The sequence below is a fragment of the Ostrinia nubilalis genome (genome assembly GCF_963855985.1).
Source record: "Ostrinia nubilalis chromosome W unlocalized genomic scaffold, ilOstNubi1.1 SUPER_W_unloc_3, whole genome shotgun sequence".
NCBI classification, from domain to species: domain Eukaryota; kingdom Metazoa; phylum Arthropoda; class Insecta; order Lepidoptera; family Crambidae; genus Ostrinia; species Ostrinia nubilalis.
In genome coordinates this window covers 63,021-135,109 of record NW_026973570.1, presented here as the reverse complement: position 1 = coordinate 135,109, position 72,089 = coordinate 63,021, and the positions used below count along the sequence as shown (strand labels likewise).

General features: G+C 36.1%; 1 protein-coding gene and 1 long non-coding RNA gene across 2 annotated transcripts; both read right to left on the bottom strand.

The window, feature by feature from the left end:
- Positions 1-22,307: 22,307 nt before the first annotated feature.
- On the bottom strand, positions 22,308-23,921 carry LOC135087394 (uncharacterized). Its single transcript, XM_063982160.1, has 2 exons — positions 23,713-23,921; positions 22,308-23,269 (listed from the first exon to the last, which is right to left on the bottom strand). The coding sequence occupies exons 1-2, from the start codon at positions 23,876-23,878 to the stop codon at positions 22,308-22,310; spliced, it is 1,128 nt and encodes a 375-aa protein (XP_063838230.1). The 5' UTR covers positions 23,879-23,921.
- A 19,951-nt stretch (positions 23,922-43,872) lies between these two features.
- LOC135087393 (uncharacterized) lies at positions 43,873-59,027 on the bottom strand. The gene is made up of 3 exons (XR_010260790.1): positions 58,966-59,027; positions 58,607-58,662; positions 43,873-43,927 (listed from the first exon to the last, which is right to left on the bottom strand). It is a non-coding gene; the product is annotated as an uncharacterized LOC135087393 (long non-coding RNA).
- Positions 59,028-72,089: the final 13,062 nt, after the last annotated feature.

The window sequence follows — 72,089 nt, the reverse complement described above, 5'->3', positions numbered from 1 at the left end:
GGCTATACGATCAAGTCTAGAACGATTTTTAATCATCTTCTTGATTATCCAGACCCGCTCTTTGCTTATGCAGAATTTTGTGACTTATTAAATGCTTTGAGAAAAGATTTTATACCGGTACACACTTATGATAGTAATAATAGACGCAAAGTTTATAAGCCTATGCCATGGTGGAATGAAACTTGTTCCAACGCAGTTAAGGAAACTAAATTAGCTCTTCATATGTATAGACGTCATCCAACAATAGAAAATTACATTATTTATAAAAAACTTGAAGCATCTAAAAGATTGATTATTAAAGAACAAAAGATAATCAGTTGGAAAAAATTGTGTTCTAGCTTTGATCGTTGTACACCAATCAGCAAAATATGGAAGTTCATTAAAGTTTTTAATAGAAAAGCTTCAAAGCCTGATAGCAAAGATGAAGAATTTTTACAAGATTTTTTTTGATAAAATAGCTCCTAATCATGATTCTGTAGATACTGACAACCTCAAAAATTTATTTGTTTTTAATGATTTTAATATACATTTGAATTCACTTTTTTCTGAAACAGAATTTAATTTTTCTTTAAATTCTAAAAAAGACACTTCTCCAGGACTTGACGATATTCCGTATATTTTGATTAAACGCTTAGACCCTTCAGCTAAATTAATTTTGCTTAATATTTTCAACAATTTGTGGTCCGCTGTCTTAATACCAAAGTCATGGAAAACTATCGCTGTAGTTCCTATTCTCAAACCGGATAAGGATCCTAAATATGCTGATTCTTACAGACCTATTTCTTTATATTCTTGTGTAGGGAAAAGTTTTGAAAATATGTTAAAGACTAGATTAGAACTTTTTGTGGAATCTAGATTAATTATCCCTCACGATCAATTTGGGTTTCGTAAAGGCCGTTCTACATTAGATAGTCTTGTAAAGTTCACAGGTGATATTCAAGAATCTTTTTGTGATCACAGCTATTTATTATGTACCTTCTTAGATGTGAGTGGAGCGTTTGATAACGTCAATCTTTTAACCCTTGTTAAGATTCTACATAGCTTCAATATCCCAGGTAAAGTGTGCAAATGGATTTTTGATTTTTTTTATTAGCGTACCGTTTATTTAAAGTTCAACAATGTCCTTCATGGTCCAAAATTAGTTTATAAAGGGGTTCCTCAGGGGGCCACCTTATCACACTTGATTTACTTGCTGTACACATCTCAAATACATAGGTTTATTTCAGTTCCTAGATTATCGGTTTTGCAATATGCAGATGATATTGTGTTGTACACTACTAATAGAAATTTATCACTTGCCGAATTTACTATTAATGAAGCTTTACGTCAATTATATTTGTATTATAATGTTAAGTTGAAACTAGATGTAAATCCCACTAAAAGCTCGGCCATGATTTTCACTAAGAAAAATGATTCTCAGTCTCGTGACCATGTAAATATTGTATATAATTCTGTAAATATTCAATTAGTGGAAGAAAAGAGATTTTTAGGTATTATTTTTGACTCTCAATTAATTTTTCATTCTCATGTGCTTAAAATTGTAGATAAAATGCAAAAAACTGTAAATATCATGAGACACTTAGCAAGTGTTACGTGGGGAATGGACCCAAAAATTTTAAATATGGTCTTTAAGGCAATAGTTAGATCTCATTATGACTATGGACTTATTGTTTATGGGAGATATCTAAGTAATTTTTTCTATCGTAAGCTAGAAGTCATTCAAAACAAGGGATTAAGAATTATAACTGGAGCTTTTTGTTCAACTCCAATAAATTCCTTAGAAATAGATTCCGGGATTCCACCAATCTTAGTTAGACTTAGATATTTAACAGAAAAGTTTTATGTTAAGATTTTAAGTAATAAAATGTACTTTAATTTGTATTACAACAATTGTCTTTTGCAATGTGAGCATTTAAATGAACTAAAAGAAATTTGTAAATGCATAGACCATAGGGTAAATTGGGATCTAAGTACATTAGAAATTCAGACTAAGATACCAATGGTTTGCTTGAAGAAAGTTAATAACAACTATGAGTTTGTCCAATTTGTAAATAGCGAAAAGGTTCGGCATCGGAAGATATACACAGACGGTTCTAAAACTGAGGAAAACACTAAAGCAGCGTATTATGATTCAAGAGTTAAGTTTGGGAGATGTTTTACACTTGATAAGAACGCATCAATTTTCACAGCGAAAGCCTATGCAATATATACTGCATTGCAATATATTGGAGGAATAAGAGATGAGAATACTTTCTTGATTGTTACCGACTCCTTGAGTGTCCTCACTTGTCTTCAAAACACTCATATTCATTACAAGACCAACATCTACATAACGAAAATAAGAGAAATATTATTGAATAATGATTGCAAGCAAATAGAGTTTATGTGGGTCCCCTCGCATTCTGGGATTACTGGCAATGAAATAGTGGACAGATTGATGAAGATAGAAAGTCCATATAGTGGCGATTCACGGTATCCAGCGCCCCCTGTACCCATCTCAGACTATGACTCCATCTTGAAAACCCGTATGTTCGATAATTGGCACGAAGAGTGGAATATCACTAAATTAACCAAAGGAAAATGGTATGGACAAATACAACAGAAACTTCCAAGAAAACCATGGTGCTGCAAGTCGCAAAGTTCTACCTCAAGAAGTTTCATCACTACAATGAATCGCTTACGACTTGGACACGCAAAATTTCCAACCCACCTTAAGCGGATTAAAATGGTCACTACAGATAAATGTGAATTTTGCCAGGCAGATGCGGCAGACTTAGACCATCTTATTCTTCAGTGCCCAGCCTTTAATTTGGAAAGGCTTCTGCTAGTGGATGGCTTACTGAAGATCTATCAAGAAGATGAAAATATTCCCCGCCTCTTGCCATCCATACTAGCGAATGAAAAGACGTACCCACATATTTACCAGTACATTGTAAATACACATATAAATTTATGAAGACATTTCAACTAAGATACAGAAGAACAGAAATCCATTGAAAACACTCAGAAAGTACCTGCTCATGAATGAAAATACAAAGAAAGAAATATCTCACTAAAGATTTGGCCGTAAGGATACTATCCGAAGCCGTTAAATCTGTTTAAAAAAAAAAAAAAAAAAGAAAGGATGATGGGCACAAATGTATGGAAAGTGGTACCCGCTCCAATATCCATAACCAATATATATTTTAAAAGGCCTTTAGATTTAGGAAAATGTCTGCTATGGGGCCAGTTCTAATTCACGTTTTGAAAGCAGTAATTCAACTAAGTATTATAATGAAAGTATAAGACAATCATCCATGTATACGAGTATATATTATGACTACAATCTAAAATCAAAATCAAAATCAAAAATATTTATTCAGTTTAGACCACAAGTGGCACTTATGAACGTCAATAGAAAATAATAAAAAAAGAAAAAGGTAGCCCTTATGGGTCACTTTACATGTCTCCTTATCTTTTGGGCCCTACCAGCGCTTCGAGACAAACATATGGCAAGTGCTGAGAAGAAACGCCGGAACAAACTCAGTCACCACTTATTGCCAGGAATTATCTAACGGTAAGAATAGTCAAATTTAAGTACATCAAATATGTGCAGACTGAACTGACCACGCATCCTTGTCATCAATATAGTCTCGAACCTTGTAGTACCCTTTGGACATAAGGGTATTTTTTATATGTATCTTAAATTTGTTTATTGGCAATTCGACAAGGTTGTGTGGTATTTTGTTAAATATGGTAATACATTTCCCCAAGAATGAATTACCTATCTTATGCAACCTAAATGATGGAACAGCAAGTTTATTCTTATGTCTCGTGTTAAATGAGTGGACGTCACTTTTCTTTCTTAGTAAATAAATGTATATGTTTACGGACATACATAATGTTATCAAATATGTATTGCGAAGCCACAGTCAATATATTGATTTCTTTAAAAACTTCTCTAAGCGAGTCACGTGGTTTAAGACCGTATATTGCCCGAACAGCTCTTTTCTGTAAAATGAAAATTGATTCTATGTCTGCTGCTGAGCCCCACAGTAAAAGACCATAAGACATAATAGTATGAAAATAACTAAAATATACAAGCCTTGCTGTTTCAACATCAGTCAAGTTTCTGATCTTTCTCACCGCAAAGGCAGCTGAACTAAGTCTTCCCGCCAAGGCAGCAATATGGGGGCCCCATTGTAATTTACAGTCTAGGGTAATACCTAGAAAGACAGTAGAGTTTATCAGTTCAATGCGTTCATTATTTACTGTAATATTAGTATTAACTTGTTTGACATTAGGCATAGTGAATTTTAAACATTTGGTTTTTTTTGCGTTTACTAGCAAATTATTAGTTGTAAACCAGTCTAATACTTTGGAAAGAGCATTATTCACGTCGTCAAATATTTCCTGACGCCTGTCAGTTTTAAAAATTAAAGAAGTGTCATCAGCAAATAATACTATCTCACAAAGGTCCTTTGAATAAAAAGGTAGATCATTTATATAAATCAGAAAGAGCAATGGTCCCAGTATTGAGCCTTGGGGCACTCCCATTTTTAGGGGGGCGCCCGAAGAGTTAGTTCCGTGAATATTTACTTTTTGTAATCTGTCTGAGAGGTAAGAGTGTAATAGGCTTAAGGCCTTGCCTGATACGCCATAATGTTCTAGCTTAAATAACAGAGTTTGATGATCAACACAGTCAAACGCCTTCGATAAGTCACAAAATACACCAATAGCATCTTTTTTCTCCTGCCAAGCATCGAAAATGTGTTTGATAAGAGCAACCCCTGCATCGGTCGTACTTTTCCCTTTTGTGAACCCATATTGTTTTTCATGAAACAGTTTATTTAAGTTAAAATGAGACAGTAGTTGATTGAAAATAATTTTTTCAAATATTTTACTGAGCGCAGGTAGTATCGATATAGGTCTAAAGTTGGATGGGTCACTTTTGTCTCCTGCTTTAAATAATGGTATGATTTTACTATGTTTCATCAGGGTAGGGAACTGACCTTCGTTAATACATTCATTAAAGATATGAGCTAAATGGGGAGCTATAAGAGGAATGATGGGTTTTATTATGTCTGTTGATATGCCCCATATATCCTCTGTCTTTTTTATATTTAGTTCTTTGAAAGTTTTTATAATAACTATGGGGTCTATTTGTCTAAATTTAAATGGGCTATTGCAAACATCAACACAACCCTCGAGAAGAGACATTGCCTGATATGAACATGAATTAAGATTGCTTGTTGTTATGATTGGTACATTTGAGAAGTAACCTTCGAATGCGTTTGCTACCTTATCATTGCATTTAATATACTTATTATCAATTTTTAACGCGAATGTGTCATCCCGAGATATAATTCTACAAGTTTCTTTATTAATACAATTCCAAGTAGCTTTAATTTTGTTGCCAGAGTTTTTAATTTTGTCACGTATGTAAATAGATTTTGCCATAGTACAAACTTGTTTAAAAACTTTTGAGTATTTTTTTACATATTCTATAAAGTCCGGGTCGCTACTATAGGCTTTTCTACCATATAATTCAAACATTTTTTTCCTACTAATATAAATACCTACTGTAGCCCAGTCACTGAATTTAGTTTTATTGTTTTTAATAATAATTGTTTTCTTTGGAAAAATTTTATTGAACTCATTTTTAATTAATTCAAATAATTGCTCATATAAAATATTTATACTACAGTTAAAGTAATGCAAAAGTGGGACCTTATTAGATATTTGAGATTTAAATTTGTCTTTCTGGGATGCAGTGACTGGTCTATATTCTATTTCCTTGCTCGATGGCACAAAATGGTGTTGAAATGACGCTATTTGACCGCAATGATCAGAATTAACAAAATTTATTATTGATTTCTCTAGCACTAAGCAGTTACAGAATATATTGTCTAAGCAAGTAGCTGATGTTGGAGTCACCCTAGTTGGTTCAGAGAAAAGATTTAACAAGTTAAAAGATTTGAATAAATTTAAAAACCGTATTGAAAGAGAGGAATCTTCTATTATATTGATATTAAAGTCTCCACATACAACTACTTTCTTTGAACTATTACACACTCTTCTAAGTACCTCTTCCATTGTGGTTTCAAATAATTCATAGTTACTAGATGGGGGTCTATATACACATACAATAACATAGTCGTCCAGTTCTGCACATGACAGCTCAATAGTTCGCTCAACAGAGAGAGATACAATATCTTTACGCTCTTTACATTTTAATTTATCATTGATTAATATTAGTGACCCTCCACGAATAGCTAACTCTCTAGTGAATGAACTAATAAGCTTATAATTATTAATGTTTAGCATTAGTTCATATTGCCTGAGCCAATGTTCCGTTAAACATAAGACATGAATATTCAATTCTTGGATAAATAACTCAATTTCCAAGTCTTTGCCGGAGAAGCCTTGTACATTTTGATGCACCAAATTAAAACCGTTAAATTTCTTTGTACCCGAATTTTGTATGCCAGAGTTATCCTCTATTGTCTTACGATGTAATTTAAATTATGATTTGGAACAGATTCCAAGGGTCGAACATCCATGGTCTGCTCAATAAAAGCAGTTTGGCTAGCCAAATTAATGGCTAAATATTTAATAAAATATGATAGCGAATTCGCTATTCGTCTTTTACAATATTTATTTAGATAATTATATTTATCTATTGTCAATAAACATTTATTTTTTAAATAATTGTTAATGTCAATTACATGGAATTTGCATTGATTATATGTCAGTGTATTCAATGTCAAATTCAATTTATATCTTAAATTATTTTCCTCCTGTGGCAAGCTTCTACTGTAGGGGAATGTGAACAAAATTATTTTATCTACATTAAGTAAACATAAGCTATCAAAAATATTTAGTAGGTCTTTTTTGCCTACATTGCCCCTATTTCCTATTAAAATTACTAATGTGGTATTTATTGAGAACGAATAATTTGTTATTTTTCTCATAATTTGTAAATAGGAAGCACCCGGTAAACAATGGTTGATCACACTTTGTCCCAAATAACTATTAATCAGTTGGCCCATATTTTTGCCTAACTCATCACTGAACATTACTATGTTGGTTTTTTCAATATTTTTAGTTGGGGAGCCGCTGGTAAATCTATTAATATAAATGGCTGGTAAATCTATTAATATAACTAAAAGAAGCATTGAAAAGGAAAGGATTCAAGAATATTATATACCTACGATGAAGTACCCAAGCTATTAGCCCTTTATTCACTTTCATCATCATCATGATCATTTTAGCCATAGGACGTCCAGTTGAACATAGGCCTCCCCCAATGATTTCCACAATGGCCGGTTGGTGGCGGCCTGCATCCAGCGCCTTCCCGCTACCTTTATGAGGTCGTCGGTCCATCTTGTGGGTGGACTTATTGGGTCTTGTGGGTTTATTCGCTTTAGCAACTTATAATAAAACCCTTAAGAAGTATGTAATAAAACTTTAACCCCTTTATTAATAAAAGTTACACCCTAGTTGAACTCTGGCTTAAATTGTCATTTGGTATGTAAAATGACATTTTAATCCAAGGTTCTTTCTAGGTGTAACTTTTTATTAATAAGGGGGTAGTACTCCTTTATATAAAAATATTTATTTCACAATTATCCCCATCAATAATTATAGAGTTAAGGAAGGATGCTGGAGCAGTAAACCCTTCCTGCCTCGCATAACCTAAGACCATACGATGGACACGTATGATACTTCTTCTTCCTCGGTCCCTCACTGATGAGGATCGCGACCACAGATAGTGTTCCTCCACAGACTGCGGTCATAAGCTGTGTGGACCGCACGATGCAAACTCCCGCCCACCGTCTTCCTCACCGCGTCCGACCATCTCGTCGGTGCCCTGCCCCGAGCGCGTCTGCCTTCCATACTGTCATGATTTTTAGAAAATATTGTTATTATTTTAGTGAATTGTAAAATATGTTACGATTTTAGTATATTTTAAAAATAAGAAGTGGCAACACTGTTAATTAAAAAGTGGCAACACTGTTAACAATTGCAAATCTTGTTTGGCAAGGAAGTGGTAATGTGGAGGGGATAGAGAGGCTTGTTGTAGGCCTAGAGCTCACTCAGATTCATTACTCTGTTAGCTTCGATAGAACTCAGACCACTTGACGAATCTATGTCCGATAGCTGTTATAATAATTATTGTGAGTTAAATATTGAGTAATTGAAGTGTAAGTGTGTAAGTGGAAATATACTCGAGTTTGGCTGGAATAAAGTGGTTTCTTTTTATCTCAGAAGCGGGATAAGAACAGAACAAAAGGTATGTAACGCTCACTAATTTATTATTTTTTTCTACGTTAGAAAATTATGAAACTATCTGACTTATTTTTTTAAATTATCTATAATATATAATTGTTATTATAACTTTTGTCCAATTTTCAAAGTAAATTAACATTAATTCTTAAGTTGTGCAAAAATGGTTTGATTTACACGTTTACAAAAAGATGCTGACAAATTTTGTTCTCTCCGTAAAATATACATTAACTTTCCACGGTGCTTGAATTACCAATGATTTACAATTGACAAAGTAAAATAAGTGTTTTTTTTATGTGAATGGTCTACGTATACTTAGGTTTAGTATACTGATATCAATTGAAATGATTGCTAGATTGAGTGGACTATGTATGTTCACTGGACGAGTTAGGGGGCAGTGTATGTTTGGTCACTGGATTTTGAGTAGGTATGTTTCCGGATTTTTGAGTGGGTATGTTTCCCGCTGGATTTATGAGTGGGTATGTTTCCCGCTGGATTTATGAGTGGGTATGTTTCCCGCTGGATTTATGAGTGGGTATGTTTCCCGCTGGATTTTTGAGTGGGTATGTTTCCCGCTGGATTTTTGAGTGGGTATGTTTCCCGCTGGATTTTTGAGTGGGTATGTTTCCCGCTGGATTTTTGAGTGGGTATGTTTCCCGCTGGATTTTTGAGTGACCTGCATACATTTGTCGGATATTTTGAGTAAGCTAGGTTTGCTTACTGGATAAAGCTATAATGTTTGTTAATTAAATAGGCTATTTTACTAGATCAAATGAAATACCAATATTTCAAGATTTTATTTAATATAAAAGCTACATACAATATGATAAAATAATATTTTAAAAATATTTTTAAACTTTAATACTTCATTATGATATTAGATTGATCATGTCATTTTACATGCAGTCTGGAACGGTTTATGTCGATGAATTGTTATTTACAGAAACAAATGAAATCTGATGACGAACACGGTACACCACGGAGGACGCCGCCTGGTTTGCTTCCGAAGCGGCATGGACGAGTAAAGAAGTCTAAGCGGAGAAGGAGTCCTTCTTCTTCTTCTTCCACGTCGAGCAGCGAACCTGTACCTAGGAAGTTGCGTAAGAGTCACATTTCCACTAAAAATGTTTTAAAACTATTGGCTGGCTATAAGGGAGATAGGACTTCGCAATCATTCAACAGTAACGTGAACAATGTTTTACCAGATTTTGATCCCGCAAACAGGAATCAAACCATTGAATGTTGGCTAAGGAAGGTTAACGAATGCGCCACAATTTATGGGTGGAATGAAAAACAAATTGTTCATTTCTCCTTACAAAAATTGGCTGGTTTAGCAAAAAAATGGTTTGAGTCCTTACCTACAGTAGTCTTCACTTGGGATGAGTGGCAGGCAAAACTCCGAAAGGCGTTCCCTAGTGAGGAAAATTATGGACGCCTTTTGGAAGAGATGCTTAGCCGTAATTCTAGAAATGATGAAAGTCTGCGCGAGTATTTTTTTTGATAAGTTGTGCTTGTTAAATAGATGCGAAATTAATGGCAAAAAGGCTGTGGACTGCATCATTTATGGTATAATGGATAGATCAATTCGTAATGGTGCTCAAGCTTTAAATAGTTCCGAACCTGAAGACTTACTTAATTTTCTTTGTTCACAAAAGCCACAACCATTTGTAGACGACAACATGAAAAATCAACCTGTTCAGATAAGGGGCAACCCCAGTACTAGTTCAAACTCCAACGGTCAAAGCTCTACATCTTACTCTATTATTTGCTACAACTGTCGATCTAGCGGTCATCCTTATTATAAATGTACAAAACTAATACAGAAATGCAAACGGTGTAACAGAATTGGTCATGATAATGAGAATTGTAGACTTACACCTCTTATTACCCCTTTAAATTCAAATTCTGCACCAGTCTCTTCGGAAGTTCGTGGGTCCTTATAAAGTAACAGAGATATTTGGGAATGATTGGTACAGAATAGCAGACGTTTATGGATTTTCCAAAAGAGGTAAACCATAATAATACCGTTATAGCCGCCGATAGTTAGACCCTAGAAGTACATAATACAGATAGATAGTAATTATAGCAAGCGCAGTGGTGATTCTGAATAACCATTAAATTATTTTTTTTAAAGTAGAAAAATATATTTTTAAATTATAAAGCAGTATAAAATTCATATCATAAATGTGCATGCCAAGTGTATTTATTTAAATTACTCATAACTACAATTATACATTTACAAAAAAAAATGTTGATATTATATTTTCATCCTATTGATTTATGAAATGTATTGATATAATAAATATTATGTTGAAACTCTATTGATTGAATTAATGTATATTATATAATAATATATTTACGCTCTATTGATTTAGGAAATGTATAATTAATGATTAAACGAACTTACCTTAGTGACGTTCTATCATAATTATACGAGGGCTTCATCCGAAGAAATTAGAAGAATAATTGTAGTTTCGTGCAACTACTCGCTAATCATACACAATAGTTTAAAGTAATAAAAAAATAACACAGGTAAAATAAAATCCTAAACTGGTATCCCCAAGCAGTCGTCATAACGGTCGCTCGTTCAAACTTCATTTAGTTGAAAGTGGTAGGATACACAAGACAACATCTACAGATGTTGTCGTAGTTACTATAACACCATGGACAAAATAATATTTCGTATTCTTGGGTAAGTATGTGGTGGGAGGGTTCTAATTTCTTCGGATGAAGCCCTCGTATAATTATGATAGAACGTCACTAAGGTAAGTTCGTTTAATCATTAATTATACATCGAGCTTCATTCCTCGAAATTAGAAGAATAATTGTAGACCTTGAGAGTCTGAGAAATATTATTTTTGAATGAAATAATCATATAATAATCAATGAAATTATTTATTGTGTCTTCACAAAAATACAAAATAAATAATAATACATAATTCGAACAAGATAATATTTTCTATCGTAATTCATAATTATGGTAGGTTATTTAAAAATAATCACAACCTTTGACTTAATCATTAATATCTTCTAAGACAGATATGGCAAAATCATGCTCCTGACGATTATCTAATTGTCTGTTATAAAATTTTCCAAAGACTTTAGACGTCCCGCTCCAGCCAGCAGTGCTCCTAATTGTGTCAATGCTGACGCCTAGCCTACTGGCAGCGGACGTGCTGGCGTGCCGCGTGGAGTGGGCCGAAAACATTGAAGTGTCAATTCCGCTTTCATTTAACCCTTAATTACTCGCATAAAGAATCTTACATAACTGCTCGCATGGGGTCACAGATGACCCCAAATTGTGTGAGTAGTTTTTAATACATACTGAAATTTATAAGTAAATGAAACTATATTATTATAAAAATGCTTTATTTATTCTTTAATATCTATAGGTAATAACATGAATTTCTTACTAATTATACAAAAACAAGCTAATTTAAAATAATTGTCAATAATTAACAATTTGTACTTAGGTATACTGAGATCATAGGTAATACTAGTATTTTTAGGAACTCTCCGAATCATTCTTGTTACACTGTTGACAGTATATTTCAGAGTGATCATTGCACACAAATCTTGTACATTTCTTGCATTTTCGATTCACTTGATTGTGCGGAGGATTGCTCGATCTCATTAGCGCTATCATGATCACTTTTTGTTATTTCATCTAACTCTGGTTTAGAACTCGACCCTCCAACTTCTTCTTCATCAGAAACATCTTCTAACCATTGCACAATTTGCTATTTCCTATCTCTACTAACTCTGAAAAAAAAAAGACAAAGTAGTAGTAAAACTGAATTTATCAATATTTTTATTGTTTAGAGCTGTAAAAACACATTTATAACAAACATTTATTCACTGAATATACACGAGCACAAATATTATTCATAATACACAAAATAAATACATAAAACAAAAAACTTACCTCTTCCAAAAAAGTTGCGTAATTACTCGCATGGGGTGGGTCACCACTCAAGAGCGCAGCGACGCATTCTTCCACTCCCTTGAATTAGTCGCTATCAAAATACAAACTAAGACGTGTTTTATGAAGCTACCGGGGGCGCGGAGGAAATCGGGCCGTGCCAAGTGCTTCATTTTTGAATCCGAAAATGCTTTGACCCCATGCGAGTAATTAAGGGTTAAAGTATTTTTAATCCATTTACTTAAGGTTTGGCTACATACTGGTTTGTATGGTTTCCGGTAGCTAATAAATTGTGAAGTGGCATAAATAAAAAGTAATGTCTTGATGAATAGTTATTTTATTTTTCAAACGAACAGAGTTTCTGCTTAGCAAGTGATCAGTACAAAAATAATAATCAAAATGAGCTCGCACGACATTATAAAGGCTTGCCCCCCACCAAAAGTTCGCTCGGCTGACAGGCATGGCACGTGGTTGGGTGGGGAGAGGCTTGGCATTGGCGGGAACGCTTCCCATTGGCTGGCGCTGGCAGGCTCGCTGTGATTGGCCGTTACAGTCGGCCATCCTGCAACAATTGCTCCCGCAATGGGAGTTACAAAAAGTTATTAACTTTCCAATAAGTCTATCAGATCTTCAGTTTCGAGCTGTTCGTCCGAACTACTGGCACTATCAGATACAGGGACCACACTTGTATAGGGCCTCAAAGAATCAACTGCTACTTGGCCAATAAAGCTTTTATAACCCCTTAGCCCTTTGATGCTTCGAATCCTGTATCTATCATTGCCTAGAACCTTAGTTATTACATATGGGCCAGAGTAAACATCATCTAACTTAGTATTGGCCTTAGCTGCGCTACTAGTGGGTGCCTGCTTCCATAGAACAAAATCCCCCTTTTTGTAGATGCGACTTTGTTTTCGCTTTTTATCAAAGTTACGCTTCATCCTACTGCTAGCCTTCTCTATTCTGTCATTAGCTTTATTTCGCCTAACTTGTACTGACTCTGACACTTGGTTAGAAGTACCTACATCAATTAAGGGCCTGGCACAGCGAGCAAACATTAAGTCATAAGGCTTGAATCCAGTACTTTCATTCAAAGTATTATTGATACCCCAAATAGCATCTGGCAGACTATTAGACCAATTATTTGAAGATTCACTGGGGTCGGCCACTCGCAAAGCATTAAGTATGGTTCGGTTAGTACGCTCTACCTGGCCATTAGCTCGTGGACATGCTATTGATGTTAAGGTGTGTTTAAATTGTTTTTCTATTGCGAGGTCTTTGAAATACCGGCTAGTAAACGCCTTCCCATGGTCTGTCACGACTCGATCCGGATAACCAAATAAGCTAAATATTCTTTTAAGTATTCTAATTGTCTCAATAGAATTTACAGTACGTGTAGGTTCAGCAATGACAAACTTTGAGAAGGCATCAGTAAGAACCAGCATATAACTATGACCTTTCTGTGTTTTACAAAATGGCCCTAAGTGGTCGACATGAACTACACGCATTGGTTCAGAAGGTTTGGGTATGGGATGTAAAAACCCTTCCTTTTTACCATGCTCTCCCTTTCCATATGCGCAATATAAGCATGCATTAACATATTTACGTATGAAGCGGCTCATTTTGGGAAACCAATAATCTTTTTTTATTAATTCTGTACACCGTTTTAATCCTACATGGCCTACATTGTCATGGTGCATTTGCACAATCTTCCACCTAGCCAATGTTGGCACTACGAGACGATCACCATAATAAGCCTTCCGATACAACCTGTCATTTTTAATAACATAATTATTAGTAATATTAGAATCTGTCGAGCCATCCTTGAGCTGGTCAATAATATGCTTCAACTTTTCGTCCTGATATTGAACCGTATAAAACCAGTCAGTTACCTCTAGTCTATTAACGTTCACTGCATCAACTGGGTTCCTACTCAGAGCATCTACATGCTTCATACGATCACCAGGTCGGTATTCTACGGTAATGTCATAGTCCTGAATCGATAACCACCATCGGGCAATTCGTGGTATAATATCCCGTTTAGTAAGGGTCGCGCGAACAGCCGTGCAATCAGTAACCACCTTGACGTGTTTACCTGCCACATAAACTCGAAATCTGCGCAATGATTCGACGACTGCAAGTGTTTCTAATTCGTAACTATGGTACATGCCCTCCTCTTTGCTAGTAACACGACTAAAATACATAACCGGTCGTAATGTGTTATCATTTTGTTTTTGCATCAAAATACCTGCAATTCCTAATTTGCAAGCATCCGTGTGAATCTCAATCGGCAGGTCAGAATCGTAAAGCGCTAACAACGGTTTTGTACACAGACACTTTTTTAATTCCTCAAAACTTTTCACTTGTTCACTACCCCACACCCAACGTGAATTTTTCTTTGTCAGATCTGTTAGTGGGCGAGCAATTAATGCAAAATTTTTAATAAATTTACGAAAATAACTGCAGAGCCCAATAAATTGACGTATTTCATGTACGCTATTAGGAACCGGAAATTTTGACACTGCCGCCAATTTTGATTCACCCGGTTGTATGCCGTCAGGCGAAATTTCATGTCCCAAATAAGTTATTCGATTTTGCAAAAAAGAACATTTAGCCATATTTAACTTTAAGTTTTCAGATCGGAATTTTTGTAGGACGGTTTCCAAAACTTGTAATCCAGATGAAACATCGCATGACGGCAACAACAAATCATCAAGAAATGCTAATATTTCGCAGTCGTTTGGAAGGCTAGTGTTTAACAAACCGGTTTTACTATTCGCGTCGCAGGAATCTGAACGGATCGACTGAACGATTTTATTAATCAAGCGCATGAAAACGGATGGTGCGTTTGCAAGACCAAATGGAACCCGTGTAAACTCATAATGGCCCTGAGGAATAATAAACGCTGTTTTGTGTGTGTCATCCGGATTTATTTTAACCTGATGGTAACTTTGTGCTAAATCAAGACTTGTGAAGTATTTTTTTCCGGCTAGTTTGGAAACCTGATCATCAATATTCGGTAATGGATATCGATCCTTAACTGTTACAGCGTTAAGTGCCCGGTAGTCAACACAAAGTCTACTGTCTCCATTTTTCTTTTTTACTAGAATTACCGGAGAAGCAAAATTCGACTCTGATTCTTTGATAATCCCTGCATCTAATAATTCCCTGACTTTGGATTGAACTATTTGCTGTTCATTGTGCGACAAACGGTAAGGTTGACGGTGTACAGGTTGTTCGGTTGTTAATTTTATATTCATTTGCACTAAATCAGTACAGCCTAATTCTAGTGTATTGCTTGCAAAACAATCACTGTAAGAGGTTAATAAAGATATTAAACTGTCACGGTCTTTTTCATTTAACGATCCTGAGCTAATATTATTTATGTCTACCCCTCCTATTGTTACTGAATGAGTTGGTAAGTTAGGGCTTAAAATGGCAATGGCTGGCAAGGGCAAAGAAATGGCTTGTTCACTGACCTGAGCATCTGATGGTGGTGGCGCCTCGCAAGTATCAGCTCTCGCAAGCACCTCGCCTGGCTGCCACTTGATCTCCTCCGCTCCAGTATTGACGACCTTGATGTATCCCGTACCACCACGGAGGAGGGTCGCCGGCAGCGAATAAGAAACGTCTTGTAATTCGAAGTGGCGAGGCTTCGTGATGACATCGTTGTTGTCTGTATTACCCAGCACGTTAACCTTGATTATGGAAGTGCCAGGCGGTAGACATTCTTCGCTAGCGGTGACTACTTCAAATCTCGAACAGTCTTCAGAAACATCCATTTGCTTCAAAAAGTCAGTATCTTCCTTGAGTGTTACTGTACCGTTGCAGACAACCATCGTTATTCCTTCGGCATTAATGACTGGTTGGCCAATGAGTAGGTTAATGCCATCCATGTTGGTGTCGGTAAGGTGAGCCTTACAACGGGTTTGTATTCCATCGATTTCTAACAGGAATTCAACTACCCCACGACTGGTAATCATACCTCCGGAGAACCCTTTCAGTGTTACGTCCGTTGGAATAACTTTAAGGTCCAACAATCGCGACACTTGTATGGAAAGGACATTTACTTGACTTCCTGTATCCAAATACGCTTTGATGTAAGCACCGTTAACTTTAGCCACCTTTTTGTATGCATTGTTGTAGTTTTGCACCATCTTGATTTCTTTGATACCGGAGTCGAGTTCTAAGTTTGTAGGTCTCGTAGTCTGTGAGCTGCACCGCGTGGCAATGTGGCTCTGCTTGCCACATTTGAAGCAAGTACGCTGATCAGGTTGAGGGCAATTTCGCAGTATGTGGCCGGTCTTTCTGCATCTTGGGCACGGGTCAACATCGGGGTTAATTGGATGGTTTCTCTTCTCTATCGATAGCCGGTGGTCTCTGGCTGGCATTCGTGTTTCAGGATTTGGTGGTCGATAATTATCAAGTGCGCTAAGAAAACCTTCATATAACTCGTCTGGCCGCTCACACTGGTACGCCCTTGCGTTTGGTTGTAGTGATACTGGGAGGCCACGAATTATACACGACACAGTTGCGCTATCCGATAACTTACATCGGAAACACATGGCAATTTTGTCTTGATAGTACTTTGTCATTGTTTCCGAGGCTAGTTTTTTTCTGTGCATCATCTCCTCCAACATGTTTCCGAAGTCATGATGTTTCGGAAACGCTCGCTCCAACATAACTTTCCACTCGTGCCAATCGTGGTCGTAGTCTTCAAGCCTATTATACCACTTTCTTGCTTGCCCCTTCAGTTTGTCTTGCAGGTGGAATGCTTTTGTTTTGTCATCCCAACCGTGGATTTCGCCGAGTTGTTCGATTTTTCGAAGCCAAGTTGTTACGGTGCATTCTTCACTATCAAATCAAATCAAATCAAATCAAATCAAATCATTTATTTCGCTTGAAAGTGGTACATGTAAGTGATGGTAAAGTAGATTTGAGTAGTATCACACATTTCGCCAGAGTATGGCATGCAAAAATATAAAATTTAAACAATGTCATTTTAAGTAATTATGTCAACAATAAAGTTATTAACATCAACAAATAGAACACAAATATTAGATATGAATAAAGTCACCGAGTATGTAGTCAAAAATTAGAATATAAATATCAAGGTTACAACGACTTCCCTGATTTAAAATAATTAAAATATTCGTCCATTGAGTAAAAACATTTTTCTATCAACCATCGTTTGAGAGTGCATTTAAATTTGTTTAGTGGGAGTATTTTCAAGTCATCTTGTAATTTATTATATATTTTTATTGCCATACAGTACGTGCTCCGACTGTAAAGCGTTGTAGTGTTGATGGGCAACACAAGTGCATTTGGGTATCTTGTATTAAATCTGCAAACATTTTTCTTCATCACAAATAATCCCAGATTGGTTTTGACGAAGACACAAATCTCATGTATATACAAGGAACAGTGAGCAGCCCTAGTGTTTTAAATAATGGTCTACAAGATGTTAAACCATCAACATTGCAGATGGCTCGGATGCATTGCTTTTGTGCTATAAGTGCCCGGTTGACATGACACGAGTTTCCCCAAATAATTATGCCATACCTTAATAAAGAACATACATATCCGTGGTATGCTTGGATTGCAATATTCCTTTCACTAACTCTTCCAAGGCGCCATAGTGCATATGCAAAAGAGTTTATTTTATTGCAGAGTTTATTTATATGTTCTAGCCAAGACAATTCATCATCAATTTTGATACCCAGGAATAAGGCATCCCTCGACTCTTTAATGGTATTCGAACCAGAAACAACATGTAAAGAGTGTTTGTTACCATTTTTGTTAATAAATTGTATAAATGTCGTTTTTTCTAAATTTACTCTGAGATTATTATTACCTAACCACTTTATAATGTTATGGATTATTTTATTTATGTCGTCATTATATGTTTTAGTATTGTTGCATGGAACAATAACAGATACATCGTCAGCAAAAAGTATACAATCGTGTAAAGTCACATCGGGGAGATCATTTATGTAGAGTAAAAAGAGTAAGGGGCCCAAAATACTTCCCTGCGGTACTCCAACATTGTTCAAATTTATAGATGATCTAAACTTATTTAATTCTAAATTTTTATCCATCTTTGTTATTTCTACGTATTGCGTTCTATTATTTAGATAACTCTTAATCCACTCATTTGTGATTCCTCTTAACCCTAGTGCGTTACATTTGTTAAGAAGAATATTGTGAGACACAAAATCAAATGCCTTGCTCATGTCGAAAAATACCGTTGTAACTGGTGTACGCTTATCTAGATAAGACGATACTTTGTTTATTAATGTAAAGGCAGCTAAAGATGTCGATTTACCTTTCTGGAAGCCATATTGTTCCGGTTTTATTAATTTATATTTGTTCAAAAAATCTGTTATACGGACGTGCATAGCTCTTTCGAATATTTTTGAGATTGTAGGCAGAAGAGATATAGGCCTATAGTTCTCAACTGCAAATTTGCTTCCTTTATAAGAAAGTGGTTTAACGATAGACATTTTAAGGATTTCTGGAAAAATACCAGTGGAAAAGGATAGATTTACTAGGTAGGCCAATACCGATGATAATTCTATTGCACATATTTTCAAAACATTTGTTTGTATTTCATCGAATCCAGTAGAATTCGTGGAATTTAGTGAAGCAATAATTTTTTGAACTTCCTTTTCGTCAATCGGGTACAAAAAAATGCTGTCCTTACAATACTTTAAACATTTATAGCTATCAGATTTATCATTTGTCTTCGAGTTCGATTTAGTCAAATTAATATAATAATCATTAAATGCATTTGCAATGTCAACAGGTTTGTCAATATTTTCATTATTTATAACTAGTTTGTCAATGTTTGTATTAGAAAGTACATTCTGAGATTCGCCTTTGATTACATTCCATGTTGCCCTGCATAGGTTTTTCGATTTCTGCATATACCTAGTATTAGTAATTTTCTGAGCCTGATTTATGCAACGTTTAAGAAGATTTGAGTATTTATTATATTTTGCTTTGGAGTTTGCGTTTGGACTTCTATAGTAGGAAAATCGTAGGCATCTTTTTGTGATCGTAGATTTTTTTAAATTATCGGGATCGAATTCGGGAATAAGTGATGCCGCTCGATGTTCTTTTGATCTGGAAGTGGTAGGTGTCTCTTCATTTAATTCCTTCAACGCTCTCTGTACTTCATTCTCCAAAAGATTTCTTAAAATCTTCTTTGCGGGTGGCGAAAAGTCTTCATCATCTTCAGTTGGCGAGGTTTCTCTCCATCCCGGTGGCCGGATAAAGTTCCCGACGCCGTCAGTGTTGTGGCGCTTCATATTAATTTCTATCTATCCCACTTCTGAGTTGTAAAGTGGCATAAATAAAAAGTAATGTCTTGATGAATAGTTATTTTATTTTTCAAACGAACAGAGTTTCTGCTTAGCAAGTGATCAGTACAAAAATAATAATCAAAATGAGCTCGCACGACATTATAAAGGCTTGCCCCCCACCAAAAGTTCGCTCGGCTGACAGGCATGGCACGTGGTTGGGTGGGGAGAGGCTTAGCATTGGCGGGAACGCTTCCCATTGGCTGGCGCTGGCAGGCTCGCTGTGATTGGCCGTTACAAAATAGACGATCAATATTTCCTCTCAATAATTTAGTAATCTCTATGTAATCTAATAGTGTCTTGGCTGGACAGATTTCGGGTTTCGCATCATAAAATGGAATGGTAAGGCATGGCTGATAAGCACCTGGTCTCGAAGTTTTTATAGTATCGGGTATTTTAATGGAAATCATGCCTGTACAGCGCACAATATTTTGAACTTTAATGAGTGAAAATGTTTGCACCCTATGTGCTGTAATAAGAGCTATGAGTGTGAGTGTTTTCTTAGCTAACTGTTCTAAAGGTAGGTTTTGGTTGGGATACAGATTTGTTAAATAATCAAGAACAATAGAAGTATCCCAGGTGATATTGTATTTGGGTAAAGATGGTCTAAGTTTATAAAAACCCTTGAAGAGTCTGTTGATCCGATCATCGGTACTCACTCGTGAACCTATTATTAGTGATAGAGCAGAACGGTAACTGTTCAGAGTTCCATATTGTGCGCCTGAATTGAAAACACTTGTGAAAAAGTAAATGATATTTGGAATTGACGCTTCGTAACAATTTAAATTATTTGAATTACAAAAAAGTATCCAACGTTTAAATGCGACAGTGTATTGTGATATAGAACTATCGGACAGGGACGCACAAATAATATCTAAAGAACTTGATGGTACACTTCTTCTGGAGAACGCCTCCCGGATAATACGCCGGCCATAAGTCTGAACTGAGGCTGCGCCATCACACTGCTGGAGACAAAAGTAAGTGTCTTTTCAACTGGCTCAAGTATGATGGGTTTTGTCACTAGAAGTCGATTAAATAGTGGAAACCAGGCCTGCGTAGGCCAATAGGGAACTACTACTATTCCTTCGGCCCTGTCAGACATAATCTTTCTTATAACTTTTGTTATAGCCGATACTGGAGGGAAAGCGTAAAAATTAAGATTATTCCAGCTAACCGTGAAAGCATTAATAGCATATGCTTCTGGGTCTCGATGCCATGAAATGTATCTAGGGCACTTAGTGTTTAGTTTTGTTGCAAAAAGATCAACCTCAGGCTTTCCAAATTTATAAACAATGAGATTATAAGCAGAGTCACTAAATTCCCATTCCGTGTCAGGATGTAACCGACGTGATTCCGCGTCTGCTATATCGTTATCTTTTGACCGTATATACGAAGCATATATAAAAATGTTTCTTGTTTCACAAAAGTTCCATATATCTCTTGTTAATTTATTTAGGTGTGGGAATCTTACTCCTCCCATACGATTGATATACGATATAGCAGTCGTGTTATCAATGCGTAACAATATCTGAGTGTTGTTTAAATTCGCCGCAAATATCTTCAGACCAAAATACGCAGCTAGTAATTCAAGGAAGTTAATGTGTTTGTCTAATTCTTCCGCACTCCATTGTCCGTTCGCGGTCTTTCCATTGCATACTACCCCCCACCCAGTTTTACTTGCATCAGAGAAAATCTCTAAGGTGTAAATATCTTCTCTAATTGGATTAATTGCATTTTTAATTGAACCAATCCACCATTTAAAATCATCTTGTAAATATGTAGGTATATTCATATAAGCATCGTAATCATCATCAGACTGCAGGAGAGCAAGATATTTACATCTTTCCATCTGCTTTGTGTAAAGCCAACCATATTGTACACCTGGGCAACAACACGAGCAAAGTGTCGAATTGAGCAACGTTGAAGACGACTCAATTTTGTTAATTCTGTTAAGATGTGATGTCTTTTAGCATCAGGTAAACAGACTTGAAAGTTTCTGGAGTCAATTATGAATCCTAAGTACGTGCATCTATTGGAAGGAATAAAACAACTCTTTTCCTCATTAATTAGAAAGCCTAAATATTCAAACAAGGCCCTTGTTTGTGCCATATTCATTATACATTCTCGATACGACGGTGCTATACAACATACGTCATCCAAATAAATGGTTGAAAGATAACCTAATGATCTCAGCACAGACATGACAGGTTTAAGCAGTTTGGTAAAAACGTAAGGGGCTGTGCTTAAACCAAAAGGAAGAACATTGAATTCGAAGAGTTTGTCGTCCCATTGGAACCTTAAATACTGTCTGTACCGTTTGTCTACCGAAATTAAGAAATATGCATTATTTAGGTCGAGAGAAGCCATATAACAGTCTTTGGATACTAATTTCAGAGTTGTTCTAAGATCTTCTAATTTAAAATGGTCAGTCCTAATAAATTTATTTAATGATTTTAAATTCAAAATGAAACGATATTTATCATTTTTCTTTTTTATCAGAAAGTAGCTGGATAAAAATTGATCACTACTTGGTTCGCATTCAGAAATAGCTCCCGAATCCAAAAGCTCTTTTATGGCTTCAAAATGATTATTGATTTCATCTTTTGACAATTTAGGAGGTAGGGGAACTCGTTTCTGTATAACTGGCTTATAAAAAGGAATGCTGTAACCCTTAACCCACGATAATATCGTTGGGTCGTTAGTTATTTGACACCAATGATCATAGAATAAAGCAAGTCTCCCAGAGGAGCGTACCGGATCTAACGACGTTGATACGGGCGTTGTTTGGGCCGCTGCTGCGACTGCGGTGGTGGCGGAGGCGGTGGGGGCGGTGGAGGAGGCGGCGGCAGCGGTGGCGGCTGCGCTGGATACTGGCGCCACTGCGATGTAGCCGGGAATGGTAATGGGGCAGGGGTCTGCGCGTATGCAGCAGGCTCCTGTCTCCTCTTGGCTGGTTGCCTGCCACTCGCCAGCTGAGGTCTCGGGTTTAAAGAACGAGACTGACTGCGTGATGATCCAGCTTTAGGCTTTGTTGCCTTTATTTCAGTTCCGGATCTATTAATGGCTTTAGCTGCCTTAAGAGTATCAGCCAAGTTTTCACCGAACAAGTATTTGTCGATTCCTGTCTCATAAATCTGGCTTTTGATCTCTTTTTTAATAGATGCACATATAAAGCTTCTCCTTTTCATCGACTCGTAGTGTTGTAAATCGCAGAAAAGTTGAGCGCCTTCAAGAAGAGGTCTTATCACTGAGGTATCCTTATGATCAGACTGAAAAATCTTGGTGAGAGCCTCTCCGATGCAAGCAATGACGGACGCTACCTGCGATTGCTTGCTTTGGGAAACCTTGTCTTTGCCAATCATGGTGTCTGATAACGCGGCTTTGATTTCAGGATTCAAAATCGGGGTGCCAATCTTTGAAGAATTTCCAGGAACTAAATGTTTATCTAAAAGTTCCTTCCGGGCGTCTTTTGAGAGGCCTGAAGTAGCAATATGCTCCCATCGTAACGCAATGTCCTTCTGGATGTCATCTCCAGTCTTTTTTGATTCTAACGGAGATGCGCCTAACATCTCGAGAATATCATTATCTAGCGTACATTCCTCGGTACTTGGATCAGCCGGCGGGGAAAGCGCTGGGGCGGGTTCTAAGTCCACGCCAAGTGTGGGTAAACCGAGATGTTCGGTCGAAACCACGGCCTCCGATAACTGCGGTCCTGGGCCATCTAAAAGTGCATAAAATATGTCATATTTTATTATTTTGCACGTTTAGAAAATAATATCCAAAGCATATAGCTCTAATAGGATAACTTAATTACGAGAACAAAATTATTTACAAAGCGATATCGCTAAGTATTTGTTTATTTCGTAAAAATACACATCGGTTACTTGCAATCATAAACTACATTTGTACAAAATTATTTACATGGCGTAAATAAAGTCACAAAGTAACCTTAATACACACTAGTATTTGTACATTTGAATGTTTTAAGCATTTATTGATAGCGAAAAACGAAAAGAGAGAAAATAAAATTAAGTAAGGTATTTGCAAATTTTCAATAAAATTACTAATTCACTATATTACGTTACTGGCTTAAAATTAAAATTGCCATTCGTATCACCTGCTGAAGTAACCGATGAAACAATAATTACAAAAGGTTAGACCTACCTTCGCTTATTGATAGCACGGGCGAGGCACATTCCATCCTCGAGTCGCTGCTATCCGAAGATATACGACGAGAACGCTTTTTGCGTTTGCGCAATTTCTTTTCGATTTTTCTCATCTTGCGCCTAATGTATTCATCACAGTCTTCGTCACTACTCCTTTTCGGCATTTTCTTTGCAAGACGGGTAGAATTTGAATTTACGTGTAGACTAGCGAAGCATTAAAACACGAATGAAGTTTGAACGAGCGACCGTTATGACACTATGACGACTGCTTGGGGATACCAGTTTAGGATTTTATTTTACCTGTGTTATTTTTTTATTACTTTAAACTATTGTGTATGATTAGCGAGTAGTTGCACGAAACTACAATTATTCTTCTAATTTCGAGGAATGAAGCTCGATGTATAATGAATTTAATTCGTAGCTAATCTAATAAATGTAAGTGAATGTCATGATTTAACTAAATTACTATTTAAACAATCAAGTTCATGAGATTTAACTATGTATATTAATTATACCACTAAGGAATGAATGTACCAGTATTTATTTATTTCATTTATTTGATCAAATCCACTATGTTTAGTTATTGTTATACATTTTTCTTAAATAAGTGTGCGTCGGGAGACAGCACAATATCAGATGGCCGAATGTCATGATTTTTAGAAAATATTGTTATTATTTTAGTGAATTGTAAAATATGTTACGATTTTAGTATATTTTAAAAATAAGAAGTGGCAACACTGTTAATTAAAAAGTGGCAACACTGTTAACAATTGCAAATCTTGTTTGGCAAGGAAGTGGTAATGTGGAGGGGATAGAGGGGCTTGTTGTAGGCCTAGAGCTCACTCAGATTCATTACTCTGTTAGCTTCGATAGAACTCAGACCACTTGACGAATCTATGTCCGATAGCTGTGATAATAATTATTGTGAGTTGAATATTGAGTAATTGAAGTGTGTGTAAGTGGAAATATACTCGAGTTTGGCTGGAATAAAGTGGTTTCTTTTTAATACTGTATGATATTTAGGTTATACAAAAAGTATCTTTATCTTCGAACGCAACCAGATCTGAGGCTGGTGGCCATAGTGAATGTTGTTCGTCTTGGTAAGACCTTTCAAATGACACTACAAACATAACTATTGGAGCCGGGTACCATTCTGCAAAAAAGTATGTGTATCTTCGTACACAACCAGATCTGAGGCTGGTGGTCATAGTAAAAGTTGTTCATCTTGGTAAGACCTTTCAAACGATACTAGACACATATCTATTGGAGCCGGGTACCATTTTGCCCATTGTCCTTTTCAAAAACAATTGCGCATATCGAAATGACACCTCTCCAAACACACCCCTGAAATCGCATTTTCAATCCAAGATGGCGGCGCACAGAATGTTATGAGACTGTATAATCGGACATTCTCATTTATTTGATGAACCTTATAGAGCTCAGTTATACAAACATGATAATAAAACTCCCGTTTGAAAATTCCAAGTAGTTTTCGCGGTATAGAAATTCAAAGTTACCTATTTTTTTACTTCTAAATTATGGAAAAATATTCTCACTCGTTAACTAATAACATTTAATTCAGAATTGTTATAATACTTTATAGAGCTCTTAAAACTACACGTAATAAGCGTATTAAGTGCTTCGTAAACGCATTCAGTTAATTGGGAAAAATGATTTTAGTGATTTTTGTTTTAATTTTTTTTCTCAATTATACCTTAATATATGGAAACATTTTTAATTGCAAGATATAGTCTGATATTTAATCTACTTGTATAAAAAAAATCAGCTTTAAATTCCGTGATATATTTGAGAAAAAACATAAAACGTCTTAATAAAATTTTTACGAGTCTAGGGTCGACAATTTTGGAAGGAATAATTCATGTCTAAAAAGTTTCAAATCCCGCCTGTTATGTGCATAGTGTTTGTGTCATTTTTCCTAATTAACTGAATGCGTTTACGAAGCACTTAATACGCTTATTACGTGTAGTTTAAGAGCTCTATGAAGTATTATAACAATTCTGAATTAAATGTTATTAGTTAACGAGTGAGAATATTTTTGCATAATTTTGAAGTAAAAAAATAGGTAATTTTGAATTTTTATACAGCGAAAACTACGTGGAATTTTCGAACGGGACTTTTACTATCATGTTTGTATAACTGAGCTCTATACGTTTCATCAAATCAATGAGAATGTCCGTTTATACAGTCCCATAACACACTGTGCGGCGCGGGAATTTTGTTTTTCCGTTTTTTTCTAACATTTTTTTAACACACCTTGGCAACCTCAACCAACGATGAAAAAAGAAAAAATTCAGGAACAAAAACAAAAAAGTTGATGTTTCAAAAATTTCCGCAATATTATTGTTTTTTGGTTCAAAAAATGTGGTAAAGCTGTCAGTCAAAAAATCTAGTTTAAAACAAACACCAACAATTTTACCCCTCTCCCCTCTAAATACCCCAAAAATACCCCTGATCAGTCAGTGAGTGAGTCAGTGAGTGGTAATCGAGCTTTATATATTATAGACTAGCTTTGGTCGCTACGCGGGCTACAAAAGCTAGATCTGCGATGCTGGCCGCTCCGGGCTTCGCCCTACGCGGCGCTCGGCCTGCGGCCTCGCAAAAATTACACGGGGCGTTTATCGTTTGTCGCAAAGCTCTTTTGCTTTTTTGACGCAACACAAGTAAATCTATGGCGACTGTCGGGATTTGAACCATCGCTCGGCCTTCGGCCTCGCCTTTTTGTCTGTCACTGGGCTCTAGTCCTTTTTTGACGCATTAAAAATAAATCTATGGCGACTCGCAGGCTTTAAACTATCGCTCGGCCTTCGGCCTCGCCTTTTTCTACGTTAGCTAAGCCCCCCTGCATACAATTTGTATGGAGAATTTAGTCCCTTTAGGAAAACGGGTGAACGCTTGGCGGCCATCTTGGATTTCCAAAATTTTGCATTTTTGCCTTAATCTGGACCATTTTCCGCGCCGAACCCCATTTTTACTTTTTTTCTAACTTAACCCAATCCCGTAAAACAATTCCTTAAAACCACCCATGTCCCAAAATTTTGAGTTTCCGTAACTCCCAGTGTTGCCAGGTCATCGAGCTAAAAATGGTCAAATGTCATTAGTTTGACCTATTTGCAGGAGGCGTCATCCAAATTTTTGACCGAAAGTCGTTATTTCCTTTTTTTACATTTTTTGACCAAAACTCTTAAAGTATGGCAACACTGGAAATTTTTGGTTTTCCAAACGATACTCTTAGACAAACTACATAATCGCCCCATACAACCCGACTTTCCCAAATGTTGCCAACTACCCGAAAAATACATTTGAAAAATCAGAATTCTGAAACTTTTCACAAAATGGCCGCTCACTCGGTAGCCATCTTGATTTTCTGACATTTCGGATTTTTCCCATAGTCTGGGTCGTATAACCGACCAAACCCCGTTTTCAGATTTTTTCCCACATATCTCCTTCTGTCCGTCCTTAACTTTAAAGACACCCATGTCGAAAAAAATACTTTTCCCCGTAGCTCCCAGTGTTGCCAGGTGATCGATACGGAAATGGTCAAATGTCATTTGCACGACCCCTTTGCAGGGGGCGTCGTCCAAATTTTTGACCGGAAGTCGTTATTTCTACTTTCGACATTTTTGGACCAAATCTCCCAAAGTATGGCAACACTGGAAATTTTTGTTTTTTCAAATAATACTCCTTGACAAACTACATAATCGCCCCATACAAACCGACTTTCCCAAATGTTGCCAACTATCCGAAAAACGCATTTGAAAAATCAGAAATCTGAAACTTTTTACAAAATGGCCGCTCGCTCTGCCGCCATCTTGATTTTCCATGATTTTGGATTTTTCCCATAGTCTGGGTCGTATAACCGACCAAACCCTATTTTCAGATTTTCCCTGCCATATCTCCTTCTGTCCGTCCTTAACTTTAAAGACACCCATGTCGAAAAAAATACTTTTCCCCGTAGCTCCCAGTGTTGCCAGGAGATCGAGATGAAAATGGTCAAATGTCATTTGCACGACCCCTTTGCAGGAGGCGTCGTCCAAATTTTTGACCGGAAGTCGTTATATGCTTGATTCAATTACCTTAGTTATTTGTTGGCTATATATTACGGAAGTAGGTACCTATGAGATTCTCCTAACAAATTACAAATTATTTTATAATAATCAACTCTATTGTAAAATCTTATGCATTCATAATAATAAAAGTAATAGCTAGTGTACCTACTTGTTTATTAATTTTATTGTCGTTAAGAATGAATGTAGTCTATCATGATAATGTGCTGAAATTACAGAATGCTTTAGAAATAATACCGACAGGAGGCGCATCGTAGCGCTATCATCATTGATTACTATTTAACAATGCGCCACCTATCGATTTTATTTCCAAGCATTCTCTAGTTACCGTTGTTAATGGAGTGCTATATGTTACATGAAAGTTTGAGTGCAGTTTAGTTTAGTCATATTATTCAAATTTAATCATCTTATGTTGTACCTAAATGAAAGCTGTTTAGGAAACAGATATCAAAGATATTAAGCCTGTGTGCGAGACAGTTAAGCCTGTGTGTGATTATAACTCAACCTACAGTGTTTATTAATTAATTAATGAAGAAAAAACAAAAAAATGCTTCAAATAGTATATTTATAATGATTAAACAATTATTCTACAACTTTTGAAAGCATACATTTGACTGTAATATTACTATGTTTCTGTAAAGGAGCAATCTACTTTCGTAATTGATCTATCATTTAGTACATTAAATAAAAAGACATAAGCTTAAAGGGAAAAAAGTGCCACATGTAGCTTCAGTGCTGACAGTCGGATTTAAAAATCTAAGTTATCTAGAATGACTGGATCAAGCTACGATTTTAATATAAGCGAAAAATATTAAATTCCAATGATAGTGAAATTCGAGTAGTTTTACTTAGCTAAGACATGTTTAATTCCAAAATATTATGTAATCATAATAATCATCATTTCAAGTGCAATATTTATAATATGAATGCAAATTGACATTGGCTAAATGATTATGTTACATTTTCCTATACAAATGAAAAAAATATGAAAAATAATCTGGATCAGAGATGGAATTGTGTAAAGCAATCGTAATCATTTGACAGTTCATAACGTACGATAAAATCAGTTAAAGCGTTTGACAGAATTATCGTACGTTATGTTACGTACGTAACTGTCAAATGATAACGATTGCTTTACACAATTCCACCTCAGTTTAAAAAAAAACTTATGGGCTGATATCTCAATCGTCGTAGAACTTTTAACTGAAGAATAGTATGAGATAATATGTCAAAATGTTTATTCTTCAGCAGATATTCAACGATTAAAAAATCAGTCCCAAATCACCTAAATATCCGAGTAGCTGGCATTTTATGTTCACTAAATTAATATTAGAAAATGAAAAATAAAGAAAAAAAAAAACAAAAGAGCCATGATGAGGTTCAGCATAAGCTGCTACAAGTCTTGGGTTATGGTATTATTACTGATCAGTAAACAATATTAATTTGAATAAAAGTGCATAACTACTATGTTTTAATCTGTAAATATCTCTAATTGTTATTTTCTTGCTTCCTCTATAGAACGTCAAGCATCTTCAAATCAGTGTTCATCGATAGTTGACTGCTGTCGTCAATCCAATACCGGAACTTCAACTGAGATTTCAAGTCCAATGTCGATAATTCCATGATACTGATGAACCTGGAAATAAAAAGACAGTTGTAATTATTTCGTTTTAATGATTTCATTCTCTTATATTTTATTCGCAAAAAAGGACTATAGGTAATTAAGAAATGACAACATAGAGGTGAGTGGATGTGTGGTAGTATTATCACATAATACCTAATTATTAGTTAAAGTGACATCTAAATAAAATGCGGCAGGCATTTATTGTGTGACATTTGCGTTTAATTAAAATAAGATTTCAAATTATGCATAGAATTCATTTTATAAGAGTAATATTGAACATGTCTCGGAAATGGATTTGCAATAATATACAATAGGGATGATGACTGGGTAATGAAATCAAAATTATATTTAGTCCGTCAGACAGATAATTAGAAAATATTAGACTCATATTTTTTTTTCTATAATCGAATAATTACAGTATTAAATTGAGTGGAAATGTCGCGTGTCATCATTTTTGAGTAAAAATTCTACTCAAGCGTGACGTATAGCGCCATTTCAACTCGATGTAGCACTGTTATTATTTAATTATAAAAGAACATAAAAATTATGAGTCTAATATTTTCTAATTATCTGTCTGACGGACAAATAATTGAAATTTTGTCATCTAGCCTATTACTTATCTCATATTTCTTGGTCGTTTAGCGTAATAATGTTAGGTACACTTACTTGTCGTATCGTGAACTACTATTTGCGTCTTGCGTTTATGTTTTGCTTTCTTTTCTTTCTTTATTCTTAGCCTTCTTGCTTCGTAGAGTAATATTTTACGCATTGAGACAGTAATTTCTTCTTGGCGATATCACTCCTCCTTCCTTGTGAGATGTGATCAATTCTATTCTATTCATGGCGTTTTACCTGTTGGTTAAATTTTGTTAAAAGTATTTTTTATAAAAAAAATGCCTTTAAACAAAGGTAGTAGGCGCGCGTGAACACCTGCCAGTAGAGAGGTTATTATGACCTAACGACAGTTGGTGAAAAGAAAAAAGAACACTGGCTGAGTACTCCAAAGATATGCCCAAGCTTAATGTTTATGGTATCTTAACACTTACTATTGATTATTGCGATTGAGTTGTAAAATTGTTTTACTTACATAATCAGAAAAAGGTCGTGTGATGCATTGTCAGGCTCCGGTTCAGTTCAGTATGAAGTAGCGAAACGTAGGTAGCTAAGTATTATATTACATTTTAATTTTTATTATTTCTTTTAGTCTATACCTGAAATAGATAGCATATTAATATTATTAATAGTGAAATTATAATTGAAATAAGACAATTATAATTGTATAATTTATATAAATATAAATCTGAAGATTGAAGTTGCGTTTACCATTTAATTAGTAGTTAGTTCTTTTTATGTTTATGAATTCTTCAAATTTGCATTATTTTGTCAGGGCTGCGTTATTAATGCTTCATCTTGAGGAACTTGACTTGCGAGTAGATGTGGTGAGCACCATCGTAGCAATTTTAACTTTTGCATCACTCATGTTTCTCTTTTGGCTTCTATACCTGAAATAATTAATATAAAATATGTAGTACAGATTAAAATACTAATACATATTAGAAATGCGAAAATTTGGATGTCTGTTACTTTTTCACGCAAAAACTACTGAACGGATTTTGACGAAACTTTACAGTATTATTGTTTATAACCCAGAAATAACACATAGGCTATAATTTATGACGATCTGTGACAAACAAAATTTCACGCCGGTGAAGCCGTGGGCAAAAGCTAGTCTTTTTATAAATTAAATAATAATTTTATTAATATTTTTAATACTTACTCTTAGTATCTTTTGAGTGTACGAGTGACAGTCATCTTGATGTCTAATTGAGTATCTTATCCAGATAAGATATAAACAGTGATATTACTAATAAATCGTTTGTCATCTGTAATATAAAACATATTAAAATTAGATTTATATTTGGCTATGCATTGTTAGAGTTTACATCGATGTATAATTAGAGACACATCAAAGCATTGCACGGCTCATCTGTGTTTTGTGTGAATGAGATGTTTCCACATTTATAAACAAGTTAGCTTCCACACACTGCCAGCCTGGTTAGTCCATCTGCAAGCTCTATAACATGACATACAATGTTAGTAAAAGACAGCCATAAATATTAGTTAAAGCCAGAGCCTCGTCAGTAAGACAGCAGGGAGCACCGCAGCGGAGCGTCTCACTCTCGCGGTGAGCCACGCCGCTGCCGCCAACAGCCGGCTGTTGGCGCGAGCAGGTGAGGTTGGCACATGGGATAGTACCATAACATTAATTTGATCTTATAATTAATTAAAGGCAAGCCAATGGTTAGTAAGATTAGTTTTGTTATGCACTCTCCCTTCTACTCCCCATCTACCTACATGAAATGTATAACATTAAAAACTGATTTTAATCATTCGCGTCCCACCCATTATAACTAAACGTCAAGCAGTGAGTACATAATGTAACTCATTCATAAATATCGCGTCAAGACATACCTAGACACATAGAAAGACACGGGTCTTTCTATTTTAAATAAAAACCATTTCATGTAGTTAGATCGCCCTATTGGGCGAATTCGATCTTCTAGCTACAATTAGTTAGCAAATAAATAATATGAATATGAATGAATTCTAAGCCCAAGCAGCGCAAGCATTTTAAAGCAGCAAGCAATTGCAAAGCAGCTACTGAAATGAATCCAAAATTTGATAGATTTGCCCGGGTAAGCCGATATTGTATATGATGAGTGTTTACGTGTGCAGTAATGTAAGAGAAGATGGGAAAGCAAAGTGAAATGGAATATGAAAAATATCACCCCATTACTGTAAGAGTGGTATATCGGAATATAACGTAATCACTTTGGAATCACCATGACATTAGCGCCTGATTCGGAACAGGAGCCTCCTCAGCCAACCAAACGAAGGAAGAGAGAATGATACCGCTGACTGAACGAACTGATTGACAGGGGAAGACTGTTAGGACGACACCCCCAGCCTGCAGGGGACGTCACTGATCCACGTGGGTGACACAGGCAGACGCCTCAGAGAGGGTGACGCCATCGAAGCGAAGAGTGTGAAGGCGACAGCCAACACAGCACGAGCATAAAGTTGAAGAGGTCGAGCGGAGGGAAGATGCAGGGTTAACGAATCAGGGCAGAGAAAATAACCGGTCGATAATGTCCCGGGTGTCAATCAAACACCTCAGCGTCGACGGAATATCAGGGTGTCCAGGTACAAGTACGAGTATGTCAATATAACAAACAACACGTGGTTCAGAAAGCAATGAGCAATGGATGTGTTCAAATGAAGTTAGTTAATGCCGTCATAAGCGAAACTGAACGAAATTGTTCTCACCAGCATAATAAGGATCGTCGTATAATTGTCATTTTGTAAAATTAATAATGTAACTGTCGCCATTTTTCGCATTTCTTAAATAAACATTGCAAATACATCATAGGTCTCACTAAAAAACAGGTACTTTTAAAGGTATATAAAGTGCTATAAACGGTTACAAAAACAAAGTCAAAATTTATTTATTTGTAATTTTAAATAGTACTTAAATATTAATTAACAAGAATAAACATTCTAAAAAATAGCAAGTTACACTTAAAACATAACGTTACTTATTTATTTCAAGAATACTCAAAGTTTAACAACCATTAGGTAATTTTCATAAAATGTTTAGTAAAAAAACTTTTAGTTAATGTTAATTTTATGAAATTGATCAAGTAGCAATTCCTGGCAAAGAAAGAAAATGTCACGTCCATTATGAAAACCCTCTCAACAATAAAATTACCTCATGCATGATAGCAACAACAAACTTGTAAATAAAAGGAGTAACTTTAATATTAAGAATGTGAAAGAATAATGGTAATAAAATAATAAGAAAATTCTAAACTGAAAATATAGTAAACATTAGGTACAAAAGAAGTGAAAGCCCAAATAAAAACAAACGGTGTAGTGTATATCCAATGCTCACTTGTCTTCAGCAAGACAAGCGATAGGATGTTTTAACACCTACGACCTACAGTGCTCGAGATCCGTCGCACATCTATCTCATCAACGAGAGAAGAAGGAGGAAAATATTGAACAGAGTAGTTGAAACTGACAAATAATTAATTTTAACTTCAAAGACAAGAGGTAATTAGGATAATATTGCGAGGGAACAGACAGCAGTTCTCAAAATGAGACCCATTTTTATCACAATTTCATTGTTAGGTTAAAATGGACGAACATAAAATATGTACCTACGTAAGACATTAAAAACAGTGCACCCAAAACAAAATTCTTATTGTTTAAATAAATGAAATTATTAAAAAGTACTATTCTGTTATATATGTGAATAAGCTAACAAACATAACAAACTGAATTACAATAAAAACAAGGTAGGTGGTTGTCAATATTTATTATTAATTTATAGTTAATATGTACACATTAAGAGAAAAAAGTTTTTGGTTCTATATTAAGTTATTGCAAATTTTAATATTATTAACAAAGACAGGTACTAATTAATAAACAATAGTATTTGTTGTGTAGCAACATTTATGACTTAAATGTGATTAAAAATATGAATTCCTTTTAACTATTCGTATAGTGTCGATTCGAATTAAAAAAGTATGTCCTAAATGTATAACAAGAAAAGTAACGTTATGTTTTAAATGTTTTTAGAGTTATAAAAAAAAAACAATTTCTTGTAAAATTGTTAAAAAATCTTTATATCATTTGGTTTTGGACTATTATGTATTCGTTAAATATTGATTAAAACCCAGTATTCATAAAAAAACTGAATACTCCATGCAACGAAATACGTTAAGAAGTGTTTAGGATTTTAATTATTAACAGTTTGATGTCAGAGTTAGTACTGTCTGGGGACCACATTACACTAATCACTCATTACGAATAGAAAGAGTTCAAAAAAAGTTTACCAGACATCTTGCTTTCGTCAGGGTATTGCGAGGAGGGCCTTAGCCTACGAGGATAGATTATATCTTTTTAATATGAATAGCCTGGATAAGCGTAGGGACCTTTCTGACCTAATCATTTTATATAAGATTTTAAACAATAAGTTGTGTTGCTCGAAACTTGTGGAGAGAATTCGTTTTCGTGTTCCTCTGCGCTTGCCACGCCACCCAATAGACACATTTATTACTCCGTTTCGAAGAACTGTCTTAGGTGCAAACTCACCAGTCCCGAGAGTGCTTAGGTTGTATAATAAATATAATCGCTCCACAAACATTGATCTCTTTTCCATGTCATTACGTAAATTTCGAGAAACATTATTGGATGGCTAATGATTGTACAATGTTAATACCTACTTTTATTGCTTAGCTAATTAAAAAAAAAAACATTACATAGATTTTTATTATATTATATCTTTTTATAACCAAAGAATAGTAATTATGGTATATTTTGGAATTTATTTTTAAAGTCTTCTTTGTAAACGCAAGTTGTGTTCGCCAGTAAGTGGCTTTACATTTAGTAAGATACTGTAGAATAAGTTTAAAATTATCTAATATGTATTAGTGTATAAGCTGTTGGTGAACCTTTTTTATAAAATAAAAATAAAATAAAAAATAAAACTACAACACGGATATTTAACCGGATATGTCCTGCGAAAATTAATTTTCTCGCCAAAAATCTTGTTTAAATCTTCTACAGCCATAGCGTGCAGTAACTAATAATATGACGTGATTGGATTACTAATGTTTGGCCAAAAACGTTTCCCAAATTATCACATCGCAAGCAAGAGGTGATTCTGGCGCTCGGCGGCCGCTACCGCGGCACGCTTCGCTCGCCTTCGCGCGTTAATGGTCACTGTTCTAACCTAACCTAACCCACTATTTTCTGCAATACCTACTTTTTGCAAACATACAATTTTATTATTAAAATTATTGTTTAAGAAAACCATGATCATGTGCCTTATGCTTTGATTTGTGGGTAAGTATATGAAGTGTTAATTTGATCAATCAAATTATTTGGATATTTGGCAAAAAACATTTGCTATACAAAAATTTGCCATAAAAAAACTTGACCAAGTAAAATTTTGCCAAATGATAATTTGACCAAATGAATTATCGCATCCCACCGTTCCTGCCAAAAGGCCACGGCATCCTCTCTAATGGTGCGCTTCAATTCCCGGCGCTCCCTGGGGGCCAGTTGGATTCCCTCCTCCGCAAGTCGTCCTGCACGAGAGACTTACAGGTAACGCTGCCGTGCTGCACGACCTGTAAGCCTTCGTGAGTAAAATGAGCGCCGGTCGCTGAGTACTCCCTCCAACCACCTTTGTCATCACAAAAATCGACGAGCATCGGTACCATACGGCCGCAGCGTATGTCATCGTGGCCACATAAATGCCTGCGTACAGCACACTTAGGGCGGGGTATCTCACGCCCCATGACGTCTTGCCAAAACCATTGGCAGCTTGTAAATCAATCAATTTCGCATGCGGCACATAGGACCTAGCCTCGTCGAGGGTCACACCAAGCGATTGTCACATCGTCTGCGTACGCTATTACGTGTACCCACTCAGGACACGGCAGCAGCAGGAGGTCGTTGAGCAGGAGGTTCCAAAGTGTCGGGCCCAACATTGATCCCTAAGGACATCCCATGGTACTGCGCTTCCACGACGTTTGAGCCCCTACATAGAGGCCCACACGCCGGTCTGTAAAGTAACTAACCAATGACCTGAAGATATTAGGTGGAGCTCCGGTCTGTTTGGCCTTCAACAAAATCATCGGCCACCACGCGTTGTCAAAAGCACCGGAGATGTCCAGGAAGATCAGCTGCACGTATGACGCAGTACTGTTCTCGGTGATCGAGTTAATGAACTTGAGCGCCGTGACCGTAGACCGGCCACGGGTGAAACCGTGCTGAGCGTCAGATATATGTCGGTGCAAGCAGGGAGCGCAGGAGATGATGACGCGCTCCAGGATCTTACCCAGGATTGGCAAAAGAGTAATAGGCCTATAGGCCTTCGGGTCAGAGAGAGGCTTGACGTTTCCCTTCGGGAGGACCAATAGTCTACCTACCTTCCAGATGTCTGTAAAAGAACCTTCAGCAAAGGTGGTGCGAAAAGTAACAGTTGCTAAAAGTTTATTTGGGAAATGAAACATTGGCGATAAGTTGTTTGCGAAGCGAAATTTGGCGAAAAGTAATTTGGCCAAACGGAAGGATACCGACGCGATTACTATTAAATTGTAACAAGTAAGTTTATAAAATGTTTATTTCTAAATGTAATAATATCAATATAACTTTAAAAAAAAAAACCGACTTCAAATGCGTGAACACAAATAATACCTATTCAACAAAAAAAAAATAATCGTTCAAATTGGTTCATAATCGGCGGAGATATTGCGTATAAAAAAGTTCATCCCCAATTTTACACCCTTGGAGGTGAAATATTTTCTTTAAATTTGCATGATACCACCCTTTTGATAATACCTATTCAACAAAAAAATAATCGTTCAAATTGGTTTATAATCGGCGGAGATATTGCGTATAAAAAAGTTCATCCCCAATTTTCCACCCTTGGAGGTGAAATATTTTCTTTAAATTTGCATGAAACCACCCTTTTGATAATACCTATTCAACAAAAAAATAATCGTTCAAATTGGTTTATAATCGGCGGAGATATTGAAAGAAAGAAAGAAAGAAAGAAAGAAACATTTATTGCCATGGACATCACAAAAGACAAAAGAGGTAAAATGAAAAAAAAAAAAAGCAAATAAGACAGAGGTGACATAAAACATACAATGAATGAATGAATAAACTAAGCAGTGCCACCCTGTCGCACAGCGATGCCCATCGCAATGGGACCCCACTCAGCATATGCCGTGGCCCCCGGTGAGGGAAGCCACGACGCTGGTTTTCAGTGTGCCCCATGCCGAGTGAGAGTCACGGACACTAACCTATACTGCATAAAATATACATACATAAATAATAATAATAGTGCGCGTATAAATTTTAAATGTATATACAGACGTAGTAGAAAATAATAATATACGATATAGACGAAGTAGAAAAGATGTGATAAGATATTTATAAATAAAAAGATAATATTTAATAAACAAAACTGTGTGTGTGTACATAATAATAATAATAAATTGTAATGTATTAAAGTGCGTTTGTGTATACTGTGATTGTGTGTGTCTCGACGTCCGCAAAACAGTCTCGATCGATCGAATCACTCTGCGTGGTTGTGGCCATTCATAGCATCAGTTAAATCAGTTTGGCCCATAATCTTGAGCGCTTTAGTCGCATACCCACAATACAAAAATAATAAATAAACAAAATAAAATACATCAGTGTCAGATCAAATTAATTATATAAAATTTATTTACGCATATTTAGTTTATTTTATTGCGTATAAAAAAGTTCATCCCCAATTTTCCACCCTTGGGGGTTATTTTTTTTATTATTAAATTTAAATGGGACCACCCTTGAGGTATTACCTATACGCCGAAAAAAGATTAGTTCAAATCGGTTCATAATTGGCGAAGTTATCGCGTAACAAACATAGAAAAAAAAAACATACGGGTCGAATTGAGAACCTCCTCCTTTTTTTGAAGTCGGTTGAAAAAAAAGGCGGCATAGGGGCCCGAGCGCCAGCCTCGCCGCACCTTAACCTATTTATTACACTGCATTAACTTAAATTATACTGGTAAATTACTAATATTAGTTAACCATGCCACCACCCCAGAGACATTTTAGTGATAATGACAAATCCAAGATATCTTTCTTTTTATTCTGATGATAGTGATAATTCAGACTGAAAAAAACTTAAACACAATAAGATTGAAGAGGATCCCTTTCAATCGTGTAATCTTTTATTACCAATAATGTAACTGTTTTGACACTAAAGTAACCAAAAATATTTTTGACTATCTGTGGGAACTGTGGCAAAGTAATACTATAACATCACCCCATTCAAAATTAAAAGCGTAAAAATCTGGACAACTTGATTTGACCAGTCCCCGAAGGCAGCGCCTGTTCACAGACATGACGGATGAGCCAGCCATCGCTTCACTCGATCATATTTTAGAGAATGTAACGACCCGCCTCACCACGCCACCACCCCAGAGACATTTTAGTGAGAATGACAAATCCAAGATATCTTTTTTCATATTCTAATGATAGTAATAGTTCAGACTGAAAAAACTTAAACACAATAAGATTGAAAAGGATCCCTTTCAATCGTGTAATGTGTTATTACCAATAATGTGACTGTTTTGACACTAAAGTAACCAAAAATATTTTTGACTATCTATGCTATGGGAACTGTGGCAAAGTAATACTATAACATCACCCCATTCAAAATTAAAAGAGTAAAAATCTGGACAACTTGGTTTGACCAGTCCCCGAAGGCAGCGCCTGTTCACAGACATGACGGATGAGCCAGCCTTCGCTTCACTCGATCATATTTTAGAGAATGTAACGACCCGCCTCACCACGCCACCACCCCAGAGACATTTTAGTGAGAATGACAAATCCAAGATATCTTTTTTCATATTCTAATGATAGTAATAATTCAGACTGAAACAACTTAAACACAATAAGATTGAAGAGGATCCCTTCCAATCGTATAATGTTTTATTACCAATAATGTGACTGTTTTGACACTAAAGTAACCAAAAATATTTTTGACTATCTATGGGAACAGTGGCAAAGTAATGCTATAACATCACCCCATTCAAAATTAAAAGCGTAAAAATCTGGACAACTTGGTTTGACCAGTCCCCGAAGGCAGCGCCTGTTCACAGACATGACGGATGAGCCAGCCATCGCTTCACTCGATCATATTTTAGAGAATGTAACGACCCGCCTCACCACGCCACCACCCCAGAGACATTTTAGTGAGAATGACAAATCCAAGATATCTTTTTTCATATTCTAATGATAGTAATAATTCAGACTGAAAAAACTCAAACACAATAAGATTGAAGAGGATCCCTTTCAATCGTGTAATGTGTTATTACCAATAATGTGACTGTTTTGACACTAAAGTAACCAAAAATATTTTTGACTATCTATGCTATGGGAACTGTGGCAAAGTAATACTATAACATCACCCCATTCAAAATTAAAAGCGTAAAAATCTGGACAACTTGGTTTGACCAGTCCCCGAAGGCAGCGCCTGTTCACAGACATGACGGATGAGCCAGCCATCGCTTCACTCGATCATATTTTAGAGAATGTAACGACCCGCCTCACCACGCCACCACCCCAGAGACATTTTAGTGAGAATGACAAATCCAAGATATCTTTTTTCATATTCTAGACTGAAAAAACTTAAACACAATAAGATTGAAAAGGATCCCTTTCAATCGTGTAATGTGTTATTACCAATAATGTGACTGTTTTGACACTAAAGTAACCAAAAATATTTTTGACTATCTATGCTATGGGAACTGTGGCAAAGTAATACTATAACATCACCCCATTCAAAATTAAAAGAGTAAAAATCTGGACAACTTGGTTTGACCAGTCCCCGAAGGCAGCGCCTGTTCACAGACATGACGGATGAGCCAGCCTTCGCTTCACTCGATCATATTTTAGAGAATGTAACGACCCGCCTCACCACGCCACCACCCCAGAGACATTTTAGTGAGAATGACAAATCCAAGATATCTTTTTTCATATTCTAATGATAGTAATAATTCAGACTGAAACAACTTAAACACAATAAGATTGAAGAGGATCCCTTCCAATCGTATAATGTTTTATTACCAATAATGTGACTGTTTTGACACTAAAGTAACCAAAAATATTTTTGACTATCTATGGGAACAGTGGCAAAGTAATGCTATAACATCACCCCATTCAAAATTAAAAGCGTAAAAATCTGGACAACTTGGTTTGACCAGTCCCCGAAGGCAGCGCCTGTTCACAGACATGACGGATGAGCCAGCCATCGCTTCACTCGATCATATTTTAGAGAATGTAACGACCCGCCTCACCACGCCACCACCCCAGAGACATTTTAGTGAGAATGACAAATCCAAGATATCTTTTTTCATATTCTAATGATAGTAATAATTCAGACTGAAAAAACTCAAACACAATAAGATTGAAGAGGATCCCTTTCAATCGTGTAATGTGTTATTACCAATAATGTGACTGTTTTGACACTAAAGTAACCAAAAATATTTTTGACTATCTATGCTATGGGAACTGTGGCAAAGTAATACTATAACATCACCCCATTCAAAATTAAAAGCGTAAAAATCTGGACAACTTGGTTTGACCAGTCCCCGAAGGCAGCGCCTGTTCACAGACATGACGGATGAGCCAGCCATCGCTTCACTCGATCATATTTTAGAGAATGTAACGACCCGCCTCACCACGCCACCACCCCAGAGACATTTTAGTGAGAATGACAAATCCAAGATATCTTTTTTCATATTCTAGACTGAAAAAACTTAAACACAATAAGATTGAAAAGGATCCCTTTCAATCGTGTAATGTGTTATTACCAATAATGTGACTGTTTTGACACTAAAGTAACCAAAAATATTTTTGACTATCTATGCTATGGGAACAGTGGCAAAGTAATACTATAACATCACCCCATTCAAAATTAAAAGCGTAAAAATCTGGACAACTTGGTTTGACCAGTCCCCGAAGGCAGCGCCTGTTCACAGACATGACGGATGAGCCAGCCATCGCTTCACTCGATCATATTTTAGAGAATGTAACGACCCGCCTCACCACGCCACCACCCCAGAGACATTTTAGTGAGAATGACAAATCCAAGATATCTTTTTTCATATTCTAATGATAGTAATAATTCAGACTGAAAAAACTTAATAAACACAATAAGATTGAAGAGGATCCCTTCCAATCGTGTAATGTGTTATTACCAATAATGTGACTGTTTTGACACTAAAGTAACCAAAAATATTTTTGACTATCTATGGGAACTGTGGCAAAGTAATGCTATAGCATCACCCCATCCAAAATTAAAAGCGTAAAAATCTGGACAACTTGGTTTGACCAGTCCCCGAAGGCAGCGCCTGTTCACAGACATGACGGATGAGCCAGCCATCGCTTCACTCGATCATATTTTAGAGAATGTAACGACCCGCCTCACCACGCCACCACCCCAGAGACATTTTAGTGAGAATGACAAATCCAAGATATCTTTTTTCATATTCTAATGACAGTAATAATTCAGACTGAAAAAACTTAAACACAATAAGATTGAAGAGGATCCCTTCCAATCGTGCAATGTTTTATTACCAATAATGTGACTGTTTTGACACTAAAGTAACCAAAAATATTTTTGACTATCTATGGGAACTGTGGCAAAGTAATGCTATAACATCATCCCATCCAAAATTAAAAGCGTAAAAATCAGGACAACTTGGTTTGACCAGTCCCCGAAGGCAGCGCCTGTTCACAGACATGACGGATGAGCCAGCCATCGCTTCACTCGATCATATTTTAGAGACATTTTAGTGAGAATGACAAATTCAAGATCTTTCTTTTTAATTTAATAAAAATAACAATTCAGACTGAAGATAATCTTGACAATGGAGGGGATCACTTTATTGTCATAATGTTTTATTACTAATTTATGATATTAATTTATGCAACATAGTATTAAAAATAGGTCAAGTTGCGGCGGGAGTGGCCCCTTGGCCATCCCTAAAGCCAACTGTATTTTTTTACATACAATATAAAAAAAAATCGGAAAACCGCGGTTTAGACAGCAAGAAACAAACGGACATATTCATTACGTCACGGTCATTGCATGGGTTCAAATATTATATGTGCTCCCTCGAAAACCTACTCTCTACATAACCGTTTAAAGCACTTTATATATCTATAAAAGTACCTATGTTCTTCAGTGTAACCTACGACGCAGCGTGCATTGCTTATTCAAGTAATGCGAAAAAAAAGGCTACCCCTGTACATTATTTCAGCTTCAACCAAACCAACGCGTGCAGATTGCCATCGCCGGCGCGATCATAGGCCAATGACTGGTCGTGCGACCTGTCATTCGCCTATGATCGCGTCGGCGATGGTGATTTGCACGCGTTGGTTTGGTTGAAGCTTACTTTTACAAAATGACAATTATACGATATCCATAATATGCTGGTAAGAACAATTTCGTTCAGTTACGCTTAACACCTTTGCTGCGGCAGTAACTTTCTGATACTTTCCATTCCTTCGGTACAAGGTCAATAAACCTGGTATTAAAACTTACATTGTGGCGGCACAAGGCTTAAAGACCTTGTAATATTTAAGATATATTAATTTTATTTTTGGCTTCATGTTAATAGATATTGTGTATTTTTTCTTTGAATATTAATAATAATGCATTTATTGACATACACCTGAAGGCGTTCGTGAATAACTTATTTAGTATAAAAATTATAGCTATATTCAAAATACAAGGCTTATGCACCCTGTGCCGCACTGAAGTAGGGAAGTCTGGTGGGTATTCTAGGGATGTGAAATACAAATATCGATAGTTCAAATTAAGTTTTAATAAAAATTTAAAAAAAAGTAACAAACAAAGATGTTTAAATAATTTAGTCTAAATATTTTACAAATAAGACATACGTGCATAAATAATTACATAAGCTATATTTAAAGAAAACATATTATTGAATAACATTTAGTTACAACTTCAAATGTTTGTCACGAAAAACATTATTTAAATTAGCAATAAATAGTGTAGCAAATTAAATTATAATCAATTTGCAGTTTTGATTTTGTTTGTTTCTCTTGACGCCATGTCGACATGTGCGTTTCTTACAAATGCGAGGCAACACTGGCTGCACGAAGCTAGCGTGGGGTGCGGTACCAGGTGCGCAGGGTACAAGGTGCTTCGACCTGGTTTCGCATTGTGAAGACATTTTATTACTTCCGTGCGGTACCAGGTCTAAAAACCTGGTATTAAGGTAGGTACATCATTGGATTCTATTTTAAGAATACATCATAGATATATATTCATCACTTTCCTACACCGGACCCAATTGAAGTTATGCCTTTCGCACGACAAGAAAGACTATAATTTTCTTAGCCGCACGGTAAGCGAGACGTACACCAGGTCTATAGACCTGGTTTCGCACTCAACGTGTTAAAACGGCATATAACTAACAAAAAATCAACACACCCATTGCTCATTGCCTCCGGAACCATGCATATGTTTGTTATATTGGCATACTCGTACTTGTACCTAGACTTCCTGACATTCCGTCGACGCTGAGGCATTCAATTGGCACAAGTGGGACATTATCAAGCGGTTATTAACCTTACCTTGATTCGTCACCCCTGCATCTTCTCTCCGGTCTCTTCCCCCTCAACTTCACGCCCGCAGCTATGCGGCTGTCGAACTCCACACTCTTCGCTTCGATGTCGTTACCTTCCCCAAGACGTCCGCCGGTGTTTCCCACAGCATCAGCAACATCAGCCCACAGGCTGGCGTGTCCCCCCAACAGTCGTCCACGTCTTTCCTTCAGTTCACCCTTCAGCGATATCATAACATCTCTTCTTCAATTTGGTTGACCGAGAAAGCTCCTATTCTAAAATCAAACACCAATGTAAATGGATTTATACTCCAAGTGACGACGCTATACCGATCCACCCCTACAGTGTAGAGATGATATTTAACATAGCCCATTCCCCCGATACTTCACTATCTCCACTCACACCACCACACACGCATAACTCATATACACAAAACCAACATGCCCAAACAAAAACCACCAAATTTTGAATTCATGCGAAATGAGTATAAAAAAGCAAAAATAAATAAATAATGCACGTGTATAGGCGTGTCAGCTTGATTTTAATTGATTTTAAAATATATTTACACAAAAGAATTGTCAATTGATTGATGAGGTGAATTATATTTACACTTTCCGAGAAACTGCGTAAAAATAAAAAAAAAAATAAAAAAAGTAATCTAAAGAAGCTGCGGGTACACTACATTATTAAGCAAAAGTTTATCGTCGACTAATTTATCGCGCGAAACTAAAATTTTGATATCCGATTTTTCTTGGACCCGACCTAACGCTACGTGTTCAGTCATGGCCAATTGGCCATGACTGAACACGTCCGACCGCAAGTCTACGCCTACCCGATTTATAGTCTGCCCCTGACTCTTATGAACAGTCATGGCATAACACAGAGCTAAGGGGAATTGCCGTCGCGTCATTTCGATGGGGCTGTCCGGTTCGATTGGAGCTTTAAACAAGATACGCGGAATCAAAAATTCGTTTGTTTCGCCTGGCTTGCGAACGGTTATTATGCGCGGCGTAGTTTTCACGACGATAACTTTTGTGCCATTGACCAGTCGGTCTGAAAAACTAAGATTGCGGATTATCATGCACACGCATCCTACTTTTAGTGTTAGATCATGTTCTGGAACACCCTTTGGCTGCAGTTTATTTAACGCGTCCGCGCCTAAAAATATATCGTCCGCGTTATCGGAAAGGACTTTATCGATTGAATAAAAGTGTAACGGTTCCGACTCTACTCTATCTAATACTATGGAATTAATTTCCCTAACGTTTTGATTGTGTGTGGTGAGTATTGCTCGACCAGCACACGTGTCCGGTTCAACAATGACAACATGTGAAAAAACAAAATCTATTAAAGCGTTCAAATCTGTAACATAAGAAAGGTGGGAAGTTAAATCTACTAAATTTAAAATTAAACGATTCACCTTTACTGTTTGAACCGGCAATTGATTCGATCCCAGTTTTAATAAAAAGTCAGAATACTCTGGGTCGTCTCTGTTACGTTGGGAAGTGCTCAAGTTGAAAATTTTAATTTGTTCCCAAATCGGTGAGGACTTGACTGAACAATTGATTACGTCAGAGTTACTTTTAGCTTTTACTACGACAGGAGGTATCTGACGGAAATCTCCTGCGAAAATTACGATTTTCCCACCAAAAAGCCTGTTACACTTCATCAAATCGCGGAGAGACCTATCAAGCAGGTGAATTAAATATTTGTGAGCCATAGGGGCTTCGTCGTAAATAATAACGTCAGCTTGTCGAACAAGCTCAGCGCGCTGCGAACCATTGGTAATGCTCCAGTAACCAAGATCATCTACGGGGTTGAGGGGGAATTTAAACATGCTATGTGCCGTAATGCCGCCTACGTAATTTTGCGCCGCGATACCTGAACTCGCCGTACACAAGACAATTCCTGAATTTCCGCGTGCGTGTGCAGTAATTACATTTAAAAGCAAAGTTTTACCTGTTCCGGCAGGCCCGTCAATGAAAATGGCAGTATTGTTTGAGTTTCGGAACTCGCTGTCACTCAGGAGAGTGTGAATATAACTAAACACGAGGTTTTGGTCGGGGGATAATTTTGGTAGCCAGCTACTCACGAACGTGTTTAACTCGTCGCGATTATATTCGACGCGCTCGCGGCCTACTTCGGTCGAATCGTCTATAACGCCCGGTAACCCTTGCTCGACAAGGGATGTCCCATGTTTACGCAATAACCGGTCGATTTGGACGAGACAAAGTTTGTACGCTTTTTCTGCGTCATCGGATAAACGCTGCAAAAAATCCTGACCAATTAAATGTTTGTACTTATCCCACAAAGAAACGACCCTAACCCCGTTCACAGCTAAGAGTACGAAAAAGCTACGCAGCCGTGGTCCAGTCAAAAATGTAGATGCTTCCTGCATAGCAATCTCATACTCCGCTTCATCGTCCGCGATCCCGAGAGCTTTCGCAGCTTCCTGGAAAGTTTTGCACAATGGACCACCAAGTTTATATAAATCGTCGTAACTACGACACGGCTGAGACGCTAAAAGAAGACGCAAGTAAAATAATTCACCTCTGTTTGGCGCGACCCAGAATAAACGCGATACTAATTCGCCCCTTTGCCGTCTTGTCAAAAATTTATTATTTCTCAATTCAAAGATTTCTACATTTTTTGTGGTGGGACGTCGTGAATGTACAATAAACCGCTCGTAAAAATCTAAATACGTTATGTTATCAAACTGTTCACCGAGAGGCCTTTTAAAATAAGTTATTAAGTCCGAATGAGCGCGGCGCGCGGCATCTGCTTCGGTTCCCGGCTTGAAAAAGATGGATTGTTGGCCCTCAAGGTGTACGGCGAGCTGCTTTACGTTCGGTTCGCGAGCTGTTACGTCAAACTCTAAAATGCGCCACGTCGCTTCGCAAGAACCAAGGTAACGTTTGGTGACATACTGCTCGATTTCATTGTTTTTATCTGAATCGGGAACGACAGTAACGCGCGATTCGTCAGGACCTTTGGTCATGTATTTGAATAGATATTTGACGATCGCGCGTGCGGAATATGCTAATAAATTTATGTGACAGTCATACTTGAGGAGAAGAGCGGCATTGTACGGAACGACCCACAAATCACTAACCGTTATGTCTCTATTTCTAAATTTAATGGTGGCTTGGTTTTTACTATCACGGCGTAAATGAACAAAACCTTTGTCATCGCAGTAAGTTACAGCCGTTTCAGATTTAGGGAAATACTTTGTGCATTTCATTTTTTCAGTATCCCAACATGGCAAATCTGTTCTATGTGGAGGTCCACATGGGCCGTGTATCATGTGATCAAGCACAGCCTTGCGTAATCTACCACCTGCCTCAGAAGGAGGAGGGATATCTGCCCTTACAAATTGATCGATTTCAAAATTTTGTATGGGACCACCCCCTTCGATTCTAAAACAAATGTGGGCATGGGGCAGTCCTCGTTTTTGAAACTCTATGACATGCATAATATACATACATCTACCAAACCAAGCACCAGTTCTAAGGTCTTTTAAAAGTTGTGCGAGTTTCAAGTTAAAAACTCTCGCACAAATTAAAGGATTAGGCCTTTGTCCTTGTGGAGTAGATTGTTGGATCTCGGGCCACTTTGGATTGCATGTCATCGTTAAAAAGTATGATGGAGTGCCCAGTCTATTGACCAGTGCAATCGCATCCATATATTTAGTTTTCATATACCGTGGACCTCCAGTAAATGTATTGGGCAGATAGACACGTCCCGGCACAACACCACCCTCTCCCCGTATGGTTTCATCTGCTGCTATCTGGTTACTAATTTCTACCGAGTTTTCTACTTCCTGAAGGGGAGCAGATCTAAGAGCAGCATCTGAGGAATGATTCTGCATATTAAAAATGTACCTAAGTCGTTCCTCTGAAATTCTACAGAACATATCTACTATCCATTCCTCAGAAAGTCTGCTCAACTCTGAAAACCGCGGCTCAGATAGCAACAAACAACGGACGTATTTATTTTGTGTTAGTTTTACGCCGTTGTTATCGAGTCTATTCGGTAACCAACCGGGATTACCGTGTGGATACAGCAAAGGATATTGGAAAGTTTCATACAGCGGATGTAAAATGTCTACAGTGTGCGGTTTTCGAGCACCTATGCGCCATATGACTATAGCTTTAGGAATATAGCGTTCGCGTTCTGTGCTCAGAATTGCGGCTATTTCCGAACCGATTGGCATGTCTCCCAAAATATTACCATGGGAGCGTCGCGACGTGGGTTCAAATATCAAATGTGCCTCCTCGGAAGGCTCCTGACTTAAACGTTTAAAACAATCTATGTACGGACTAACATTATGCATAAAATTGGTAATGCAGCGAACTACCTCCATGTCTAAATTTTGGCTTACAGCTGTCCTTTCCCTTTCGTCGTAAATATACATACCGATAGGATTATATGTGTCAGTGTAAGCTAAATCAAAAACGCGATGGTAAGTTCGGCCCTGAATTTTTAAGAAAGACACACCGGAATTTGGTTGATGAAAACCATGAGAAACGCCTAATGCGCTAAACGAAAACAAATTATTGAAAGCTCGCGGTCTTAGAAGGAAAGCTGGGTGGGAATAGAACTCTTCGGTTAACGGCGGTAAATTTTGAACATTATATGCTCCAGAACCACAACACCACTTGACTCTACCTTTTTCCTCAACAAAAATTCGCGCCTGACATTGAGGACATCTGTGACTGTCATTTAAAGACAATTTTTTAAAAGAATGGGTCTGAATTGAATCTAGGTCGTCGTTTTGTTTTTGTCCGATCAAAATATTGGAATTACGCAACGCGGGTTCTAAATTTCTGTTTACTACATTATATTGTTGTGACGCTTCTTTATTAACTTCCGGATTTTGTTGTGTAATGATTTTAGAATTTATATTGTATTTTATACGATAATTGGTTACTTTTAAATAGTTATTGCAACAATTTTAGTATTTGTATTGTATTTTAGAAGAACCCAAAAACCCATTATTAAATTAAAATACTTTATTTGATTACTTCCTAGGCATTTTAGAATTTATTTTGTATTAAATCCAATTATTTCATATTTATTATTTAATTTAATTATTTTAGATTTTTATTGTATACATTTTAGTATTTTAAAAATTAAGAAAACAGCTAATTATGAAATAAGTATTGCATTTGACTAGTTCCGGAGCATGCCGTCGATAAGTCGTTTTGAACCGGTCGACTTTCACTGATGGAAGGGGAAGTTACCTTATCGCGGGCATGCCGCTGGACAGTCAGTTCGAGTTGAGCGTTCAAAGCAAGAGGTACTATTAAGATGACGTCATAATGTCGGAATTGTGTAAATCAGTGGTGCTGAAATACAAGTTAGAACAACCTACAAGAGTGTTTCATTTCAACTCAGAAGTGGTACGTGATCTACAGCTCATAAGGTACGTTTTTATTTATTTGGTTAAAAAGTAATTGATTTTAAAAGTTCAAGTAGAAAAACGTATGAATATTTCGTTTAATGCATGAAATAGTTATTTTTAAAAACGAGGCTAGACGCGCCTTCAGTTTATCAGGCTAGATGCGCCTTAGACTATGACTAAGACTAAGACTATGACTATGACCATGACTAAGACTTAGTATAACGAGGTTAGACGCACCTCCAGTTTATCAGGCTAGATGCGCCTTTGACTATGACTAAGTATTAAAAGGCTAGATGCGCCTTGGACTATGACTCAGTACAACGAGGCTAGACGCGCCTCCAGTTTAATAGGCTAGATGCGCCTTAGACTATGACTATGACTTTGACCATGACTAAGACTTAGAATAACAAGGCTAGATGCGCCTTTGACTATGACTAAGTATAACAAGGCTAGATGCGCCTTTGACTATGACTAAGTATAACAAGGCTAGATGCGCCTTTGACTATGACTAAGTATAACAAGGCTAGATGCGCCTCTGACTATGACTCAGTACAACGAGGCTAGATGCGCCTTTGACTATGACTCAGTACAACGAGGCTAGACGCGCCTCCAGTTTAATAGGCTAGATGCGCCTTAGACTATGACTATGACTTTGACCATGACTAAGACTTAGTATAACAAGGCTAGATGCGCCTTTGACTATGACTAAGTATAACAAGGCTAGATGCGCCTTTGACTATGACTAAGTATAACAAGGCTAGATGCGCCTTTGACTATGACTAAGTATTACAAGGCTAGATGCGCCTTTGACTATGACTCAGTACAACGAGGCTAGATGCGCCTTTGACTATGACTCAGTACAACGAGGCTAGACGCGCCTCCAGTTTAATAGGCTAGATGCGCCTTAGACTATGACTATGACTTTGACCATGACTAAGACTTAGTATAACGAGGCTAGACGCGCCTCCAGTTTACCAGGCTAGATGCGCCTTTGACTATGACTAAGTATAACAAGGCTAGATGCGCCTTAGACTATGACTATGACCATGACTGACTTAGTATATCGAGGCTAGACGCGCCTCCAGGTTATAAGGCTAGATGCGCCTTAGACTATGGCTATGACTTAGTATAACGAGGCTAGACGTGCCTCCAGTTTATCAGGCTAGATGCCCCATTGACTATGACTAAGTATGAGACATGTAGAGGCTCCTTATGAGCAACATATTTGACGATTTGTAAGTGCTATTAATTAGTCTACTAAACAAATAAAGATATTTTGGCTTTGACTTTGACTTTGACTATAACTATGACTATGAACTATGACTATGACTTAGTATAACGAGGCTAGACACTCCTCCAGTTTATCAGGCTAGATGCGCTTTTGAATATGACTAAATATAACGAGGCTAGACGCGCCTCCAGTTTATTAGGCTAGATGTGCCTTGGACTATGACTGTGACTTAGTATAACGAGGCTAGACGTGCCTCCAGTTTCATCAGGCTACATGCGCCTTGGACTATGACTGAGTATGACGAGGCTAGACGCGCCTCCAGTTTATCAGGCTAGATGCGCCTTAAGGGCCCCATTGTTTAGGATAGTCTCTAGAATGAAAAGCCTTCTATTACTGACATAACAAGCAAGCCGTCCAGTTGTCACATGAGTTGTGTGTGAAGGTCGCACTGAATAAAATACAAGTATAAATACAAAATCTTTATTTGTGATGCATATGTATAATAGAAACATGTCACAATGGTATTTTACTACACTTTGCTCAGGGAGCATAATATTAATTGTCAAACAAAAGATTTTTTAGATTTATTTTTTGAGATTTAGATTTTTGGAAAAGACACAAATCAAACTTTTGCTTAATATAACATGAACATAGCTTCCATATGATGTTGAGTTGATGCTGGTCAGACACAGTTTATTTCGTCGAGTACTTTATTTCACAGTTGAGTACAACGACTACTGAAGATGGAGCTCGTATGCCGCCAGGGACACCCGTCAGCTGACGATGAAATAAGCGTGCTAAGCGGACGAAGTTGTCGTCGTCGTCCAGTAAGAAGGCGCCACCACGATCGTCTTCTATGGGGCCAAGGTTGAAGAAAAATACGCGAAGGAGCTCATCTTCTTCCAGCTCTACTGAAAGAGCAGTGCCACATGAGGTTCGTAAAATTTCTGGTAGACTCTAGTATAGAAAAGTGCCTATTTTTTTATTGGTAGTTTTTTTTTATTGCGCACACATTATGAAATATTACGCATACCTACAGTAAAATGGGAATATTAGCTTATGTAGTAAATCTTTAATAGTAATAATCAAAGGTAATGATAAAGTATTCGATTATAACGTTTAAATTAACGTTAAAGTAAATGTGCTAAAAAAAAATTATTTTTTAAAATATTTTTACACAAGTAAAGTGAATTAATTAATGATTCGTTTATTTTAAAATTGTCGTCGGTTCGGACTTTCGGTAGGTTCTTTTGCCAAGTACAATATCTTGTCTATAGATCTATAATTCCACTTCAAAAATATATTTCGAATTATTCTGACCTCTGATTACATTAGTCTGACCTAGATAGGTAGTTTCTAGTTTATTAAGCTTTTTCTTCTAATTTAGTTTTCTCAAAGAACTACATCAGTTAGCGAGCTCAAATAAACACAATATTATATTACTGTAAGAAGTCATAAAAAAAGTCATGCAATTTGTAACTATAAAAAGAACTTAGTACCTGTACCAAGGTTTCATAGGTTAGGTTAGTCATTTTTTTGGTAGATCAAAAGATATGAAACGTCAAGGTTCCATAATGAGGGTTAGTCCCAACGGCCCCGGTGGATCTGCCCCGTCAACGGGGCGGAAGGGAAAAAGTGTTTCAACGACCCCGGTAGTCATAGTCTTAGCGTTCAACGGGGTGGATGGAACACATCAAGTGTCAACCACCCCGGTATATCGTTTAACGGGGCGGATGGATCAAATCAAGTTTCGACCACCCCGGTATTTCACTAAACGTGAAAGATGACACAGATCTAAAAGGTTCCACCTCGGTATTGCATACCGAAAATAAAACCTGTTAATAAAATAACAAAATATGTAAATAATAATCAGTTTTATTTAACAGTCACTGTTTAAAAAATCTTCAGCATAAAAGTAAGTTTAATTGTCACAAAATATTATGGTCATAAACTTAAAGATTACTTTTAGAATCACAGATGCGTAATTGCATTAATCAGTCAATATTAATAGCACTCTAATAGTCCAATGTGATAAAAAGTAACTCTAAAACTCCTCACTAACAAATAATAACAAAAAATCTAAAATCGTTACAAAATATAATTATTATTTAAGAATCACAGATACGTAGTTACATAAATCAGGTATTGATTAACAATAATATAGTACTTAAACTACTACTTAAATAAATTATTAATAACGAAAAAAAGTATTCTAAAATTGACATAAAATATTACGGTAACAAATTATGATTATTAGTTTTAGAATCACAGACGCGCAATAACATTAATCAGTCAATAAACACTTTAATGTAATTAAAAGTAACTCTTAAACTACTATTACTAACAAATAATAACAACAAAAAAAACTTAAATTATTACAGAATATTAAGAAAGAAATTACTTTAGAATCACAGAGAGGTAGTTACTTACATTAATCAGTTGTTGATTAACACTAGTGGTTAAACTATTATCTTATTAAATAAATCATTAACAACAAAAGAATAATTTGTAAAATTGACACAAAATATAATTGTAAAAAAAATACGATTATTACTTCTATAATCTAATATTCGTACTTTAATCGGTCTTCATTGGTTAATCAATTAACAACTATCGTAAACTTTTTAGAAACTGTCCTACTGTCATTTGGCCATTCAAAAATTCCTTTGTTTTTTCTATAATAAAGTCGTGCCAAAGTAAAGACTCCTGTAAACCATTACACTGCTGAGATGCTGACAGTTTTCTACATGTTTTGAAATCACTTCATAATAGGAGGCGTAGCTGAGCAGTGTGTTTAACAACTCTATGATATTCGGTTGTTGTATCTTTTCTGCAAATATATATGCTCAGTCAGTGGTTACGAGACGAGTTTACCTATTCCAATCTGGTGCGTATTCGGAGAGAGACACCGGAATACTTATATGCTTGAGGCGTGGCACAAAAAGCTTAATAAAACAATTAAAAAAAGCAACCGAATATCATAGAGTTGTTAAACACCTGCTCAGCGACGCCTCCTATTATGAAGTGCTTTCAAAACAAGTAGAAAATCTGTCAACATCTCAGCAGTGTGTGTAATCGTTTACAGGAGTCTTATTAATGATTTATTTAAGTAGTAGTTTAAGTAATATTGTTAATCAACACCTGATTAATGTTACTACGTATCTGTGATTCTTAAATAATAATCATATTTTGTAACAATTTTAGATTTCCTTGTACCTAATTATTTGTTAGGAGTTTTAGAGTTACTTTTTATCACATAAGACTATTAAAGTGCTATTAATATTGACTGATTAATGCAATTGTGCATCTGTGATTCTAAAAGTAATCTTTAAGTTTATGACCATAATATTTTGTGACAGTTAAACTTACTTTTATTGTTAATCAACAACTGATTAATGTAACTACGTATCTGTGATTGTAAAATAATAATATTTTGTAACAATTTTAGAGTGATTTTTTATCACATTAGACTATTAGATTTTTATAATATTGACTGATTAATGCAATTGCGCATCTGTGATTCTAAACGTAATCTATATGTGTTTATGATCATTATATTGTGTGACATTTAAACTTACTTTTATGCTGTAGATTTTTTAAACAGTGACTGATAAATAAAATTGATTATTATTTACATATTTTTTTATTTTATTAACAGGTTTTATTTTCGGTATGCAATACCGAGGTGGAACCTTCTAGATCTGTGTCATCTTTCACGTTTAGTGATATACCGGGGTGGTTGAAACTTGATTTGATCCATCCGCCCCGTTAAACGATATACCGGGGTGGTTGACACTTGATGTGTTCCATCCACCCCGTTGAACGCTAAGACTATGACTACCGGGGTCGTTGAAACACTTTTTCCCATCCGCCCCGTTGACGGGGCAGATCCACCGGGGCCGTTGGGACTAACCCCGGTTTGGTTTTCGAGCACCTATGCGCCATATGACTATAGCTTTAGGAATATAGCGTTCGCGTTCTGTGCTCAGAATTGCGGCTATTTCCGAACCGATTGGCATGTCTCCCAAAATATTACCATGGGAGCGTCGCGACGTGGGTTCAAATATCAAATGTGCCTCCTCGGAAGGCTCCTGACTTAAACGTTTAAAACAATCTATGTACGGACTAACATTATGCATAAAATTGGTAATGCAGCGAACTACCTCCATGTCTAAATTTTGGCTTACAGCTGTCCTTTCCCTTTCGTCGTAAATGTACATACCGATAGGATTATATGTGTCAGTGTAAGCTAAATCAAAAACGCGATGGTAAGTTCGGCCCTGAATTTTTAAGAAAGACACACCGGAATTTGGTTGATGAAAACCATGAGAAACGCCTAATGCGCTAAACGAAAACAAATTATTGAAAGCTCGCGGTCTTAGAAGGAAAGCTGGGTGGGAATAGAACTCTTCGGTTAACGGCGGTAAATTTTGAACATTATATGCTCCAGAACCACAACACCACTTGACTCTACCTTTTTCCTCAACAAAAATTCGCGCCTGACATTGAGGACATCTGTGACTGTCATTTAAAGACAATTTTTTAAAAGAATGGGTCTGAATTGAATCTAGGTCGTCGTTTTGTTTTTGTCCGATCAAAATATTGGAATTACGTAACGCGGGTTCTATGTTCCGATTTACTACGTTGTATTGTTTTGACGATTCTTTATTAACTTCCGGATTTTGTTGAGAGTATCGTTTTACCGCGTCTCTATGAACCGAGGGATTATTTCGCGCGTACCGCTTTACCGCGTCCCTGTGAACGGAGGGATTGTTTTGAGAGTATCGTGTAACCGCGTCCCTGTGAACGGAGGGATTTTTTTGAACGTACCGTTGAACCGCGTCCCTGTTAACGGAGGGATTGTTTTGCGAGTAACGTTTAACCGCGTCCCTATTGATAGTTGGGTTCTGGGTAGCATAACGTTTTACAGCCTCTCGGTGTCTAAGGGTTTTGGTTGACGTTACGTTACTAACCCGACCGCTATTAAAATCGACCCGATCAATGACAACTACTGGCTTTAATTTTAATTTGACATCAGAATGTGCACTACTGACGGACAAAGGTTTCGCATCATGGGCAATTTTTAACGCAGTTAAATCTACTCTTTCAAGAACCACAACTGGTTTTAATTTTTCATTAATTAATTTAGATTTTTTCGGTGCGGAAGAATCTACTTTAGATTTAGATGATCTCTTTTTTTTGGGTCGACCTCGTTTGGTTGATTGCACCGGTGCAATGTCTATTGATTCTAACTCAACTTTTTCAAGAACTACGACAGGTTTTAACGTTGTTAATTTCGCGTCGCGTGGCTCGAGTGGGACGACGGGATCTAAGTTTTGCGCAAAATTTACTACAATTAATTTATGTATAGAATATTCCGCCGAGGTATACGCATGTCCTATGAACAGTAATTTTGCGAGATCATCTAAATTTTGGCAACAAAACAAACGCGCCTTATTTTGAGTTTCGTCCCGATGATTAAATTTATTATTTTCGCCAACCGCATGGCTATTAAATAAATAAAATTTGTTGCCAAATTTCCAAAACGAAACCGTATAATTGTTCCCGGTGAACAAGTAACTATCCCGAGTATCGATACGTTCGCGAGTGAATACACGGTCGCGCAAAATATTAACTAACTGCAATGTTGCAACATCAACATCGCGCAGTGAAGCTGGAAAAAGCCCGTTCTCAATCCAGTTGGGTTCCATTGCATTAATTTTAACAGCAAAATTCCCTACTCGATAATCATTTGGCAATTCGTCTGGTAATAAGAAAACGTGGTCCCGAGGTTTGCACTGCAAGTAAAGTAAATCACCGTACTGAAGAATAGTATTGATATCCGCAACATCAAACACGGCCCGATTTTTAATAACTGACAAAGCGGATACACATGCTGACATGGCTACACACTGTGCATTATTACCTTTATACCGTGCATCGCCTTGATGGGACAATCCTTTACCAGAAATTAATAATTAATAATAGTCTGATTGACAATGAAGTCGCGCATATTATGCATTACGAATACATAATTTAAAAAGAAAGTAATTTGCTTCGAAATACAAAATGCAGGTGGTTTCTTTATTTTCAGATAATATATGCTGATACCTTATCAAGACAAAAATAACAAAAACTCTAAAAAGATTCAAGTCAATCTTCTCTTAAAATTATTGTCATAAAATATAAACGTGTAAAGAATGCAACTTCAGTATCTAAATTGAATGATAAAAAGTGTTATAGATTTATATGACACAGGGAAGATAATTAAAAGATTGGTCACATAATTAATGCTAATTTTCGACTCAGTTATGTAATATTATAAAAATACTTTCATTATCTTCTAACACTCTCCGCTAAAATATCTAAAGCATTTTGACAAGGCCTTAGAACATCACCTTAAAGCAATATCAATCATGCTAATTTTGAGGTACACACAGAAAACAAAATGACAAACTATAGTGCCAACAAATTTTCTGAAAATAAATCGTCAATAAATTCATATTAATCAATAAGTTATAAATGGTTATGTAATGAACAAGTGATAAATTTTACAATGCCTACCTGATTAATTACCTTTATTGTTTTGGTAATTGAAATTAAGTTTGTTTTTTACTAATAAATAAAAGCAATTAAATTAAATTTAAAAGTAGATATACCTACCTATAGAGACCTACCTAAACCGAAAATCCAAACTCATACAATTAATAGCAGCTAGTGCTAATAGTAATAAGAAGTTTAATGTAAACAAAAGTTTGAAATTTTATTACAATTGAACAACAACATTACCTACTTAAGTAGGTAGGTAATGTATCCAAATTACTAAAGAAAACAGTAAATTGTATTAAAAACCAATGCCTACCAGTTAAGGTATGTAATGATGGAAATCAATGATTATACAAATTAGTACTAACCTATTTTACTGTAACTGTACCATTTTGCAGTAAGTTCATATTACAACAAGTAATTTTATTAGGCTAATCCTACCTAAAAAATGCATTGCATTGATACAATATTTCCTAAAATAAAACTAATGCAAATTCAAATAACAGGCTTACCTAACCCCATTGAGACAATAAGTAGGTACATACCTACCTAATTTCTGCTTATCAAACATACCTAAATTAAATTAGTAATAATATGAATCAAAAGAAATTTAGAATTTATGTTTCTGTAAAAATGAAAAATATTATAGGACCTTAGATTAATAATCTAAGTAGGTATAGGACCAATTTCAAACATGATGAATATTGATAACTTCAATCAATTGGTGCACATCTATTTGAATTTAATTAATTTATGACAAGAGATAAATATTAAATGTTATTAATACCACTATTCAAGTAGGTAAATTATAATTAGTATAATTATTAATCTTGATTTATAAAAGGCTAGATATTATGGTCAGATCCAGACGTATAAGTCCTATACCTAGTAAGATGAATGTCAAATCAGAATTCAACACACTAAATTGAAAATATTGATAAATAAATACAAATATAACAAGCGCAGGAAATAAGTAGTATCAAATGCAAATAATCCTATTGCAAATCTGAAGGTTTTCAAATAATATTTAAACTGCATTGATATTACCTACCAATATTTGAGAAGGATTCAATCAAGTTCTTATTATTGATTTGATTTCAAAGCAAATCAATTAACTACACTGAAACATTAATTAAATTAGATGTGATTCAATAAATGCTTTGTTTATAATAAGAACTAAAGTTATGCTTACTTGTGTATTTTAAATACCTAATGTAACACCAATTTCAACAGTAAATAATCCTACATGTAAAATTATTTTACATAACTATTCATATTATGAAAACCATCTCAGAGTAAGAAGATCTAAATAACTTTTATTGATAGATAATGTGAATTTATGTTCATCAACAATGAAATGATAACTTGCCTGTTAGGACATTATTAATACAAGTACCTTGTGTGGAATTGACATGTTTCAAAATATAAAGATTTCTTACGTGTTATTAACTATTTACTGTTAGGCATGGACCTTTTTTATAGGTCCATGATTGTAGGTAGGTGTAGGTAATTTAAATAACTTGGCAAATAGAATAAGGGGCTACGCCCTTGTCAACCATATTTAGAAAATGTGTGAAGTTATTGACTTGAAAAAGCTAGATCTTATGCAGTTATGAACTACCTACAACACCATTGCCATGTCAATTATAAAAGAAGAAAAATGGCGGTCCATAACTATTCATCAAAGCCAAACATAGTATATTTTTAACGAACCAAAGGACCTAAACAAAGAAAATAATGGAAAGAAGAACAAATAAGACTTATAAGACTTACCCGTGGCGATGCAGACGGCCGTGGTGGAATCGTAGTTGAAGCGGGGCATCGTGAAACTGCAATTATACACATTTAATGAACTAAAGAACCACAAATTATGGCACTGAAGAACCTAAAATACACTTAAAACTTCGATCATTACACTTTAAAAAGTTTTAAACCATAAAAAGTTGTTTGTTTAACATTATTTCATTTGTTTTACAATGGCGTCCCCTTCATCAAAAATGATGCCTACACTAACGGAAAGATGAAAAGAAACAATTAAGTTGATATATCATCAAAATTGATTTGTACAATAGTATTTTATTATTTGACAAACCTATGGATAATAATTTTAATAATATTTACACATAACTTACCGCGATGAAACAAGATGCAAAACAGTTGCGACCGAGAGGGAGGCGGAAGTGAATGAGCGCGAATTGTCTCAAGGAAGGGGCAAACTTTTTTTGGCCACAAAACTTATGACCATAGACAACTTTTGTTTGGTGGTGTTTAACCTATTGGTCACCAACCTATTTCGCCTGGAACAGTAAAAAAATATATTTCTGTTTTGAAAATAAAGATTTAGGGTTTTAGGCAATCGCAAAAATACGCATAAAATAACTAAAGCATTTCTATAAGTATTTTTATCAAAGAAATATTGCACGGAAATGTTAAACGTTTTGTATTTTAAAAAAGACCATGGCGCTCTAAAGGATATAGAACGCAACTCAGATTTTATTTAATCTGATTTGATTATGATGATTAATTATGATAGAAAAATAATGATTAATAACAATCGGTTATTATGAATAATTTGGTAAATGTGATTAAAGAAATCATTCACGTATATATAAAATTAAATAAACTGCTTAGGGTTGGCCCAAGGTCCACCCCCGCCGCATCTAAACCTATTTATTAAATTTTAAACAGTTCGTTTAAATTTTAAACATTCCAATCTCATTATACTAATTTATATTAATATATTAAGATATCAAAACGTTCAAAATGTGTTGCTGTATACGCTGTACACGAGCCGGTGTTCTCTTTTAAGATATTTGTAAGTGATAAATTAATGTGATTACTTTCTTACTTTAACCTCGACTGTCGGTAATTATTATTAATAACTAATAAGTAACATAATATACATAAACTAAAACGAACTGTCCCACCCGTGACAGTGACAGGGGGGCGCCACCACCGTCAATACCGAATCGCTGGTTCCGATTTTTGCCACGTTGGAAACTATATTATTATAGTTGAAATGATGGTGGCGCCCCCCTGTCAATGTGTTTGGTGACACGGTTCAGTTTAAATTAGTTCATCTATATGACTGTAAGTAATGAACAGCGCAGCAGCCGCCGGTCTTATTGATCCTTGAGGGGATAATGACATTAATTAATCAGTAAGACGTACTATGGATCGAAATAGCGATTTATGAACATATAGATTTTTTTCTTTCACAATTTCTATTTGAAATACTTATCGAACGTAACTTACGCTATTCAGATGAATAAATGTCTTTAAAAGTTTTTCTCTAAAATCAATAGTTAGACTGGAAAAAAATATTTTCCATTTTCGTTGTATGGAATGAAACTTAAAGTGGTCGATTTCGACTAAGCCTATGGCTTGTTGACTATAATCCTAAACTGTCAGCGCGCGCCCAAAGTTGCCCGTTCAGAAGTTACAAGGTTCCAAAATATGAGTTAAATATTTGTCAGTAATTTAAGGTTAATTTAAATTGTTAACGTATGGAATCTTTATATTTTCGTTGAATCTTTAATGATATTCTAAAAAAAGTCACTTTTACTAACTTTTTTTTTCATTTTTCAGAACCACATAACTTGTGAACGGGCAACTTTAGGCGCGCGCTGATAGTGTAGGATTATAGTCAACAAGCCATTTCATTCCATACAACGAAAATGAAAAATATTTTTTTCCAACCAAACTATTGGTTTTAAAGAAAATCTAACGACATGTATTCATCAGAATAACGTAATGTATCGATAGGTATTTTTTTCAAATAAAAATTATGAAAAATATCGCTATGTCCATAAATCGCAATTTCGATCCATAGTGTGACGTAACCTGTCAATATGAATTTAAAAAATAGAAGTTGTGAAAAAAAAACGCTGTCCAAAATTTCGCTTTTCGATCGATCCATAATAGAAGTTTTTTTTAAAACATGATGATGACATTCACAACGCTAAAAAATTATTATTTTTATCTCATAAAGATAAAAGTAAATTATGCCTGCTCCACTTTTACCTACTTTCGAGGGACCTTAATTTTTCAGTCGTACAAAACAAAATTTGACAGAAGGGCGCTACACGGGTTAAAATTCACATTTTTGTCCTTTAACGTTTCAAAATCTTTTGATTAAATTTCCGAACGAAACATCCTATTCCTCTCTAATCTATGGTCCCTACACCCCCCTCTTGACAAACTGTCAAAAAAAAGTTTGTTTTGATTTGGTTGGTGTTGTTTTGTTCGAATGAAATTTATAAAAATAGTTACTTACATACATATCTCAAAGAAATAATCTATAGCTGAAACAAGTGATCTTAAAAATAATAGTAACAGAAGCCTTGTACTACAATATTGCAACAATATCTGAGTTTTCAATGTGATACTGTTACGTTAACTCTATGCATATTTTGCCTGTGTAAAATAAAGAGAATGGTGATTGCAGCGTAAGGTAATGCTTGATGATAACTATGAAACGTTTGATAATTGATGGCACTATTAATTATTTAATAATATTTAAGAGGTCAAAGTTTTTGAGGATGAATGTTTTTTACTCTTGCACTCTAAAAGTATTGTACAGTTTTGATGAAATTATTTAACTATAAGGCTGGGTTGCACCATCTTAATTTAACAAACATCAAAAATCTATCAAACTTCATTCAGAAAACACCAGTTATCGTTAAAGTAACGGTCAAAGTTAGGTAATGCAACTGAGCCTTAACGTTTACAACAAAATGTAAGCACAATATCTATCAATTTAATTAAAGTTATATATTTTACTTTTCAGATGTTAAAGTGATCAATAATGATGTACAACTTGTCCCGGAAAACCAATATTTAATGAAAATTAATAAAATCTTAACAAACCAAAGTAAACTGTTCATAATTCCAAAATATTTAATTGAACATAAATTGATTATTATCTTTAAATAAGCCTTCGTAATAAATGAGTGTTTTAAAATTCATTGGGTTTTAATTAATATTAAATATCTAATAAGTTGAGATAAAAATGATATAGGAATGTTATCAACTGAACTAAGTACCTAAATATACCTACTATAATAAAGTATCAATCAATCATCAATGTTAATGGAGTTCAAGATAATAGTAATATTTTGATGGTAATGATACAGACGGAGACAAGGCTATTTTCATAAATAAAAACTTTTAAATACTATGTCACTTTTAAGAACTTATTCTACATAATAATAGGTTTGGAAGTTCTTTACAAGCTTAAACTTGTTTGTTTGGCTCTTGTGCATAAAATCTTACTTTTACAGGCATGGTATGCAGCTAAATGCATCAAATAAGTTATTAAGTAAATACTTTTATCCTTCTTACTGTTAGAATTTTGCTGTGTGTAGGTTTTTAATATCCAGATTTTTTCTTAGAAATTATTAGTTTTCTTTGTGTAATGAAGTACTATAACACTAACTTAATTTAGCAGTAAATAGGCAATACTTACCACATTTAGTTTCAACAAATGTCATAATAATACAAGTAAGTACTTTAGTAAGTCCTGTTCTTATATTTTTAAAAATTATTTTGGGACTGGATGGCGCAATACAGGGTGGAATTTTATAATGCCACCTGGAGGGAAAGTACTTTTAATATTGTAGATAGAACTTTTTTCTCAAAGAAAACATTCCTTTATTTTTAAAGAGAACTACATTCAAAGATTTACAAACATTTTCTTGCCACGCCCAGAATCAAACCAACTGAAATCTATTAAAAATTACAACCTGTATTTTTATTGCATCAACTGTTAGGGTTAAGTATAAGGATGAAATCTCTTTAACAAACTTGATAAATCAAATGAAATGAAAACCATGAAATCTTAAATTATTTTATTTATGTACGAAATACATTGTATGGTATGGTGGACAATTTTCGAAAATCTTTCAATGCAGTTCTCTTTCTTTTCAAAAACAAAGAAATGTTTTCTTTCAGTAAAATTTTCTATCTACAGTATTATGAGTACTTACTGATATGTATCATCCTAGACTGCATCTCACTTAACACCAGGTGCGATTGCGGTCAAATACCTGCCTTGTCTAGCATAAAAAAAAACTTTCCCTCTAGGTGGCTTTACAAAATTCCACCCTGTATATCCAATAATATTTATTTATTTAATTAATAACTACAATTTATAACACACAAAAGTTAGTGAGATGGCTGAAAGAAATTTCGGTAAAGGGGGTAAAACGAGATCCACGCGTACGAAGTCGCGGGAGGCCGCTAGTTATTTCATAATGCGCGCTCGTTGCCTCGCACAAGTACCTATATAACCTATGTACAAGTTACTGATTCTTGCTTGAGAAATAATAAGAATTAAAATCTATAAAAATGTGTAGAATATAACTACCCACAAGGGCTGCTCCCATGTGGTGGGGCTTATCACCCTGCCAGATGGGTAGGTAGGACCATATGAGTTGAGAACGCGGGACATTACCAGGAGTATTGGCGTGTGCCTCAAACATTCGTCAGCGGTCCCTATTCGGTCTCACACAAGGAAAACGTCATTACGCCTTCGGCTTTCAGTGTGCGGCATGAATGTATTGTCCTGGTGGTCACTGTTCGAGGCCTATTAAAAGGGCAAGGGATGAAGAAGTCGATTGGTCATGTGGAAGACTACAGCCGGCAGAAAATGGTCGTTACCTACCTAAGTGGGCTTTCTGGAGCGGTATTATGACCCGTAGCCCGTCAATGCTAGTGTCATCCGGTTGGCAAATGATCATGCTACCCAATGTCGCAGTCACTATGCCTAGACAGCCTCCACCACTCGCCACTGGTACCTCCGGAGCCGTCCTGTGAAACTACCCTTAGTGTAATTAAACGCACTGCCCTCTAATCTATAAATACATATAAACCAGTTAACCAAGTGCGTGTCGTGCCACGCGCAGTGTAGGGTTCCGTAGTTGCCCGTCGTTACCGCAATATATTTCTGAAGCAAGCAATTAGTACTTCATCTTAACACTTTTAATGGGGGTCGCCCTAAGTTACTCGAACAAAAAGTGCTACTTTAATATTTTGCAAACGGGATCCGTTTAAATAAAAAAATAGTCTTAGATACCCCTAAGCCATTATAAAAGACCTATCCAACGATACCCCACAGATGGGCTCGTCGTTCGTCGTTTCAGCCGAAAGACGTCCACTGCTGGACAAAGGCCTCCCCCAAGGATTTCCACAAAGACCGGTCCTGCGCCGCTTGCATCCAGGTACTTCCCGCGACCTTCACCAGATCGTCGGTCCACCTAGTGGGAGGCCTGCCCACGCTACGTCTTCCAGCTCGTGGTCGCCACTCAAGAACTTTCCTACCCCAGCGGCCATCAGCTCTTCGAGCTATGTGCCCCGCCCACTGCCACTTGATTTTAGCGATTCTGCGGGCTATGTCTGTCACTCTGGTTCTCCTACGGATCTCCTCATTTCTGATTCGATCACGCAGGGAAACTCCGAGCATAGCACGCTCCATCGCTCTTTGGGTGACCTTGACAGATGGGGTAGAAGATGAAAAAAAAATCCCCACTTTATATAGGGAAGCTACCCTAAAAAATATTTTTTTAAATTTTGTTTTATTACTTTGTCGGCATGGTTAGAATACATACCAATGGTAAAGTGGCAATACCTCCTAACTAACAATACTATTTTTTTTTAAGAAATAGATTTAATTTCCTGTGGACATTTTCCATTCGAAATTTTTCTCCTAACTGATATTTCTTTTTAGATAGCAATAAAACTTTGTGGAAATAGCTGCTATATGCGCAAGTAATATTCTTATAACACTGGGCTGCAGTCCTGTCTTAAATATTAAAATTAAATTTATGGAAAGAAAGAAAGAAAGAAACATTTATTGCCATGGACATCACAGAAGACAAAAGATGTAAATAATAGAAAAAAAAGTAAATAAGACATAGGTGACATAAAGCATACAATGAAAGTGAAAGTAAACTGAGCAGTGCCACCCTGTCGCACAGCGATGTCCATCGCAATGGACTCCACTCAGCATATTCCATGGCCAATGTGGCGATTTTCGTTCTTTGAACTATCGTTCGGCCTTGGGTCTCGCCTTAGTAAGCTCCTGTATACAATTTGTATCGAGAATTTAGTTCGGTTACGAAAGCGATTGACAGCTTGGCGGCCATCTTGGATTTTAAAAATTTTGAATTTTTTCTTTGATCTGGACTACTTTCCGCACCGAACCCCATTTTTACTTTTTCTCTAAGTTTACCGAGTTCCGAACGGCAATGCCTTAAAAACCTTATGTCCTAAAATTGTGTAATCCCGTAACTCCAAGTGTTACCAGGTCATCGAGATAAAAATGGTCAAATGTCATTAGTTTCACTTAGCTATTTGCACACGTTTCAGTAAAAAAAATCATCACCGGAAGTCATTATTTCCATTTCTTTCATAAAATATAAGGCCACCAATACCAAATCTCCAATAATATGGCAACATTGCAGAAATTTCTTTACCCAAGCGATACCTCTTGACAAGACACATGAACGCCTCATACAACCCAATTTTCGCGAATATTGCCAACTACCCTAATAATGCATTTTAAAAATCAGAAAAATGAAACTTTTTACCAATTGGCCGCTTGCTCCGCCGCCATCTTGATTTGCCATGATTTTTATTTTTCTAACAATTAGGGTCATATAACTGACCAAACACCATTTTTAGATTTTTTCTGCCATATCTCCATCTCTCCGTTCCTTAACTATAAAGATACCTACCCATGTCGCAAAAAATACTCTTTCTCATAGCTTCCAGTGTTGCCAGGTGATCGAGAAGAAAATGGTCAAATAACCTTTTTAGGATTACTTTGCACGAGTTCACATTCAAATTTTTGACCGGAACTCATTATTTACATTTTTTAATTTTTTTTTGACCAAATCTCCCAAAATATGGCAACACTGGTGAAACTTCTTTACCCAAGCGACACCTCTTGACAAAACACACATACAATTCGACTTTCCCAGATGTTACCAACTACCCGAAAAAAGCATTGGAAAAATAAAAAATCTGAAACTTTTTACAAAATGGCCGCGCACTCGGTCGCCATTTTGATTTTCTGATATTTCGGATTTTTCCTATAATGTGGGTCGTATAACCGACTAAACTCCATAACTCCTTCTGTCCGTCCTTAACTTTAAAGACACCCATGTCGCAAAAAATACTTTTCCCCATAACTTCCAGTGTTGCCAGGTGATCGAGATGAAAATGGTCAAATGTCATTTGCACGACCCCTTTGCAGGAGGCGTCGTCCAAATTTTTGACCGGAAGTCGTTATTTCTACCAGTTTTTTGGACCAAATCTCTCAAAGTATGGCAACACTGGGGAAATTTTGTCACCCAAGCGACACCTCTTGACAAGACACACATCCGCCTCATACAACTCGGCTTTCCAAAATGTTGCCAACTACTCGAAAAATTAATTCCAAAATTTCGAAATTTTCAACTTTTTACAAAATGGCCGCCCGCTCAGCCGCCATCTTGATTTTTTGACATTGCGGATTTTCCCCATAATTTAGATCGTATATCCGACAAAACCTCATTTTTAGTTTTTTTCTGCCACAACTCCTTCTGTCTGTCCTTAACTTTAAAGTCAGACATGTCGCGAAAATTTATTTTCCCCATAACTTTCAGTGTTGCCAGACTTTTTTGATAAAATAGTGAAATGTCATTCGGGTCCCCAATCGTCACCAAACTGCATACCAACTTTTTAGAATTTCTAGAAATTTCCATTTTCTACTATCCGAGGCCGTGGTGGAAAAATTTCTACCAAAATGGTAGTTTTTTCCGATTCATAGCAACACTCAAGGCAGAGACCAACAATCGCTCGGAACATTGTACCCTACTCCGGTGTCGCCATCTACCGGAAAATTGGTGTCAAACTTTAGGGAATTTCATAATCGCAACAAAATGGCCGACGGCTCAGCCGCCATCTTGTTTTTTGATAATCTGTGAATGTGGCTCTTAAGAAGACTATACATGTCACAAATATTCAAAAGAAATTTTCAAAAACCATTGCGCAACTCAGAATGACAACTCCCTAAACACACCCCTGAAATCTAATTTTCAATCCAAGATGGCGGCGCGGCCATTTTGTTTTTCCGTTTTTTTCTCACATTTTCGAACACCAAATGACAACTTCAACCGCCCCCAAAAAATAAAAAAATCAGGACGAAAAACGAAAAAGTTGGTGTGTCAAAAAAGGCCGCCATATTGTTTTTTAGTACAAAAAATCTGATAAGCTGCGTGTTGAAAAATCTAGTTCAAAACAAGTGCTGTTACTCGTACCCTCCTCCTCTCTAAACCCCCCAAAAATGGCCATGATCAGTGAGTCAGTCATTGAGTGGTAATCGTGCTAAGCATACAATTTGTATGGAGAGATTAGTTCAATTACGAAATCGGCTGAAAATATGGCGGCCATCTTGGATTTCTAAAATTTTGCATTTTTCCCTTAATCTGGACCATTTTCCGCGCCGAACCCCATTTTTACTTTTTTTCTATCCTCACCCAGTCCCGAGGAGCAACGCCTTAAAAACACCCATGTCACAAAATTTTGTGTTCCCGTAATTCCCAGTGTTGCCAGGTGATCGAGATGAAAATGGTCAAATGTCATTAGTTTGACCTATTTGCAGGAGGCTTCATCCAAATTTTTGACCGAAAGTCGTTATTTCAATTTTTTTCATTTTTGGATCAAATCTCTCAAAGTATGGCAACACTGGGAATAATTGTTTTTCCAAACGATACTCCTTGGCGAACTACGTAATCGCCCTATACAACCCGACTTTCCCAAATGTTGCCAACTGCCCGAAAAACGCATTGGAAAAATCAGAAAACTGAAACTTTTTACAAAATGGCCGCCCGCTCAGCCGCCATCTTGATTTTCTGACATTTCGGATTTTTCCCATAGTCTGGGTCGTATAACCGACCAAACCACATTTTTGGATTTTTTCTGCCATATCTCCTTCTGTCCGTCCTTAACTTTAAAGACACCCATGTCGAAAAAAATACTTTTCCCCGTAGCTCCCAGTGTTGCCAGGTGATCGAGATGAAAATGGTCAAATGTCATTTGCACGACCCCTTTGCAGGAGGCGTCATCCAAATTTTCGACCGGAAGTCGTTATTTCTACTTTCGACATTTTTGGACCAAATCTCCTAAGGTATGGCAACACTGGAGAAATTTCTTCACCCAAGCGAAACCTCTCGACAAGACACACAACCGCCTCATACAACTCGACTTTCCAAAGTGTTGCCAACTACTGGAAAAATGAATTCCAAAATTTTGAAATTTTCAACTTTTTACAAAATGGCCGCCCACGCCGGCGCCATCTTGATTTTCTGACATTTCGGATTTTTCCCATAATCTGGGTCGTATATCCGACCAAACGTCATTTTTATTTTTTTTCTGCCATAATTCTTTCTGTCTGTCACTAACTTTAAAGACACCCATGTCGCAAAAAAAACTTTTCCCCGTAACTTTCAGTGTTGCCAGACTTTTTTCATAAAAATGGTGAAATGTCATTCGAGTCCCCAAACGTCACCAAACTGCATACCAAGTTTTTGGAATTTTTGGAAATTTCCATTTTCTACTATCCGGGGCCGTGGTGGAAAATTTTCTACCGAAATGGTAGTTTTTACCGATTCATGGCAACACTCGAATAACAGACAAACAATCGCCCGGAACATTGTACCCTACTCCGGTGTCGCCATCTGCCGGGAAATTGCTACCAAAGTTTGGGAATTTTTTGATCGCAACAAAATGGCCGACGGCTCAGCCGCCATCTTGTTTTTTGATAATCTGTGAATAAGACTCTAAAGAAGACTATACATGTCACAAACACCCAAAAGAAATTTTCAAAAACAATTGCGCATCTCGGAGTGACACCTCCCTAAAAACACCTCGAAATCGCATTTTCAATCCAAGATGGCGGCGCGGCCATTTTGTTTTTCCGTTTTTTTCTCAATTTTTTTAACACATCTTAGCAACCCCAACAAACTCCCAAAAAAGAAAAAATTCAGGATGAAAAACAAAAAAGTTGTTGTCTTAAAAAATGCCGCCATTTTGTTTTTTGGTTCAAAAAATCTAGTAAAGCTGGCAGTCGAAAAATCTAGTTTAAAACAAACACCAAAAATTTTACCCCTCTCCCCTCTAAATACCCCAAAAATACCCCTGATCAGTGAGTGAGTCAGTCAGTCAGTGGTAATCGAGCTTTATATAATATATATATATATATATATATATATATACTAGCTTTGGTCGCCCGCTACGCGGGCTACAAAAGCTAGATCTGCGATGCTGGCCGCTCCGGGCTTCGCCCTACGCGGCGCTCGGCCTGCGGCCTCGCATTCGGAGCTCGGCCTTCGGCCTCGCAAAAATTACACGGGGCGTTTATCGTTTGTCGCAAGGCTCTTTTGCTTTTTTGACGCAACACAAGTAAATCTATGGCGACTGTCGGGATTTGAACCATCGCTCGGCTTTCGGCCTCGCCTTTCTGTCTGTCACTGGACTCTAGTCCTTTTTTGACGTATTAAAATTTAATGTATGGCGACTCTTGGGCTTTAAACTATCGCTCGGCCTTCGGCCTCGCCTTTATTTTCGGTTATATGGCTTAGTCTTTAGAATTTGGCACAAAAATCTATTTCGTTTTAAGCAATAATATTAAAATTAAAATAAATTCATTTATTTTTGCAAATAGGCTTTAAAAAAGCGCTTTTACACGTCCCAATATTAACCCTACCACTGCTTCGGGACATTATGCATAGAAGGCAATAAATTATGCAAGATTTCAGTTGTCGTACATATTTCTTGATTCAATTAGCTTATCTACCTTAGTTGTTTGTTGGCTATATTACGGAAGTAGGTACCTATGAGATTATCCTAACAAATTATTTTATAATAATCAACTATATTGTAAAACTTATGCATTCATAATAATAAAAGTAATAGCTAGTGTACTTGTTTATTAATTTTATTGTCATTAAGAATGAATGTAGTCTATCATGATGTGCTGAAATTACAGAATGCTTTAGGAATAATACCGACAGGAGGCGCATCGTAGAGCTATCACCATTGATTACTGTTTAACAATGCGCCACCTATCGATTTTATTTCCAAGCATTCTCTAGTTACCGTTGTTAATGGAGTGCCATGTTACATGAAAGTTTGAGTGCAGTTTAGTTTAGTCATATTATTAAAATTTAATCATCTTATGTATGTACCTAAATGAAAGTTGTTTAGGAAACAGATATCAAAGATATTTAAGTCTGTGTGCGAGATAGTTAAGCCTGTGTTAGATATTTAAATCTGTGTGCGAGATAGTTAAGCCTGTGTGTTATTATAACTCAACCTACATTGTGCTTATTAATTAATTAATGAAGAAAAAACAAAAAATTGGTTTAAATAGTATATTTATAATGATTAAACAATTATTCTACAACTTTTGAAAGCATACATTTGACTGTAATATTACTATGTTTCTGTAAAGGAGGAGTCTACTTTCGTAATTGATCTATCATGTAGTACATTAAATAAAAAGACATAAGTTTATAAGTGAAAAAGTGCTACATGTAGCTTCAGTGCTGACAGTCGGATTTAAAAATCTAAGTTATCTAGAATAACTGGATCAAGCTGCGATTTTAATATAAGCGAAAAATATTAAATTCCAATGATAGTGAAATTCGAGTAGTTTTACTTAGCTAAGACATGTTTAATTCCAAAATATTATGTAATCATAATAAACATAATTTCAAGTGCAATATTTATAAAATGAATGCAAATTGACATTGGATAAATGATTATGTTACATTTTCCTATACAAATGAAAATATAAAAAAGAATCTGGATCAGAGATGGAATTGTGTAAAGCAATCGTAATCATTTGAGTTCATAACGTAGGTACGATAAAATCGGTTAAAGCGTTTGAACAGAATAATCGTACGTTATGTTACGTACGTTAACTGTCAAATGATAACGATTGCTTTACACAATTCCACCTCAGTTTTAAAAAAAACTTGTGGGCTGATTTCTCAATCTTCGTATAACTTTTAACTGAAGAATAGTATATGTCAAAATGTTTATTCTTCAGCAGATATTAAACGATTAAAAAATCAGTCCCAAGTCACCTAGATATCCGAGTAGCTGGCATTTTATTTTCATTAAATTAATATTAGAAAATGAAAAATAAAGAAAAAAAAAACAAAAGAGCCATGATGAGGTTCAGCATAAGCCGCTACAAGTATTGGGTTATGGTATTATTACTGACCAGTAAACAATATTAATTTGAATAAAAGTGCATAACTACTATGTTTTAATCTGTAAATATCTCTAATTGTTATTTTCTTGCTTCCTCTGTAGAACGTCAAGCATCTTCAAATCAGTGTTCATCGATAGTTGACTGCTGTCGTCAATCCAATACCGGAACTTCAACTGAGATTTCAAGTCCAATGTCGATAATTCCATGATACTGATGAACCTGGAAATAAAAAGACAGTTGTAATTATTTCGTTTTAATGATTTCATTCTCTTATATTTTATTCGCAAAAAAGGACTAATAGGTAATTAAGAAATGACAACATAGAGGTGAGTGGATGCGTGGTAGTATTATCACATAATACCTAATTATTAGTTAAAGTGGCATCTAAATAAAATGCGGCAAGCATTTATTGTGTGACATTTGCGTTTAAAATAAGATTTCAAATTAAGTATAAATATCTTTAAATAAATAAATATCTTTGGACAATCTCACACAGCGCCATCTAGCCCCAAAGTAAGCAATTAATATGCTTGTGTTATGGGTATGAAATTATGCATAGAATTCATTTTATAAGAATAATATTGAACATGTCTCGGAAATGGATTTGCAATAATATACAATAGGGATGATGACTGGGTAATGAAATCAAAATTATATTTAGTCCGTCAGACAGATAGAAAATATTAGACTCGTATTTTTTTTTCTATAATCGAATATACAGTATTAATTAATTGAGTTGAAATGTCGCGTGACGTCACTTTTGAGTAAAAATTCTACTCAAGCGTGACGTATCGCGCCATTTCAACTCGATGTAGCACTGTTATTATTTAATTATAAAAGAAAATAAAAAATATGAGTCTAATGTTTTCTAATTATCTGTCTGACGGACAAATAATTGAAATTTTGTCATCTAGCCTATTACTTATCTCATATTTCTTGGTCGTTTAACGTAATAATGTTAGGTAGGTACACTTACTTGTCGTGTCGTGAACT

Coding starts and splice junctions, on each gene's coding strand:
- LOC135087394 (XM_063982160.1), bottom strand. CDS start 23,878: ATGCCGAAAAGGAGTAGTGACGAAGACTGTGATGAATACATTAGGCGC. Junction 23,270..23,712: donor CGTGCTATCAATAAGCGAAG/GTAGGTCTAACC, acceptor ATGCACTTTTAG/ATGGCCCAGGACCGCAGTTA.